This window comes from Mya arenaria, chromosome 16 (assembly GCF_026914265.1).
Source record: "Mya arenaria isolate MELC-2E11 chromosome 16, ASM2691426v1".
Taxonomy (NCBI): domain Eukaryota; kingdom Metazoa; phylum Mollusca; class Bivalvia; order Myida; family Myidae; genus Mya; species Mya arenaria.
The window spans coordinates 39299561-39371649 of NC_069137.1; the positions used below are offsets into that span (position 1 = coordinate 39299561).

General features: G+C 32.9%; 4 protein-coding genes across 6 annotated transcripts; 3 read left to right on the top strand and 1 right to left on the bottom strand.

Annotated features, from left to right (window-relative positions):
- Positions 1 to 4212: 4212 nt before the first annotated feature.
- Positions 4213 to 6654, top strand: LOC128221625 (perlucin-like protein). The gene is made up of 4 exons (XM_052930229.1): positions 4213 to 4216; positions 4592 to 4689; positions 5784 to 5877; positions 6428 to 6654. Exons 1-4 carry the CDS (start codon positions 4213 to 4215, stop codon positions 6652 to 6654), a joined length of 423 nt encoding a protein of 140 aa, XP_052786189.1.
- Positions 6655 to 20013: 13359 nt separating this feature from the next.
- On the bottom strand, positions 20014 to 37508 carry LOC128221150 (uncharacterized). Of its 2 annotated transcripts, XM_052929609.1 has the most exons (12): positions 37374 to 37508; positions 35345 to 35542; positions 34904 to 35006; positions 33066 to 33201; positions 31489 to 31638; positions 29938 to 30132; positions 29093 to 29203; positions 26887 to 26976; positions 25885 to 25980; positions 24549 to 24683; positions 24187 to 24277; positions 20014 to 23409 (listed from the first exon to the last, which is right to left on the bottom strand). In XM_052929609.1, exons 4-12 carry the CDS (start codon positions 33091 to 33093, stop codon positions 22740 to 22742), a joined length of 1566 nt encoding a protein of 521 aa, XP_052785569.1. In that variant the 5' UTR covers positions 33094 to 33201; positions 34904 to 35006; positions 35345 to 35542; positions 37374 to 37508; the 3' UTR covers positions 20014 to 22739. The 2 variants fall into 2 exon arrangements, with proteins under 2 accessions (XP_052785569.1, XP_052785568.1); XM_052929608.1 differs by lacking the exon at positions 34904 to 35006.
- Positions 37509 to 60460: 22952 nt separating this feature from the next.
- Positions 60461 to 63279, top strand: LOC128222655 (uncharacterized). The gene is made up of 2 exons (XM_052931758.1): positions 60461 to 61187; positions 61714 to 63279. The coding sequence occupies exons 1-2, from the start codon at positions 60902 to 60904 to the stop codon at positions 61884 to 61886; spliced, it is 459 nt and encodes a 152-aa protein (XP_052787718.1). The 5' UTR covers positions 60461 to 60901; the 3' UTR covers positions 61887 to 63279.
- Positions 63280 to 68914: 5635 nt separating this feature from the next.
- Positions 68915 to 71567, top strand: LOC128221054 (uncharacterized). 2 transcript variants are annotated; one of them, XM_052929476.1, is made up of 2 exons: positions 68915 to 69256; positions 69795 to 71567. In XM_052929476.1, exons 1-2 carry the CDS (start codon positions 68971 to 68973, stop codon positions 70097 to 70099), a joined length of 591 nt encoding a protein of 196 aa, XP_052785436.1. In that variant the 5' UTR covers positions 68915 to 68970; the 3' UTR covers positions 70100 to 71567. The 2 variants fall into 2 exon arrangements, with proteins under 2 accessions (XP_052785436.1, XP_052785437.1); XM_052929477.1 differs by having other exon boundaries at positions 68915 to 69232.
- The last annotated feature ends 522 nt before the right edge of the window (positions 71568 to 72089 follow it).

Genomic DNA, 72089 nt, shown 5'->3' on the forward strand with positions numbered 1-72089 from the left:
TGTTTTACTAAAAGATGATTTTTTTTCTTTTCTGTCCAACAAGATATATGTTAATCTTTGCGTTTTGTTTTAGAAAATTTACTCCTAGCGTTTAAAAACTGTAATTTATTAACATCAGTATGATTATGATCATAAGTGCGATTCGCTGTCAAGAAATCACGTTTCGCGCCTTTACAGCTTTCATCAAACAAAGACGCTTTTTTGGTATTTCTGTTTCCGGTAGATTTGCGGCTACGAAAAGTCTTCTCGAAACAATTTAAAGAGATGTCATACATAATATTTGAAAAGTTTTGCAGACAATCGTCAATCGAGGATTGATTGGATAATAATTTTGTATTTATAATATAAAACATCTCAGACTTGTTTGTTAGTGATTGCAAGAAAATGAAGTATCCCACATAATTTTTACTTATTCATGACAAGTATCATTTAATTCAAGTTCATTGCAATTTAAAGAAAAAATACTGGACAGTGATCAGAGATTTCTGTCAAGTCCATAACATACATTTTATTTATAATTTCATAACTTTTGTGATTGCAGATAATATAATTCACAAGCCTTGAAGTTGATTCATTTCGCCACGATCCGTGAAATGTACAGTTACCTGCCTCTAAACGGCCATTGAGAATACAAAGATCATTCTCTTTACAAAGTGATAAAAGTCGTGTGCCAAATTGATTGCATGTTTTATCATTATTACGTCTGTGGGGTAGGTTATTTGCAGTTGGACTATACTCTGGTAAATTAATATATCGGTCAATGTGTATTTCAGGTATATAGTCCGGGAGCTCACCCGTGCGTGAATTTTGGTCACCTGTCAAATACACATCGCCGAGACTCGTGTATTTACAAATACATGAGTTAAGCTGATCGAAAAAATCAAATTCAAACAATGTGGAGTTAACATTTCTATAAACCGAAGAATCGTGTGGAGGAATGTAACATACACAAAAGTAAGCATCACGGATTGATTTTATCAATTCTTTTAAACCAAATATAACCTTTATCACATAGTTCGATAAGTTCGATGTAATTTTTGTAGCATTCTTTAATATAAACAATAACACCACCACTGTGGCGCTTAGCTTTTGAATTAAATTTAGGTCTTGGGAAGTTAAAGTAATCAAAACCTTCAATAGGTACATTAGTTATTTAGAGTTCCAAGTCTCAGTTAGTAAAAGTAAGTCGTAATTAGACACAAAGTTTAAAAAATCTGAATCATTAAGTTTTGCTTTAATGCCTTGGACATTCAAAACTAAAAAAGATAGTTGTGATTGATTAATGTTTGGTAAGAGCTTGGTTATGTCAATGTGAAATAGTGTATTGAAGAACCAATTCAATTAAGTAATCTTAGCAATAAATATAGCCGCCGTGTAGCTCACAATTTAAATTATTTATGTGTGTTAAGTGCTCGGTAATATCAAGGTGAAATAGTGTATTGAAGTGCCAATTAAACTTAGTGATCTAAGCAATATATATAGCCGCCGTGTATTCCACAGTGTAAAGTATTGATGTTTGGTAAGTGCTTGGTTATGTCAAACTATTTGCATAAAGTCAACTCTTAAAAACAATTATAATGATTATGTATTTCAGTTTGACATCAAAATAAAGGCTTTGAAATACTAGTTATTATATATGCATGGGAAATATCAATGGGAACTAACTAGACTCTCAAAATGGAAATGTTGACAGACTTTTCATTCAAAGGGAACAAAAACAGAACAACAAGTTATTGCCTTCAAATAATTATCGTCGGATGCGCTATGCTTCCCATTCGGCTAAGAAAATGGCGTTATCATCAAATTATTAATGAGGCAGTTTCATTTGTTCCGCAAGGAAACCTCTGCGAAAATCTGCCTCTTACATATGCACAGACACTCTTACTTATGTTTGCCCTTAGAACAAGAATTTTGGCGAAATATTGAATTAAACTCGACTCGCTCAATAATTACAGAATTTAGACCAGCAACTTAAACCCCTCACCCGAGGAAGCAACTATTAGTGCAGGGTTATTTAACAGTATTTACTTCATTCGGAACTCCTCGGCCATTTTTATTTTCAACAACAACCTCTGATGTATGCCAATACATCAGTTAAAGTAGTTCGTAAATTTTTGAATTAAATCATTTTAGAAATGTAATGTTTTATAATTGTTTTTATTGATATAAGTTTAAAATGATTGCCATTGAAGTATATTATTGCAAACTTAATTAAGATTTCCAAGAGTAAAGTCATAAAGTTTAACTGCTAAATAAAATCACTACGCGATCTACTTGCAGCGGACTTAAACGTACCTCTTTTTGAGTATGTAAACCGTCCAAATACATCCGATGTTGTTTTTGAAAAAAATGCCGAGGAGCCCCGAATGTATTTATTTGTGACTTTGGAATTCGTTCGAAAAAGAGTTGCCTCCCCTGCCAGATGCATATTGATGTAGAGAGATTGTGTCAATCATTTTTATACGCGGTATATATGAAGTATAACTAAACATTGTCCACGTGTGAAATTATATATGATCTCGACCACTAAGAAGATAATTGTTTCAGTGTGAGATGATGTTGCTATACATTTCAACTCAAGTGAATACAGCCTTTGGTGTTCACTCAGTGAAATACATTGCGATACTGAAACATTTATATTTATCTTCTATGTATTCTTGTTATTCAAACACAGTATTAAAGCTATCCAAGTCTAACTGTTATTAATTGAGACTTTCAGTGAAACGTTTATACAGAAAAACACATAATATAAGATGTTTGATTGTTGGTTCACATTAGATCGATGTACTCAAACACGGTTGATCGATTTCTATATCTCAAGGGAATGCGTCTTAATTTGAGTTCATATCGTTTTTGTTTGATCAAAGCGATATTCACCCGGTGACTAGCAAATATCCCCTCCATTTGTTAAAAGGTAATGAATATTGTATCAAATTGGTTCGGCATCAGGTCATTTCTACGTCAGCTGATTAGCCAGTGCTAATCACATATAGTTATTGACAGGGCAAACTCCGTTTACTCATATTCAATCAGTTGGAATTTGTTTACTGAAAAAGACTAGATGGTTACTAAACCATTATACAGATTAAGTAAGAAGGGCAATATTTTATACGGAAAAGAGGAGTATTGTCAGAAATTATTTAGCGATTCAAACCTTGTTGTAAAAGTATTTAATGAAAATAACAATGATGGAAGTCTATTCAATTCTGTTTGTATTCGTGTTTGGTTTAGAATTCAAACTTGTTGAATGCCTTTCTAAATCGTCATATTACCTTGTTGACAAAAGCACCATAATAAGTAACAAAACTGTTTATCAAACGGAACATAAGACTATGAGTTTTCTAGCTTGCGCTTCAGAGTGTACAGCATCTGACCAATGCGGCACAGCGTCGTTTGAGAGGACATCACAAATGTGTTACATGGCAACGGAGTATACGACGCATGCAGATTGTCGCGAGCATTTATTTGTATCAAATGCAAATTGGCAGACGATGTCCAAAATCGTTTATCCTGGTTGGTATTTTTACTATCAACAACAACAGCAACAACAACGACAACAACAACAACAAAACAACATGAACAACAACAGTAGGAAAAAAAACAGCAGCAGCAACAACAACATCGATATAACCAATAAAAACAACATATAAACAACCTATATTTTTATGCTATTTAATGTTGTGTTATTGATATATGTTTGGAATGAGCACTTAGACCTTTTTAAATCAATGTTTTATGTTTGAGAATTATATTAAGAAAAGTCAATTTCATTGTTTCAATGTATCTTTAATAGTATTTTATTTTTGACAAAAGGTGAATAAACTATTTTTAACCATGTTATGTACTTTTTTACTATTATTTAACTCAAAATAGTACTTTTACAATGAAATTAAGATAAGCAGTGTTGTCCATATTCACCAGCATCTTGACTCTGATAGACATCTTATAGAATGATAACAATATTATAAGTGGGTCATCAGGCATCAAAATTAAACATGATATATGTTTTTAAAGCTATAGATTAAAAAAAAACATATTATAACCATTACGGATAAATATTGACAATTTAAGTACCTCCTCACGCTTTTGTTTCTGAGGTAAATTATAAAATTATTAAATCTTTTTTTTTTTAAATTCTTACTATGTAACTTGATATTTGTACGACTACTGACTATGACATATCATATTATATGTTTTACTGTTTGTGAAAGCATGGGTATATTACCTTAAGTATATGAAATAAACTCTATTAACTATATCTGTATTTGTCAGACAGCAAGCTTATTGGTGGGTCGTCATTTTATTGGAAAAAAATATGGAATATTCGAAAAAAAATGCACTCGTTCTTGTGCGTTTCAATACTGCACTTCGGTCGCCGCGCAATACTACTATACTTCTCGTATACAATTCGATTTAGAATGGTAAATATTACATAGATTAAACATACTCATTTGATATATATAACTATATATACAAAACATCAGAGCGTTGCTATTGTTTGTTGATTTTGTTTCGAAACGCTTTGTTAGGAAAATATTAATTTGACGCTGATCATAAAAACATAGCGGCTTACATATAATCCTTGTTTCAGAGTTGACAGATGTAAAGCATTGTAAGCCTGGATGGACGATGTTTGGGGACTCCTGCTACCTGTTTGGAGACACTGATATGACATTCTACAGCGCACTGGTATTATTATACAAACCTTGTTGATAGTATTTTGCTAAATTATTTTGATAACAATTATGTTCAATCTTGTAGAGATCGATTAAACATGTTGATTCTTCCCTCGTCAGAAGACCAGATGTTGTTTGGTCGTTCTAGACACCATTTGTAACTCCTCGGCCATTTTTCTCGAAAACAACCTCGAATGTATACCAGTACATTAGTGAAAGTAGTTCGTAAAATTTTGAAATTATATATGAGTTGAATGTATTGTTTTAGTTTGTGTTTGTTAAATTAATTGCCAGTAAAGAGTTTTATTGCAAACATTATAAAGATTCCCAAAGGTAAAGTCATTAATTTTAACCGCTTAAATAAATCACTACGCGATCTTCTTACAGCGGACATAAAAATACACGATTTCTGACATTGTAAACTGTCAATACATCCGATGTTGTTTTTGATAAAAATGGCCGAGGAGATCCGAATGTCTAGACACTAGAAACTGATTCAATTGTAACGGTTATTTAGTGCTCCTGAAACGACGGTGGATTTGTTCATTCTTAATTTATTCATTTAACAGCGCTTCCCCAGTTCACATTGAAAGGACAGAAGACAAGTATATTCATGATTTTGTTTTCTTTAGATCTCGAGGTCCGAATAACTATTATTTTTTTTTGTGCGGTGTTCATCAAGTTGCGAGTTCCTAATAAGTGTTTTTGCGCGGTGTTCTTTTAATGTCGACTACCAAAAAAGTTTTCTGTCCGGTGTTTTTTTTTAGCTGGTGAACGTCGTTTAAGACACATTTACAACAAACATAAAAATATCAGTAACTAACTCGGCGAATTTTCTTTGACGCTTTTAGATGACCATACTCAACATATATATATATATATATATATATTACGAAATAATGACATTTAAATATGCAAGTAATGAAAAAGCGACATATTCTGAAATAATTCATTCTGTTATACAAGATATGTGAATTTACATAATGTTTAAGTAAAGAAATGCAAAAAACGACATAAAAATGGATGCGTTAGAACTTTGGTTGGGTGTACAAAAAGTGTTTCTTTTTGTTTCTTTCGAGTTGCTAATAATGCATTTATTTGTCTCAGGAATACTGTGAAGGTCTCGATGCTACCCTAGTCCACATTAACACGACGGACGAAAACCTATTTCTGAAGACTGAGTTGATGCAGAAACCGAACAGTAAGAATCGATTGTTGTTAAGTTTGCGAATGTATACATACAGGGCGGTACACGGTAAAATGAGTCTACGGTGGTTTAATGGGGGCAATTTTGCGAAAAGGTGACTTTGTTTTTGGCAATATCTACCCGGTAAATAGTATTTATATATAAAAAAAAACTACAGAACAAGTCCAGTAGAAGATAGTTTAGATTTAAACATCGTTCAATGGCACCCATAGTTTCTATAAACGATGTCACCGTTTCAGCTTTTTCAGTTTTAAGGCTATTAGCTGTTTATTGTTCCGAATATCGAAGAAGTCGAAACAAAATAGCTATTTAAAGACATCCTTTGACGAACCGAATGTTGATAAATGTTGAAAGCGGAATTTAAGTATGTTCTAACTAAATCAGCAGAAACCTCACTTTGCGTGTTACATCTCTGATAAACAAATGTTTACTGATATAAAAACATAAACATTCACTTCAATCCATTCAATGTCGTATGTAGAGAAGGTACAATTACGTCGGCATGAATGTTCCATGCAACTGGTAAATGAATCCTGGTTTTCAGGTCCAAAGCATTGGATCGGCATGACAGACGAGGCGGAAGAAGGAACCTGGACATATCTGGATGGAGTAAATGTGTCATTCACTCATTGGGGCACATCCCAGCCAAACAACGGACAGGCGTCCAACTGTGGCGCTTTCTGGGCTAGTTTTGACTACATGTGGGTGGACGAATCTTGTACAAGAACGTTCAAAGCAATTTGCGAGGGTGGTGCAATTTTTACATGCTGAGTAAATCTAAACGCGCATTTCTTGATGTTAAAATGCATTATATAGTGAAAACAGAAATGGACTATGACTTAAATTGTTTAAGATGAGAATTTATGGCAAAAAATACTAAAAATTGTGCAATATATGTATAGCACTGTAGGAGCAAAAAAGGCGTTACCTTAATATTTTAAACTTTTCATTTGTTTCATACAAAGGGAGGAAGTGCCACAGACAGTTTAAATTATTATTTTTGGAAGGACTAGAATTGTGTATAATTGATTACGTAAGGTGAGGTATGACTTAAGAATATATTTTAGTGATTTTTTTTATGATGACTTGGCTATGATGAGAAATCCACCGAGGGTATGCAAAATAGTAAACTGAATTAATGCTGTAAAACATGGGGCTAGAAACAAGTCCTTCTTAGGATAACAAAATAACAATGATTGGTTTTATAATGGTGAATTTCAATAAGTGTAGATCCTGTATCCATTAATATGTTCTTTTTTATTTTAAATCAAAGTGCAATAACTCGAAGACTTGTAGAACAGAAAACTTGTGTTTCATTGGTGTAGCTATTTTGATGCATGTGTAGTCTGTTCGTGGTTTATGTGTAAGTGTACGTGTTGTTGATGCGTCTGAGTCTCTAGTTATCTGTTGATTAAGCCATTGCCATGTGCCTGTTAACAGTTTTTTTTATTTGACAAGTTTCCTTGTTTCTGTAGTTTTCATTATGCTATTACATAATTTTAATTTCATTTTCAAACCTTTGTACAGAATGTCAACCTTTTCTGTTTGTGTGAAATAAGTTATATGAACAAATCAAAGAAAGTTTTATTTTCCAGTCGTTGCTTTAATTAAACTAAGTCGGAAGAGATAAACATTTAAAAGGTGAATATTTCACATTATGCAATAGATAAAAAAACAGTTGAGTCTGTACAATGAAATTTATCAGAAACAAATCATTTGGTATTGTCCTAGTTTGGAATGTGACATGCTGCTAACACTATGTGTTTTGTTCGGAATGAATACAAAAACGGTACGAGAAATATGTTCTTAAGATATTTGTAGATACCGTATGAAAATAACCAACAAGTAAACATGACTTTTTTTCAACGACAAGTCCCTGGGAGTTAGAGCCAACGGAGTTCGCCTGCATGCATTTCGAGTACACGTGGGAAAAATTAAATAGTTCGTTAGTTTTACTTTATTTTAAAAGTCAAAGTGGATATTCTATTCTCATTTATTACATGAATGCCTGTTTTCATGTTTTTCATTCGTGTTTATAACGATGAGCTGTATATGCTTAAGTTAAATAAACATTATGTTCTGTTCTGTTCTTTAAAATTATATGAATGAACACCAATAAGCAACGCAAAAAATATATGTATATCTATATAAAATAAATCTGTTTGTGTCGACTTTTTTATCTCGACTTTTTCGCTATGTCGACCTCGGTTTTCAGTCCCAGTGGTCGAATTTCACACATTTCCTACGTTCTTTATGTCGAACTGTAGATCGAGACGTAGGTGTGAAAATATTCATGACGGTTTGCGGCATGTCGCAATATACCGTGCGTGTCAATATAACAAACTGTCATAATTGGGGGATACAAAAATGTAATTGGTAGGTGCGAATAATTAAAGTTGTTTGTTTATGTATTTAATTAAAGAGACATTTATTGCTCAAGCTCTTTGTTATTGTATAATACATGAACATTTTATTGATTAGATATCAATCCCGAATGGGAACAGAAAGAATAACTTCAAAATGTCATATGTTGGTTGCTCTGGTCGACCAATTCAGAGAAGGACCAGGTATAAAATCTTACGATGTACAAATGTATGCAATTGTGCTTTTATATGTGTTTTGTGTGATCCATAAACGTAAAAGAAAGAAATTTTACACAAATAATTCTTCTTTTGTTTCACTTTATTTTTCATTATTAGGTTTGCTGTTTTCACGACGAAAATATTAAACAAGACCGTTCAATTGTGGCTGTAAACATCGGACAATCCAACTCAAACGTGTTGGGATTGGTGATAGTTTTTGTAATTCGAATGAGACGACTTTTCGTTATCTCGACTTTTTTCACAAGGTCCCGAAAAAGTCGACATAACGAGGTTCGACTGTATATACTTCAAAGTCAACATAATCCATGATTTGGATGTTAATTAATATTGAAGCGGTAAAAGCATTTAATTTGTATACTTTTTTCTATATGTATATTCTAAGTGTACATTTGTGATTAAAAACAATAAATGAATTGCCATCCGGTATTTCGAAGACTTCCGAGTCTCTTTCCTGATCCTTCTATTAATTTGATATAATAATTATTTGCTTTTAGTTGTTAAAGACGGGAACGACTTAATAAACGAGTTGTATTTTGCATGTATTAAATCAATTGAAAGGGTAATCGAGAGGGCTAATTGAGTTGTTTATGGATTGAAAGCTACACTGGCTTGTAGTAATTTATGACATGAACGCCTTATTAAATGACTGAGTCGCATTTTGAATGTATTGAGTGCATTCATAGGGTTCATTGGATTGGTTAATTGGTTATTTAATGATTTGGAAGTAACGACCAATAAACATCAATGGAAAATGGTAAAACATAATTACTCAGTCTTTCAATCCAGCTTTTGTAAATCAAAACATTTAACACTCGAGATTGTTACTGAAAATTTTGAATATTCTTGTCATCGATCTTCTTGTCAAATGGTATCTTTAGCTCTGCCTTTAAAGCTATAAACATACACTGAAAAGTATCGAATGCAATGAAATTAATTAAACCGTGACTACGTACTTATACATCACGATGGAGAGTGATATGAGTTCTGATTTCGCGTTTACAAGTTGCCAAGAAAATTGAATTAACTCGGATACAGTGAGCTACTGTGAACAATGTGAAAAATGTTTCTGTACCATTTATGTGCATATGCATGACCGCATTCTCAAAGACCACACTATTCTTGACAAGAGCGAACAACATTTAAGGCTCAAAGAAACGAATAGTTTTTACGACATCATCGAGCCTGATCAGGATGATGGAACTGAGGACATTGTGCAAGAACTTGATTGTGATATTCGAGAACCTTCCACAGGTGACATCTTTAATACTAAATTAAAACCTGATTGCAAAACGATCCTGTTTTTATTCAAAACATAACGTCTGACCAAGCGCATACTACTCGCTTGTATATAAAGATATAATTATTATTGAAAGTAAGAATATATACATATTGAATAGACGTATGATGGAGTATTCAACAAGTATTTCAGTATTGTTGTGCTTAATCCCTGAAGTTCAAGGGCGATAAATTGGGCAAAATACAGGTTATTTTAAAATCTTAGTTGTTGTCACAAAGTCATGATTTTGAATTAATACTTTTTGAAATGAATTTTGTAGCTATCGAATTGCCATTACGTTCAACATCGTTTTATGCAAACAATCTGATTGTTTAAACTGATTAATCCTACAGTTGTACCAATATATGTTTGTATTAATGTAAAGACTCAAGACGTTTTTAAATCTTGAATACGACAGTTCCGGTTAAGTTATATATTTACCTATTGTTGCCCGCTTGGCTATTACTTTAGATGAAACGCCTTTCACCGATTGCTGATTTATTTCTTTCAGCTGGGGACATAGTCTGTGAAATTCTCGATAATCCTTTAACAACTTTATGCGGAATAATTGGGGAAGCTAGCTTGTACATCGACGACAGAGGCATCCGTATAACACGTTCAGACAGAAAAGCATTTGTCGAAACTCCACTACATATGATAAGAAGTTACGGTCTAAACAGATAATTTATATTTTTCTTCGAAGTTGGAGGCCGCTTCTCGTTCGAAGAGGGATCCATATGTATGAGGTGTAGTACACGTCAGGAAACGAAAATGGCGAACTCATATATGGACATAGCTAGAAAAAAAATAAAAAAATTAGAGATCGGCGGTGTACAAATATGTATAATATAGTAGATGCATTCATGTGTATGTATAATAGTACATGGTTGGTAGAAAATATATGTGAAGGAATGTAGTAAAAAAGGCAATGGCGTCAATAAAATGCAATCATTTAAGATGTTAGTTTACCGCGCGCTTCAGAAGACATGTGTCAAGGTTTAATGTTTTTTTCTACATATTTAAAATCCGAGATATAAACACATACTTAGATAAAAGCAAACAATGTTTAGTTTTTCAGGAACCGCGTCATTATTTTTTAAACCCTAGATTCACTTACAATGTTCATACAAAAGCTAAGAATTATACTACCAATTGCTTGATTTCTTTAGTTGTGTGTAATCGTATCCAATTCCAATTTCGTTAGATAAAAATAAATAATCTTTGTTATTTAGAAACGTATTGTCTTTGCTTAATTAATTCTAGCAAATTTAAGAAATTATATCAATGATATATTAGAAAACTTCGAGCTTTAAAATACATCATTGTTGAATCGAATCAACTTTGATTGCACGCCTGAAAAAACCGAGGTTCTATTTCCATAGCCAAACTATACCTTAAGAATGCTCAAGTATTAACCTGCCGGTAGTTATTCGAGATGTTTGTATTAAATCAAATGAACAAGTTGTGTTTTCAATGAGTTTCGTAAATGATCAAAACTTACCATCGATAACGTTAAACGGTAAATGTTAAGAGGTACTCTTCTTACGAATCAATTATTATTTGCCTACAATACTAATACACACGAAGACCGCGTTTGTAATATAAACTCGTTAGATAGTTTCAAATGGCATGAGCGCTATCAGTGAGACAATAATTTTCTAATATGATCGTTTCACAAGATCGTTCAATTAAAGATTTAGTCAAAATCAAAACCGCTTTTATAGATATAGAAAAGACAAGTACGACTTTCATATGTTTAAAGGAGATGGTGCCTACCAAAGAATGAATGAAGAAAAAAGACTGAGTGCCATCTTGTAGGTATCAAGTATTAAAACAAAATAATGGAAGCCTTAAAATTAATTTGGTTAACAATAATATATCTTAGAACAAGGTGTGCTTAATTTAACCTTTGCATTTGTTGAATATTTCATGTCAACACTTTTAAAAGAGTCTGTCGCTTGATAAGCTAACATGAAATTGGAAGATAACTTAAGCGCCTTTAAATAAAGAAATGTAGTAAAGTATAAGACAATTCAAATCCACAAATGCTCACAGTATTGATGTTATTGGCACAGAGTTCTTATAGTATGAATACCATCTTAAATAAATATAATATTTAATAAGATTATTTTGTTTGTCGAATTTCAAGGCGTTTGTAGTATTAATAAAATTAAGGGGGTCCAACGTAATTTGTTTTTGTGGAATCCTAAGTTAAAACTTTACTGCTGACTAGAACTTACAATTACTGAAATGTATGTGCCATTCTTTAGGTCGTCTGAAAATTACCCCCATACATGAGCATGGAGCTTTAGACCACTCTGCGATTTAACTTGGCTTATTTGTTTGAATAAAAAACTGTTTTTCATAAACGTATTCAAGCTTAACAACATTACGACTAACTAAATGGTTCGAACAATGCAACCCTAGGACAAAATAGAACATATTTTATTGCGTATTAAACAGTTAATTTAATAAACACAATGATATAAGTAAAACATAACCCTTGAACTTGTACATATTATATGTTATGCATATATACATGGCGATCGGTTTTAAATGTATGAATACATAAACAAAGAAAGGATAATGAGCAGTTGATATCAAACTAGATATAAAGTGTTAAACTTTGTTCCTATAAAACGCCTTAAGCATGTACATAATGATATTAAAACACATGTGTGAGTCTTTATTTTTTCGATTTGTAATTCACAAAACAATGTCTAATTTTAATCCAATTAAAAAAATGAGTCGCAAACTGGCTTCAGGGCAGGATATTCTCTTGTTGATAATATGTACCCATATCCCCAACGCTCAAATTTTGTCAAAACGGTTGATTGTACGTGATATACGGCGATTTCCATATGGTTTTAAATTCCTTCGTACATTATACAAAATGTTAAATGAAGTAATCAGCAAATACACGTGGCTTATATTTTAGATTAAAAGAGTTTTTATAGATATGTTCAAACAGTATACCATTACGACTAACTACATGTCCCGAACACTAAAACATAACAGAACAGAACAAAATTTATTCGGTATTGAACAGATCACACAATATACACAATGATATAAGTAACACATAACCCTAGCTTTATGGCATATTGAGCCCTATGCATTTACACATGGTGATCGGTTAAAAATGTATGAATACCTGAAAAAATAAAAAGATAATGAGCAGTTGATATCAAAATTGATGGATAGTGATTAACTATGTTCCTATTAAATGTCTTAAGCATGTACATAATGTACATAATGTTGTTGAAACATCTTGTGTGAGTCAATATATATTTCGATAGGCCATTCACAAACAATATCAAAATATAATTTAATTATAATTGAATACGTCGCAAACTGGCTTCAGATCAGGATATGTTCTTATTTATAATGTGTAAAGTTAATCCTAATACTGAGATTTGAACACAATGCTAGATTGTACGTGATACATTGTGATTTCCAAAAGGCCGGTGGTTCCTTGGTGCATTATAAAAAGGTAGCAAATACGATATACAAACGAATAAAGAGTAAACTTGAATACGTTATTGTCCCTAACAAACAATGTAACTGTAGCTTAAAGAAATAGGGTATATCTCTGATAATTTTGAACAGGTTATCTTATGGTAACGCTATGAGAATAACGTCGATGTAAAACAAGATAAGCCCCGCTCAATATAATGTGGGTTACATTCCAACAAAGGTAATTTTTTCCTGGCCGCTCAGATTGAAATATGCATTTTGAAAATAACACTAAAATTAATTGATTAGAAAAATCAAAATCAAAAGAAGGAAAGTCAAATAATGATGTGAAACAAACAGAGCGATAAGGATGACGATTTGTGTTAAATTAAATTAACACTATGCTGGTTGTCATTTTACCAATGCATTGACCAATTATATATATATATATATATATATATATATATTATGCCACTAAAAATAACACATGGTTGTATAATCATATACAATGTATCAATGTAACCATATCTGTAAAACATTCTCCGAAACGTGACATAAAGGGGCGATGCTCTAATTTGCGTCATAAATATTTAATGTGTGCGCTGCTGAATAAACACAATCAGACCAATGACGGTGATGTGAGCGCCCAGAGGCGTTTACATATTTGCTTGATAATACCTACGAAATCTACATCATTCATGCTTTGTTATATGTGTTCATGTAGTTGACATTTGATATGTTTCATGATTCATTTTTTAAGTTTACATTTCTTTTGTAAGGAATGGCCTTCGCCCAATAATACAACATACAAATATAAAACATCAACATATATAAGTTGTATTTTTTTATCCATTAATTAACAATTACTCTTTATCATTTTGATTCATAAATTTTAATTGATACATTTTAAATCATACATGGTATGCATCTTCTTAACTTCGTGTATCGAAATTAACAAATATCGACATATTATTTAGTCCTCTCTTGGAATCACTAAATGTCGACAAGTTATGATAACAAATGTGTGGCTAGAACATCGAATGCTCGCTTATGGTTATGGTACACACCTTCCGCCCATTCTTAATCATTAAGGTGTAGTTCATGTCATCTAACTATTACTTAGACACAATAAGACACAATAGGTCGTTTTTCGATATGGTTGATCGTTTAGGTTACTAATTTAACAACATAATTGTTTACACAAAGTTTTTTGCTTGTGAATTGGCTAAACGATGACAGATATTTCCGCATAAAACATACACAATATGCTCAAAAACAGTTTTTTTTTACCCGAAGTATTTATTGTTTCAACCTTTAAAATGCTAAGTTCATTTGCGGACAATAGTGTATCGCATTCCATAATTCATGCTAAACCATGCAATCCAATTTTTCATTTGTGTTGCCTTCTTTTCAATCATATAGAGTGTCTGCGTTTTAATTAGACAATACTTCCTCATGAATGGTTACTTTTTCGCTGGTATGAGATCATTATTTTGCGTGAAATTCCGCCTTCAGCAATTTGGCGTATTCCTTTACGACAACATAACAATTCAAACCACCCATACATGATCAGTTTTGCATTGTTTGGTTTCACAACAGTCATAGCTTTTAATAACGCTCGAAAAAACAGGATGTGGAATAACAAATTCTTTAAATAGTTGACGCTGGTTACCCGAAGTCGCCGTTGAGGTGATACAAATAAGTGGTCTTTTCTGTTAAAAATGGCATCACAATCATGCTTTGTTTAACTAACTGGTGGGCGCGGTCTGCTAAGAGTATTTCCATACAGTTAATTATACAATCGGCACATTAACAATAATAGAATTAAAGAAATACCTAGTTGGGTCGGTCCTCTCCTTAAAAAACAATTGTCATAGTTAATTTGACAATTACTGCATGCAGCGTATACTATTTCAATCAGACATGGAATTTATCAATGTTAAAATATTATATCGTGTACATTAACTTCTTTTAGTTGAGCATAATTCTACCATTTATTTTCAATCACGGTATATTCAGGTTTTTGACCTTTTGTAGCTGTATTCCTTATATGTTTTAGTGATATATTTTAGATATATTTGGAAATGCTTTGTTTGTTCATATAATAGATAGGTCAAGAAAATATTGATTTGACGATGAACATTAGAACAAAGTGTCTGGCGTAGGCTAACAACTAATCCTTGTTTCAGAGTTGACAGAATTGTAAGCCTGGATGGACGAGGTTTGGGGGCTCCTGTTACCTGTCTGGAGACATTGACATGACATTTTATTGTACAAAGGTACATATTGTCATTTCTTTTTGATGTTGTTGATGGTGCTATTCTTTTTCTTCTTCTTCTACTTCTTCTTTTTCTTCTTCTTCATCTTCTTCTTCTTCTTCTTCTTCTTCTTCTTCTTCTTCTTCTTCTTCTTCTTCTTCTTCTTCTTCTTCTTCTTTTTCTTCTTCTTCTTTTTCTTATTTTTCTTCTTCTTCTTCTTCTTCTTCTTCTTCTTCTTCTTCTTCTTCTTCTTCTTCTTCTTCTTCTTCTTCTTCTTCTTCTTCTACATTGTAATCCTGGACGAGGTTAAGGGGCTCATGCTACCTGTTTGGAGACACTGACATGACATTATACAGCGCATATATACATTGTAGATAATATTACTTACTTTTTTTATAACAATCATGTTCAATCTTGTCGCGATTTCACATGCTGATGCTTCCCTTGTCAGCAGAAAAGATGTTGTTTTGTCGATCTAGACACTAAAATTGATTCATTTTAAACGGACATTTATTGCTCCTGAAGCGACGGTGGATCGGTTAAAGCCGGACAAGTGTCTATCATCGGGTACTTTAGTTTCCCCAACATCACAAGACCATACTCTCACGTAACATACGTGCCAACGAGAGTGAGTAATACAATGTTGTAATAACTTATTTCACAATCGCTATAAAATAAATAATTTTAGACATAACGTTTTGTAAACGTCGTTGACGATTACGTTAACTTTTTTTTTACCGTGGACTGCGTACTATGTGTATTGATGTTGTTGTGCAGTTTTGTTTCTAATAAAGCTGTACGTTTATCTATAACAATGATAAGTGCTGTTGAAGCAATTTGTTTATAGTTTATTATTGGGGTATTATAAGTGTATATTTGTGTTTTAAGACAATAAGCGGTTATTTGAAGAAGGTCTCTTCCGAAATCATATTTTCAATATGATTTTATACTTATTTGCCTTTAAGTGTTATACGCGTGAACGACTTAAATGAATGTCTTGTATTTTATAATTATTAAATGCATTGAGACTGTAATTAAGGGGGCTAAATAATTAATTTATGTACTGAAACAAAAATTTGCTTGCAGATATTTATGACGACAATGCCTTATTAAATGATTGAATCGTATTTTGAATGAATTGATTGTAATCAAAGGGTTCATTAGAGGGTTAATTGGTTGATTAATACTTTGGAATAACGATCAATATACATCAATGGAAAATGGTAAAACATATTTAACCAGTCTTTCAGTTCAGCCTTTATAAATCAAAACGTTTAACATTTGAGATTGTTATTGAATATTTTGAATATTCGTGTCATCGATCTACTTGCCAGCTTTAGCTCTGGCTTTAAAGTTATAAACATACATTGAATAGTATCGAATGCAATGAAATTAATTGAACCGCGACTACGTGCTTAGACATCACGATGGATATGATTTATGATTTCCCGTGTACAAGTTGCCAGGAAAATGGAATGAACTCCGATTCAGTGAGCTACTGTGAACAATGTCAAAAATGTTTCTGTACCATCTGTGTGAAAATGCATCACCGCATCCTGAAAGACCACACTATTCTTGACAAGAGCGAACAACATTTATGGCTCAAAGAAACGGATAGTGTTTACGACACCATCAATCCTGATCCGGATGATGTAAATAAGGACATCGAGCAAGAACAAGATGTTCAGGAATCTTCCAATGGTGACACTATTGATACTAAATTAAAATATAATTGCAATTCGATCCTGCTCCTATTCAGATTCTTACATCTTGCCAAGCGCATACTACTCGCTTGTATATAAAGATATAACAATTACTGAAATATATACATATTATATTCAGGTTTGAGGAAATCCCTCATAAACAATTAATTGAGTATTTTTGTGCGTAATCCTTGAATTTCAAGGGCGACAAAACGCGCAAAATACAGGTTATTTTAAAATCTTAATTGTTGTCACAAAGTCATGGTTTTGTTTTTGAAAAAAATATGTTTGGACTAAAATGCTAAATAGAATTACCAGTTATGCTATAATGATCAGTATTGTTTAAGGCAACAAGATGGTTATTTAAGCTGATTATTCCTACAGTTGTACAAATATGTGTTTGTATTAATGTACAGACACAAACATGTTTAAATTATTTTTACAGCATTACTGGTTAAGTAATATATTTACCTTTAAGTGCCCGCTCAGTGATTCTCTTAAAATAAATATTGTTGTTTTATTTGTTTCAGCTAGGGACATAGTCTGTGAAGTCCTCGATAATCCTTTAACAAAATTATGCGGAATAGTTGGGGAAGCAAACATGTCAATCGACCACGAAGGCATCCGTATAACACGTTCAGACAGAAAAGCATTTGTTGAAATTCCTTTAAATATGATAAGGAGATACGGTCGAAAACGAGATTTTATATTTTTCTTCGAAGTTGGAAGCCGCTTCTCGTTCGGAGAGGGATCTATATGTACAAGGTGTTGTTCACGCCAGGAAGCAAAATTGACGAACTCATACATGGACATAGCTAGTGGGAAAACAAATTAGAGGTCGCCGGTGTAACATACATGGACCTCATACATGGACATAGCAAGTGGAAAAACAGATTAGAGATCGACGGTTCACAAATTTGTGTAACATAGTAGATGCATGCGCGTGTTTGTATTAATGCACATTGATGGTAGGCAAATATATGTGAAGGAATGCATAAAAACGGCAATGGCGTAAATAAAATGCAATCATTTACAATGCCAGTTTTCCGCGCGCTTTAGAAGATATGTATCTAGGTTTAGTGTGTTTTTAACATATTTAAAATCCGTGATATAAAAAAACATACGTAGATAAAAGCAAATAATGTTTAGTTTTTCAGGAACCGCGTCATAATTTTAAAACCTAGATTCACTGACAATATATATACAAATGTTATGAATTATTCTACCAATTGCTTTATTTTTTTTTTAGTTGTGTGTAAACGCATCCAATTCCAATTTTGTTAGATAAAAAGAAATAATATTTTTTATTTATAAACGTATTGTCATTGCTTGATTAATTCAGCAAATTTAAGAAATTATTTAAATAATATATTTGTAAATTTCGAGCTTTGTAAAACACCATATTTTTTGTATCGAATTAACTTTAATTGCCTTATAGTACGAATACCATCTTAAATAAATATTATATTTAATACAACCGGGGTACTATTTCCTTAACCAAACTATACTTGAAGAATGCTCAGGTGTTTATCTGCCGGTAGTTATTCGAGATGTTTGTATTAAATCAAATGAATAAGTTGTATCTACAATGAGTTTCGTATTCATTATGTCTGAAGGAACTCCTCTAACGAATCAATTATTAATTGCCTACAATACTAATACACACAAAGGCCGCGTCTGTAATATAAACTCGTTTGATAGTTTCAAATGGCATGCACGCTACGCAGATCAGTGAGACAATAATTTTCTAATATGATCGATTCACTAGGTCGTTAAATTTAAGATTTAGTCAAAATGTATACCGCTTTTATAGATAAAGAAAAGCAAAGTACGACTTTCACATGTATAAAGGAGATGGTGCCTACTAAAGAATGAATGAAGAAAAAGAAACTGAGTGCCAAAATTGTATGTATCTGGTATTAAAACAAATTAATGGAAGCACAAAAAATAATTTGGTGAACACTAATATACCTTAGAACAAGGGTTACCTAGTGTGCTCAATTTAATCTATGAATTTGTTGAATATTTCATGTCATCACTTTTAAAAGATTATCAACTTCAACTTCAAAGTTTATTGACAAATCGGCATATAACCATTTGGCCATTAAACATAATTATTTAACATTGTACAGACGACCGAATGATATTTTTACAGCACAATTACATATATAGTTATAAGGAGTACATGTTTTTAAAGAACATATAGATACATATTAAGCAAAAGTTAAGAAGCAGGTATATTATCAACTTGTTCTTGTCTTTTAGCATAGCATGATGAATATATTTAGAAACATTTCTAATTGTTTTTGATTTTTCACACGACATTAACTTAATAAACTTTTGAATTATCAAGAGACTGTCGCTGGATAAGCTACCATCAAAGTTAAAAAAAGATAACTTGATTCGCCTTTTTAAATAAAGAAATGTAGTGAAGTATTAGACAATTCGAATCCGGAATGGCTTACGGTATTGATGGTATTGGCACAATGTCCTTATAGTACGAATACCATCTTAAATAAATATTATATTTAATACAATTATTGTGTTTGTTGAGGTATTTGTAATAATAGTAAAATTCAGGGGGTCCAACGTATTTTTTTTTGCGGAATCTTAAGTGATAAATTCACTGCTCACTAGAACTTATGTTTACTGAAATGCATGTGCAAATCTTTAGGTAGTCGAAAAATAAACCCATACGTAAGCATGGTGCTTAAAACCACACAGCGATTTAACGTGGCTTATTTTGTTTGAATGAAATATGTTCTTTTTTAACATATTCAAGCATTATTAAATTACTACTTACTAAATTGTTCGAACAATGCAACCCTGTAGGACTGATTAGAACATATTTTATTGCGTATTAAAATTTCAAACAATATAAACAATGATATAAGTAAAACATGACCCTTGATGTTTGACATATTGTATCGTATGCATATATACATGGCGATCGGTTATAAATGTATGATTCTGAAAAAGAGAGAAGTTGATATCATAATAGATATAAAGTGTTTTCCTATGTTCCTATAAAATGTCTTAAACATGTACATACTGTTGTTAAAACACATGGTGAGTCAATTTATTATTCGATAGGTAATTCACAAAACATGTCAAATTTTAATCTAATTAAAATAGATGAGTCGCAAAATTGCTTCAGATCAGATCAGGATATTCTCTTGTTGATAATGTGTAAACATATCCCTAACGCTCAGATGTGGTCAAAACGGTAGATTATACGTGATATACGGCGATTTCCAAAAGGCTTTTAATTCCTTCCTGCATTATACAAATGTTAAATGAAGTAATCAGCGAATTAACGTGGTTTATATTTTGGATTAAAATATGTTTACCACTGCGCTAGCCAGACAACAATTTTTATATAGATTGTTATAAAGGTATGTTCAATTAGTATTACATCACGACTAGTTACAGGTCAATCATAATCAATGTCAAATTATAATCGAATTATAAATAGATGAGTTGCAGACTGGCTTCAGAGCAGGATATTCTCTTGGTTATAATCTGTAAACTTATTCCGTATGTTAAAATTTGGTCAAAAGTAGATTGTTCGTGATATACGGTAATTTCCAATAGGCCGTTGGATCCTTGGTGCAATATAAAAATGCAGTTTATACGATATTCAAAAGAATATAGAGTTACTTGAATACGTTATTTCTCTTACAATAAAAATATGATTGAAGTTTAAGAAATAGAGGATATCTCCGATGATTTTTCAAACTGGTTATCTAATATCTACACTATAAGAATACATCGATGTAAAACAAGATTGCCCCCGCTCAATATAATGTTGGTTACATTTCCACTAAGGTAATTTTCTCTTGGCCACTCGGATTACAATACGCATTTTGAAAACAAAACTAGAATCAATTGATTAAAATAATCAAAATCAAAAGAAGGAATATTAAATAACAATTTGAAACAAACAGAGCAACTAGGATGATGATCTGTGTTGAAGTCCAACAATTTTAAATTAACACAATGCTTGTTGTCATTTTACCAATACATTGACCAATTAAATAAATATATATTATGCCACCAAAGAATAACACATGGTTGTATAATCATATACAATTTATCTATATAACCATCTCTGCAAAACATTCTCCGAAACGTGACATAGCGGGATATCCTCCTAATTGCGTCATGAATATGAAACGTGTGCGCTGCTAGATATACACAATCAGACCAATGGCGATGATGTGAGCGCCCAGATGCGTTTTACATATATGTTGGATAGTGTCTACGAAAATATCAATTATGCTTTGTAATATGTGTGCATCTGGTTGACATTTGATATGTTTCATGGTTCATATTGTAAGTTTGAATGTGTTTTTAAGGAATGGCTTTCGAACAATAACACAACGTACAAATACAAAACATCTTAATACATGACTTGTCTTTTCTATCAATTAGTTAACAATTACTCTTTATCATTTTGATTCATACATTTTAAACCATACCTTTTAAATCATACATGGTATGTATCTTCTACACCTCGGACATCTAAAATACATATTATTCAGTCCTTTCTTGGAATCACTTAATGTCAACAAGTTATGATAACAAATGTGTGGCTAGAACATCAAATGCTCGCTTATGATAATGGTACACACCTTCTACACTTCTACGCCCACAACGCACATTCTTAATCATTAAGATTTAGTTCATATTACTTAGACACAATAATACACAGTTGGACGTATTGCGATTTGGTTGATCGTTTCAGATATTAATTTGGCAGCAACATGATTGTTTACAACAAAGTATTTTGTTTGTTAATTTGCGAAACGATGACAGATAGTTCCACATAAAACATGCACAATATGCTAAAAACAACTACGACAAAACAGTTGGTTTGCCGAAGCATGTAATGTTTCAAAACTTTTAAATGCTAAGTTCATTTGCGGACAATTGTGTATTGTATTGCAATAAATAATGCTGGACCATGCAATTTAATTTTGCATTTGAGTGTCCTTCTATTTAATCATTTAGAGTGTCTGCATTATATTAAGAAACTGTTTTTCCATGAATGGCTACCTTTTCCGCTGATATGAGAAAATTGTCTGAATTGTCAACGTCGGCAATTTGGTGTTTTCCTATACGCATCTCGCGGAAATTACCACTGAAGAGGCAACAATACAACTCAAACCAACCATGCATGGTCAGTTGGTTGGTTTCACATCAGTCATAACTTTAGATAACTCTCGAAAGAACAGTACATTGGAAAACCAAATTATTTGTATAGTTGAAACTGGTTACCCGACGACGCCGTTGAGGTGGTACAAATTATTTGCCTTTTCGGTTCAAAATGGCATTACAATCATTTTTTGTTTAATTGACTGACGAGTTTATATTTTCATACAGTTTATATCCAATTGGCACATTAACAATAATGGAACTGAAGAGATATCTAGTTGGGTATGTCCTCTCCTTAGAATAAGTATTTGTCATGGTTTAGGTGACTATCACTGCACTTGGATCTTATCAATGTTAAGTTATTATATCGTGTACATTAACTTTCATTTATTGATTTATAATTCTACCATTTCTTTTTAATCACGGCATTTTCAGGCTGCTGAAATTTTGTAGCTGTATTCCTTATATACTTTAGTGAACCGGAAGTATCATAGTCATTGTCGCCGTCTGTATTTGGCATTCCATAAATTTCACCTGTGCCAGAGCTCTTTAAATCTTGGTTATTCAAATGGTTATAGGTGTCACTGTCATCATCGAAACCTGTATCGTGTTTGCCGTCGATAACATTATTCTTTATGTCGTATTCATTTTCCGTCTGTTTGTCGTCCTTGGTAGGCCTCCCATTCAGAGGAATATGATCGTACTCATTAGTTTGATGTAAAGTTACGTCGTTATAGTTGTTATTGAGCTTAGTCAATCCAGACTCAGCTGGGGCTTTTTTGCCATCGATTGTATCGTAGTTGTTATCAGTATCTTTCTGTGAAGGATTATTCAAATCATGATAGTCAACATCGGATTTATCTGGTTCTGCATAATGGTCGATCTCCTCTTTGTTTGTTACTTCAAATGTTTTCTCAAGCACAAAGTACGAATGCTTTGAGGCTGTCAAATCCTGCATTGTGTTTGTAGAAGATTCACATGTCGATGTTGGTACGAATGAAACTTCTGTCGCAGTGTCTGCAGTATTGTTGTTCTTGTCATCATTATGTTTGCAAAAGTTTGGTAGAAGTCCCCTGCGAAGTCAAACATAGGTAGCATGTATTTAAGGGTTTTAAATATTATTTAGGACAATTAATTTAAACGATATTATGGACATTTGCATGGCCTCTGACAACTTCAACTATTGTAACAATGGTTTACGACCACACCGCCGCCACGCGCGACGACATCAAATATTCTTAAGAAAATATCTCGTTTTTTTAAGCAAACGAGCAAAATTAATTTATATATATCATAAGCATTCAACTAATACACTTTGAACTATGAAATCATGTTCAACATTCAATTGCATTGCGTCATGTTTTAGATTTTGTCCTTTCAACAAAACCTTGGCATAACTTAGATAAACCTTTCTTTGATCAACTACTACAGTATATAGATCATTGCAAGGGATGTTGACATTTCATGATGAATAAAACTGATAATGATTGGTAAGGACATGTCGCTCTTTTTTGTCTGATATAAACAAATACCCTTTGAACTATAGAATCATGTTCAACATTCAATTGCATTGCGTCATGTTTTAGATTTTGTCCATTCAACAAAACCTTGGCATAACTTAGATAAACCTTTCTTCGATCAACTACTACAATATATAAATCATTGCGAGGGATGTTGACATTTCATGATGAATAAAACTAATAATGATTGGTAAGGACATGTCGCTCTTTTTTGTCTGATATAAACAAATACCCTATTAACATTGGTATTATGGAAATACCGTTTGAAGCTAGCGCGTATTTATGCATTTGGACATTAATCTAAAAACCAAATACCACATATAGACTAACCTTCTTTTCAAGAACAGCAGCACAATAACCATGACAACGAAAATCAATGGAAAAGAAATGGACAGACCAGCTGCGAGACCAGCGGTTGACCCTGTAAAGTAATAGCAGTAGTATGGTGTTTTTTATAGTCACACTTATTTGAAACAAATCGCCCACAGTCAAAATTTGATAGAAGAAATGCATACGACATGCCATTTTTGCTTATTGCTGATTATTGATACTTTTGTTGTTCTCTTTAGGAAGGAAATATTGTTCAATAGATAATAATAACTATTCCGAATGTAAAATGATATTATTCGATTTGATGCATGTTCTTAAAAGTTATGTGAGTTCAAAAAAATGTGATTGCTCAAAATAAATACCCCCTTGGTCTTTGCCTTCCTGTACGGGACTCGATACTGTCGTTGTAGTTGACTTAATTGTTGGAGGTGTATCTGATGTTTTGTCACTTCCAGATGATGTCAATGGAATAATTGACGTGACACGCGAGGTTGGACCTGGTGTGGAATATCAAAGGATATCAAAAATATGACTTTAAACTACTACGTACTAAATATATTTCCTGATATGTATTGTAAGAATAAAATATAACATATATGTCAGTAAGCACACTTGAGAAACATAACGTATCGCAAATATTGTTCTACAATTTACTTTCCAACTTTTTCGACTACATCAACTACATCCCATAATGATATGCGTTCCGGTGATTTTTAGAGATTTATCAGTGAAACAATTTTTCACTGTTCAAACAGTGAAACGACATTTTGATGTTTCTCACTGATATAAAATTTTAGCCTTCTCTCAATTTCAAATCAAACGTCACTCGTGTCTAGGCCACAGGTGAAATGAAACTTCAAGAGCTCAGTCGGTGAATTATGTCATGTTTTTACCCTCTATATATTAATCACTTAAAGGCCTAGTTTAAGGAATGTTTGGCATGATAATCCCCTGCTTTGCATCTTCTGCTAATTGCACTGGTGACACAGTAGGGGCCAATTTCCTGTGTATTCGTTTGTTGGCTCATGGCCATTTAGGGTCCATCTCTATAATATAGCATCCAAAATTGCACAGCAGTATACTCAGATCAGAGATCTGAAAAAACAATTAGGCAATTAAATTAAGATCAATTAAGAGAGGTTGTGTACAAATACACGTTTTTTTTTGTTTGTTTGTTTTGTTTTTTGTTGTGTTTTTTTTTTTTTTTTTTTTTTTGGGGGGGGGGCACTTAGAGAAGGCTTAAATAGGCCTTTAACAACAAATGTTAAACAAAAATATGACTGGAAAACATGACGTTTTGATACATACACTAATAAGCCAATACAATCAACGTCACACTAAATGTCACATTTTTACTATACGCAAAAGAATATTTGAATTGTAAGGAATAAACAAAATATGTGAAAACAACGTTGGTTTTGTAAATGATCTTAAGTATCATTTTGCAAGTACCCTGGGATATTAACGTAGAACATTACTCCAAAGATACTCTTGTTTGTGTAGAATTTGAATTATAGTCACCCTGTGTCGTTATAGTGGGTGTTTCCGATGTGCGATCTGAACATTATCAAAGAAAACATAAACTTTATATATACGTCCATCAAAGGTTTGCCTATTACTGAACTTGTTGAATAAACATACATACGTTATATGCAGTGGATAAAACATCATATAGATAATACAAGTTTCTAAATTAACCTGTTGTACTCTTGACTGGCGTTGTGGTTGGTTCCGAATACGTAGGCTGTTTCCCTTGCGTGGTTATTGAGTTTGTTTCCGAGGGGCCAACTGAAACTAAGCAAACAGAACATAAATTGAATACATTTTGAATGATTATATACTGAGTAAAATCCTGGCCTGAATCTGTATGCATCTAATCAATATATTAAATTTCAAGCTACTGGGTTGTCACTTGCATCGTTTCATTTCTACAAAATAGTTTTACACATGTCTAATATAACATTGCTCTTTCTCTATTGGTCAGAAAATGTTTCACTACTTTTAAATAACTTGGTAATATCCCAGCAAATCATTCTGTAATTCCTCATTTTTTTTTTTTTTTGTTACGTTTTTATTTGAATAAAATAGTTCATTTGCATCTTAATCTATAGAGTTAAACCTGATATTTCCATTTTATTGATTATCAAAATTTTTGAGCCGTAAGGTACTTAAGGTATGGGAACTGTGAATGACGCGATGACCATATATTACAATCGACTACGTCGCCTTTACGCATATAGAGTCAAATTTTGCTAAAGTATTATATTAAGGCTCTGATTCGTACACACTAATAGCTTAGTATGCGTTATACTGATAATTGTAATTTAAACGATCATATACCTCTTTCGTTCTACAGAATTTCGGTATTAAATGTTTGAAATGCATGTTGCGTGAGAAATGTCATTGGTTTATAATATTAGGCTTACAGAACCAAAGGTAAAACAGGTAAGGTTTTTAAAAAAAATACCGAAACATGCATGTGATCAAAAGAATCTTATACTCGTCATCATAGAATACAAAATTTTATTCTTACCGTTCAATTAATTTGTCAGAAAGCTCGCTAACATGCACGTAACATGCAAATTTCATGAAATAGTTGAATCAAATAATTCATAATTGGTCAATTCGTGGACGATTCTAAAATGTTGGGGAACACAATAGATGATTTTTCAATTAAGTTTTAAATACATAATTAATAACCTGTTGTTGGTTTAACTGGTGCTGTGGTGGATTCCGAATAAGTTGGTTGTGTCTCTCGTATCGTTGTAGATGGTGTTGCCGTTGTGCCATCTGAAAAAAGATAATAAAGAAAACATTACCCGTTCATCATATGCTGCCTTAAAACTTGACCTGGATTTCTGTGCCTTAGAACTTAATCTTGGTTAAAGTTCATGCTACTGGGATTGGTCCTGTATGTTCTATTGTTTGTTGCTATTTAACAGTTTTGTAATTACAGGTTAGGTTCGAAAAGATGTTTTTCAATGTAGCTTATGGTGTTTCTGGTATGTAATAGTAGTGAACGTTCATAGGCAACGGCTACTAGTGATCAATCCTAGACAAAGTGTTAAATAAATTTAAATTATCACCGCATTTTTCCCCGCGTTAGCACCTGAAAACACTTGTATTAAAACTATTTTACTCTTTGATAACGAATTTCAGAAAAAAATACCATTACAGCATAAAAGATATTATGTTTATATTGGGATCCAGAGTCACGCCTGTACAGTCAAGGATACAGTTGAAAACTGACAACAAAACCACACAAGGCTACAAGGACGCATACACACACTTACCTTTAAGCCTATTTGTAAAAAGTGTTACTTACGCTATTTAAAATCGGTGACTTCAAAGACAATATTTGAGCCAATCGTCAATATCTTAGTTTAACACTGCATATGCTTTGCCACACTTTATTTTGTCAAGCAAAATAGTGCATTTTACCCTTGCCTTTAAGGGTAAAGATTGAACTCAGGATTATATTGCCCACGTACAGTATTATGCAATGACTATGTACATCCATTCTGGATCTAAATCTCTATAAAAACCCAAGTTGGTAAACATAAAACATGAAGTAAATAAAGTATAAGTGTTGGAAAACGTTTGAACGCGTCTACCTCTAATGATAGCTGTGCTACCCTTTGAATACATATCAAGTCTGATGTTATTATCGAGTGAAGACAATTTTAAATAATAATTTACTTGTTTCCATAAAATATATAAATATGTTAAGTCAATTAACTTTCAATGAAAATATTTTGTGTCAAACGTAACGATGGTTTAGGTGAAATGTTGTCAGATGAGACAATCTGTTGTTTATGATAAACATATTAAAGGTCAATTATCGTATCCTTCTGGTATCTTAATACCTGATTAGCTAGTAGTTTAACAGAAGTGAAATTATTTATGTTATGAAGTTGCAGCTTACACAATATATGTACAGTTTATAATTATATAACAATAGTTTGAACCAATCTCTGAATGGCAAGGACTGGTTTATAATTTATCTATACAATAGTCATTTCAGCTCAGTGGACTTGCATTTGCGGTTTTGTCGACATTAATTTGAATACCTCGTCAGGTTTGCTTTTGTGCAAATGTATCCTTTAAACGAATATTATAGTACTCTTTTTTTAATGAGCTGCAACAAACAAATGGTTCGAAAAAGAAAGGTGAATGTAAGTATTGATTTGTATAAAAAAAAAATAAAAAAACGGCGAGCTTGCTAAGGTTGATATAAAAAAACATGTACATTTCGCTCGTGTATTGTAACAAATTATGATACTTAATACAGTTGTTTATCTAAACAAAAACTGATAAATCGTCCCCCTTGACTGTAAACGGTTTTATAAACTGTTTAAGAGTACAAACCCCTAAATACTTATGTTTACACATACTTATATTATACGCATATGTGTACAATAAAAAAACCCATAAAATTGAAAGAAATCATTATTGTTAATCCGATGACATCAATATAGTTGGTCTTAATGTGTACAATGTATACAGTGATAATACACATCTTTCTATGTTATATTAATACATATTTGTTTGGTGCTTATAAACTTTGCGTAATCATATATATGTTAATATATGTATTGCATTTACGGCAGCATATGTATTGCAACATTCCATATATACTCAATTTCGGAGAATGTAAAGACATATATTTGTAAAGCAGAATAATGGCAGGGACAACAAATCCTAAAAACAGGCACAACGATACAACAAAACAAACATTACACAACTGTCAAGACATCGTCATTGATAAATGCTTAGATAAATTACTTGGAACTTTCAGTTAAAATCGGGAACTCACAGGGATTTTCCCTGGTTTTCGAAAGCTCAACCCCCACAAACCTCATCATATAGTAATTACAAATGTCATTTATGCAAAATTTATTTTTACCTTCTGTGCACAAACTCTTTCTCGATTGACCTGCGTTAGCAAATCTCACGTAAACGGTCTGGTTTGTCTGCTCAACATAAGCATATGTCACAGGTGGATTGGTGCTATTATCTGCAAGGTAATTGTCCAGTAAAGGCACCACGAAGGATGACAGAAACTATAATATAAACTCTCAATATTTGCACATATACATGTTTTAAGTATTATTTTTTCGTTCGAATAGCTTAAATAAGTGGCATGTATACCAGAACTATATATGTCTTCACTTCAACACATTTATAAAATAAAAATATTAAAATTAATAATTTTGCAGTTAAAAGCACAAGGGGTCATGAATACGAACAGTCTGGAACCGAAATCTATACTCAGACTCAGAAACCACTTGTATTAGATTACAAATAATCTTTATTCCATTCGTTTTACAGAAATCAAATTTCTTCATTAATAATCTTAAATAAACTAAAAAGTTACAATAAAATAACGATTTGCATTTTTTTCATGAATCAAAACTCAGACTTGAGTTAGCTCCTAAGCATGACCCTTGAACTGTTTGCCTTGCTCTTGGACAACGTCACTTCAATTATCTATAATCCAAAGAAATGCAAAAACAATTTTAATGCAATACTATAAGTGAATAAAAACTATACAAACAATGTTCAAGTGTCTGTAACATTGCACTTGCACGCCATAATTTTAATATTTATCAAAAACAGGAAGAATTACATAACCATTATTATGTCGAAAGAGAGCCATTACGTCGATGTAAAGATATAATAGCCTATACATGTTCTCACTGAAGATACGATAAACTCAGATTACATTGATAATTAGAAAGATGAACATACCTAACTTATCACTCAAAGAAAGAATTGATTCTGTCTTAATTATTCCTGTCCAGTAGTCCTGGGCGTTCTGGTTAGTGAACTGCGCATTTATAATACTTTGTATTGTTGCAGGGAAGTATTTTCCAACGAAGCAGTGGTCAACAGCTGTAGCCCATTTATTATTACCATTATATAATTTCGCCAGTTGGTTTTTATCTATAACATAAAAGTGTATGAGTGACAACTATATTATCCTAGACATATAAATGCACCATTTGGATTTCTAATGTGGTAATGTTAATAATGTTATTAAGCAGTAAATGTACACAAATGGACGGTTTCGGTATTTGACATCAGAAAAGGCGTAACTTGGGGGTGCTTCCCTTAAGTGCATCCGTCTCCTCTTATTCTGAAACATAAAGGCTTAAAATGAGATGTAGGGTGTTGGGTGTCTTTCCCCAGGACTCATTTGGTGTATATTAAATTCAAAAGGCTTATATTGATGAACTGTATATATCATATTTTATAATAATGTCATCAAAATTGGTAAAGTATGAAGGGGACGCGTGCAAGATACACCCCCTCCCCATTCTTCTTGTAGGGTGCGACGGATTGTCTGTGACTGAAAGTTGAGCTAAACCTAGGCAATAATCGTCTATCGTACGGCCGTTTAAGGGCCCGCGTATCAGTTAGGTCATATAAGCAACATGCAAGATGCCTTTTAATCCACGTGACTTTTGAAGTCCGTATAGACTCCATGAGTACACGAACGGGTTTTTGCGATCCCACAATCAACGGAATTATTAGTATCAACCAATATTAAAATATCCTATTTGAATGACAAAAATATTGGATGGTCTTGCCTTAAAAAGGCGACATGCTAGTATGGCTTTCCGTAAGTTCCCAAAGCTCTAGACCATCTTCGCTGTCACACGTCAAATGGTTATTGTAGTTCTATGCGTTGTTACTCATTTGTGATTAAGGTTTCAATAGGTTTGAGGTAGAAAATAATTGTTGATTGTTTTTGGATTGTTCGTCGTTTTAATAAATCTAAAGCAGTAGTTCACGAAAAAAGTACACTTGGTCATTAATACATACCAAAACTCAACATTTAATCATGCAACATATCGATCGTCCGATAAATCGTATCATTACTGAAATGAAATCACTTTTCGTTTGCTTTATTGCTGTTGTTGTTTTATTTTATTGTTTTATTAGGGTGGAGTGGGTTCGGGTGTTTGGGAAGGTTATTAGATTGTTTATGCTACGAGCCTGTCTGGCAATTCCAAACCGGATATTTTAAGGCCTTCCAATTTAAAAATAACAATTATGTTAAAGGCAATAGTTTTTCAATCCTAGATTATTAAAGAAAAACAAGTATATAGCTTTTGGTCGGATTTATTTCCAAGCACATTTTTTTAATAAATTATCTAAAAGAATTAAACAATCATTTGCTTGTTTTTATTTCTTCCCGCCTGATCGATACGTTCTGAAATTTGAATTTGACCCTTTCCATAGAATCAATATAGAATTGCCTTTATGTGGGATTAATAACAAAGTAAAACAAATTACCTGAATAGTTTGTGCCGCTGCATAATATCTTTGGATAGGAAGCTACATAATTGCACGGACTCCAATAAAAATTATGACCTTGTCCTCCATATCCATAATAGAACAGTAGACAGTTTTTATTATTGTCCTTTGAATTGCTACTTGGAGGGACTGAAATATAACGGTTGATATATCAGGCACAAAACAGTATTCAAATGCGATTTCGTGAAAGACGGTGAACAGCTTACCTTAAATTTATTTTCATGTCCTCCGGAAATCTTTCTTTTCTTCTAAAAAATGACGTAATAAAAAAGGTAGTATGTCAATGCTAGCCATGTGAAATCAATATTAAAACGAATTATCATCGGCAAAACAGACATGTATACTTTTCAAACATATCACGCAATGTAAATATATAGAAGATATTTGTTGATTTCGTGTAAGATCGTACTATTTTATTTCACGAGTGTCATAGACAAACATATTCGCCACTCGTTAAAAAAATAGTTTTTCTGTGATCACAAGTGGAATAAAAAACGATCTTACACTGAAATGAACAAATGTTCTGTTTTTTATGCTAATTTTCCGATTTTATAGAATTTTAATTTATTTTCCTAATTACCTCATTTTTTGAAAAAGATATTATTTACGCCGCTTCCCGTGGAGCGCCCCTCATGCACAATTATAGCTGTCAATTTTTTATTTCCGGTTTGTTGAGAAAAAGTTATCTGATATTATTTTTTATACTTTATTATTTGCTCGTTTTTTAGTGCAAATATTTTATGAACAGTAATCAATGAAGTGTAATAAGTGCATCCATGTTTCAAAAAATATCAAAAAAACTTTAATTTAAGCGTGGTTTGAAAACAAACAATTGCGGATAATCATTGGATATATAACATTTTACTTAGTTTAAGAGTGTTATTCATGATACATGGATATTAAGTCATCTTACTGGTAGAGATCAGTATAATTCGCTTGAAGACATGTCGTTTTCCAGGTAATGATGAGGACCACGCTAGTTTGTTGCCAAATTTGAGGCGTGCGTGTGGTAAACAAATAAGTTAATATGTAAATTGTTGTGTGTATTATCCGGGAAGTTCGTATTTACAACGACAAACAGTTCAAAATACATTTGAACAATGATATAACATTCTATTTATTTTCGAACAGTTGTTTTCGTCTGTCAATTGTTTGGTATGAAAGCATAAGTTCGAATATTCAGCTTCAATATCATAAACACGTTTGAAAACGGGATAACCATTTTTCTAATGAACGGTTAGTTGTTAATTCCCAAATATATTTTTTTAAACATATCAAACAATTGTTTTAATTTTTAAATGTTTTTGGCAATATTTTATGGTGAGTGTTTTGTTTTGATCAAGTGTAAGTAACTGCAATCGATTTTAAAAGTAGTTCTGAAAGTTGATATTTTCACTCCTTATTTTGCAGTGAAAATATCAAACTGAGACCTTCGCCTTTGTTTTTTCACTGATAAAACTCCATGTTTCATCAAAAAGCATGAAAGAAACGCATTGTAACCATAAATGATAAACTTTCAACTTGACCTTATAATAATAAACCAAAGTTACAAGTACCTTTTTCGACCGTATAAATTGAAAACATAGTTTTGTCGGAAGTGTCACCACACGGATATTGATCCGCTTCTTCGCATTTTCTTCTACATGTCCCCGAGTGTACCTGGCTATTACTTGCACACTTACATTTCAATCCCTGAAATAGTTCCAAATAGATTGAGAGACATTATGCCATGCCAAGTAGGTAATCTCAACATCTATTCTTATATGCATTTAAAGAAATGTGAGGTCTATTTTTGTTGTATTGAATGTGGTATGCCTCTCGTGTAGTGTTAGTTTGGAGTGTGCACTAAACTGTGAATTCTTTAACGGTTTGTCTATAAGGCGAGTTGTCATTGTATAGATAATTTAGCAATAGCGACATGAGTATTAAGCAATTTAAGTACAAAAACAATAGTGTGGATATACAGTCGACCAAATTTATAACCTACACTACATTTTCGCCTGATGTTTTATCAGACTCCTGCTTTTATTGTTCACTGACTTTTAATCATTATGCAATCGTATAATAAAGTAAGAAATTTCTAAACTAAATGAAGAAAATATACAAGCCAAACAATCACCAATCAACGCATTAAGAAAGGAAAACCACTACAACGCTTTCAAAACGTTTCGAGACTAGAATTTCAATTTTTCGTAGAAACTTTCTTCATTGGTATGAATGTTTGTTTTGAAATATATGTTATGTTAGCTCGTGCATTTGTTGAAAAGATATACGTTTACTACGTGATTATTGTATTTGTATAAATGTTTTGTATCTCATGAATTGGATATAATTCCTTTTCCATATCCAACAGTGAAAATACAGAACGGCGTAATGAAAAATCCGTATCATGATACTGTCGTTTTCTGATTCCGTATCATGCGAGTACCCTGTGTAATCTTTCAACTACTTTCGCGTTGCTAAAAAAAGCATGACAAAAAAAACCTTGTAAAACCTGTCAACTTTTTAATACATTAAACTTTCATTACTCACGCTCCAGAAGCATGTAAATATTCAGGAACATGGTTCTCATGTTCTTCAAGGAACCATGAGGATAAGCATTGAAGGAGAGAACACTTCCAGTCTATCAAGATAGCTACTTCAGTGAACTATTTGTTGTCCATTTCGAAGTTCATAAATTGTTGCATTAATGATTATCCATGTTTATTATCATAAATGTGAGCAGCTCGCCAATATAAAGATGAAGACGAATTCGCGTCATTGATAGAAATAGCGATTGACTCACGAACTTCCCTAAATTCTGCATACTATTATCGTCAAAAAATCCCACGTATATTTACTTTTTTTAAAAATGGCTGCGTTACGTCTACATGAACTGACGATTAGTGTATACTCGTAAAATAAGTACCGCTTTTTGATGTTGTTTTGTTTTTGTGCTGTGACATTTAATAATTGTTTTTGTACTAGCAATTTGTTAATTTTGCTAAAATATAAAATATTTTGTTGTTATTTTGCTCAATAAAGTAAATTCTGTAACTTCTGACTTCGTTTGGCTGTAGTAGACTCCCTTGACTTACAGAAACTACGTTAACACATTCGAATTCATACGCGCATTTGACAGACGGCGGTAAAATTAAATCAAATTAAAACCAAACAATAAAAAGGAATAATTTAATAGGCAGGTATATAATAAATGGAATATTACGATAAAACGATTTTCTGGTGACCTGTATCACGTCTCCTTCGGTGAGTAAACACGTGCGGTCTCGACGGATACATTTTTACAAACGGAAATCGACGTCATACAGGTCACCAGAAAAGCGTCCTATAATAATATCGTCTATGTATCCATTAACAATGAAATGCTACGCTAAGTTGACCATGAATAACTCACGTCTGTTGCATTTCTGATTCCGATAGTTTGGCAACCTGTTCTACGTCTACATTCCCCAAAAGTTGGAACAGAGTATTCGATTCCAACATTCACTTGGTTACATCTTTCAAAACAAAGTTGCTTGCTTAGTGAAATGTAAGATTGGGAAACATCACAAACACCCGTGGAGAATAATGCATTTCAGCAAAGCTTTAAACATGGAGTTTCTTTGGACTAGCTTTAGCGAAAAGAATTAAAGCAAGCGGAGGTTCAACTGTTGAAACAAACATTACTCCTTAAAAACATAATGATTCCACTTAATTAATTAATTACTTAATTTATTGTCACCTTTTTAAAACAAAAGCCTTATTTTAAATAAATTACTACATTCAAGTGAATTCGGGCAAGCGGTTTAATCTTTTTTTTGTATGCTTAATTATACATATTCGTAAATTTACTTACCAACATAAGCAAAACTTATCCATGTCTTGGTAAATCCAATCCAAATACCATTGTCTGGGATGCTTATACTGTTAAAAAGTTCTAAACCATTTCCAACAACGCAAGAGCCATCATCACTGCAGAGTATATCTGGTTCTGCAAAAGTACATGTAGATTCGTCCCACTCCGTTTCACTTTGTGAAACAAAAACACCCTGACCTGAGAAATAATAAAAAATGCGGATTAGCATATCGTATGGAATTGAGAAAACTCTCTTTAATTTTAAAACATTGATAAAAATTCAAACAAGTTTGCAAATTCAATCGAGGGAGTATAGCACATCATTGCCGTATATATGAAGAAAGACTTTGCTTATCGATAAATTGCAACCATAGCTGAGAACAACAAGAGCCTGAGAGACAGATACGCATAAAAAGCGCATACAATCAAAACTACAGAGACATGCCCAGTTGTAAATATAAATAAAACAAATACAAACTGTTTACGGCCACAAGGCAATTATAATATACTAGAGACACAAACATATTACACAAATACAGACACCACAAACAGACCACATTCACATCAAAATAATTTAACCATTTAATGAAGTATCACCGCCTTGGAACGGTCAGTGAAACACGAGTTCACTTGAGCCCGAGTCTACAAAGGGTTTAAACAAGTACGCATGGCACACAATATAAGCCTCCTCAGAGCACGCATCAACTTACTTAAAAACAATCTTTACACACAGAGTAATTAAAGAGGTTGCGAATGTGAACTTGTATACTCGTTAATACTCGCATAAATCATTTTCTTCGTGTTATCGCAAAGGTCGTTCTTAACCTGTACGTTGTACACATACCTGGATGATATACTTCACAAACGTATTCCACAATTGTACGTAACCGTTCAAGAAATGTCTTCGTAACCTATAAATTCACTGCCTTTATTTATGCTCTGAAGTAATACAATGCTAACTTCACACATAAAACTAACTTGAAGATAAAAATCAAACTCGTCCTTACAATCTACGACCCTAACCTATCTTTATTATTTGAACTGTAATATATACCATATTTAAAAAAAATAAAATAAGCAGGAACTCTTTTCTAAAATCAAACTTACAGCAAAGTCATAAAATGCGGTTGGATCAGCAATTGAATAGAGATGTAAAATGCATTCAACAGGTTTTTGGCTCTTAGAATGATACGAATAAAGCATTATTCTTTCGGAACTCTTTATTTAAATTTCCCTAAAGTTTAGAATGATTTAAAATAGTTTGTTCTTTGACACTTTTACAGTTCTCTGAGAGCATTTTTAAAGTAGAGCAGCAACAAACGAGCTTGCCAGAAAACTGCCTTATAAATTTCTGAACTTGAAGCTGAATTTGTTTTACTAACGTTACAGCGTTTTAAAACAGATCAGTTACGTCGCAATACTAAAATAGAATACTTCCTACGCATTTTTAGCCCTGTTTATTATATTACGTTTTGGATATAGTCATGTTGTTTCAAAGAATAAACCGCAACACCGAACCATAGCGATTTCCTTAAAACTGATATTCTTAGTAATCGACACGCTAGCGAGCAAAATGTTTAAATTCCTTAACTTGACAGAACACCGTTAAGATTATCTGTCATTAATTGCCTTGTTTAAGGTAAATGATAAAAATAAATGTCTATTTAAGTTTGAAATCGCAATTAATTTCACCTTGAATACACCATAAGTACGAGTGGTAATATGATAAATAGCGTAAATTGCTTACGCCACCCATGAAATATTGCGTTTGGTGCTCACTCGGTGAAATATTACACGAATTTAACTGTAACCAACAATTATCTTCTATGCATTAATCATTTAAGTCAATTGTATAAAACCGTCAAGCCTTTTTAAGTGCAGGCATATACGTGTATTTTTTTAAGAATAAGTTTTTTTTTCGATAAGCTTATTACGAAGCTCATGCTAAACATATATGTACGTATTGAAAAGAAATCTTATTGTACGTATTATTCAGTCAAACGGGTGTTATAATGAAATAGCACTGTACCTTTCTCAATTACTCCAAAACAATATAAAATGTTTACAATCACCCAAGTAAACTGATTCATTGTGTTTTTAAACCTTTCTTCATTTCAACTATAATCGCATTCAGGATGTTGAAAAGCTAGTATAGCGACTTCAGATAATATCAAGTATCCCTGGTCTACTTAAACTTCCGTGTTTCTTTACCTAATACTTCAATATACGCCCTTACGTTATCTTCGTTAGCAATTTGAATGTTAGCCTCTCTGTATGCTTGTATGCCAAGATACAGTGGTATTAACCAAAACCTTTGCGCGTATTAAAGCGTGTGTTTCAGATTTGAATATTTTATCAAGCGTACAGGAAATTAAATGGTGCTCAAGCTACTCCACCACTGCATTTTAAGAAAAAATATTCCTCCATTGCTGCAACAAAATGCATATTTAAATAAATTACGCTATTTATTTCCTGCAATGATAGTCAAATAACACCATATACAATCACAGTAGGAAAATTAGAGGTACAGCATATTAAGGTGGAACGCGACTATGAAATTATTTTCGAGTTACTGTCTGAAAATTGGTATACGAATAGAAGAGCATATGCCCAATTAAGGACTGTTTTTACATTTTCAATATTCGGAACAGTTTTGAAACTATGAATCCTCAAAATATACCACTGACGTCAATTTCGAGACGTCTCTCATATTTTTGCGTTCCAGCTACAATAACCGATCGTTTCACCAATTCTTCGTTTACAGCTATGAAATTTAAACCTCAGGTGCGCCTTGTGAAAACGTTCACGCACATATATATTTTTCATTCTCTTGTTTTACGTTATTTATTTAAAATTCGTCTTTAACGTCATTTTTCGCGGGAAAAACGGCGTCGTGTTTCGCTGAAAAAAGTGCGCCTTTCTTTAATTCTTGGAAAAACTGCTCGTTTAATTTTTGATTTTTTTAAATACATGTATTCAATGTTTTATTACAAATCGCCTGATATCAAAAAAGGGTACCTCACCGACTTCGTTTTTGCGCAGTATCAAATAATCTAACCCCTATACCTGTTTCTTTTTCATTACGTATTGTTATAAAACGTTTAGCATGACGTAAATCGAACTATTATTTACGCTAATAAAAGCTTAGTTTTGAATAAACCACTGATCAATAACATTTAACAGTTGTTGTTAATTTTAGTTAAATTGATAATTCATTGTTTTCTTCTGTTTAACATTATTAAATCATTAAAGCACTGATTATAAATGAACTATTATAGTTAAAGTGACATGCTTATCCAAAATCCATGCATACACATGTATAACAAGATCAATTTTGTCTAATAAAACTTTAACTTCTTACTCAATTATGCATTAATGGAAAATATTAATTACTGGTTACAAGATTTTAACCGCGTGTTTAATAACAAAATGCACAAAAACATTAAATTATTGGTGAATGCTAAAATATTTACTGTCTCATAATGTAAAAAAACATGTTTTATGCTCATTTCTTTTAAATCAACTCTGTATTTCTTATAAGAACCTTTGTTTTCGACAAGATTTCTGCATCCAAGCGTCAGATAACACACGACCTTACTATCATGGAAGTCAAATAGAATTATTTTATTTGCATGTAGAATGTAAACTTTTTATTTATATATCCTACCTATATAAATATTTTGACAACAATATGCTATAATTTTAAACTGTACTATTATTGTATATAATATTTTTTATGTTTTATGTCTATCAATATTTGGATATATTATGATTATGTATAACCATGGGGAAAATTAAGATATTGAGTTGAGTTGAGATGGGAGAGTAAGTGTGCATCTTTGAATAGTTACTATAAGCTCATTTTGTTAAGGGTTGTTATAGCTTACATACAAACTCACGCACAAAACGTACATGTACGCACGCGTAAAAACGCACTCCACACACCATACCACACTCAAGCACGCCTGCACACGCATGCATAAATGTGCACGCGATCGCGCTTCCGCACACACACGCACGCACGCACGCACACACACACACACAGACGATCATGCGCACGCCCATACACACGCACACACACGCACGCGCACACACACACACACATGTACGTTCTCACACACATGTACGCTCTCACACGCAGGCATGTATGTACACACGGACGCCCGCACGCACGCGTGTACACTACGCACGACAGGGACAATGAGTGCGGGATAAGGTAGCTATGTTGGCTTCTGTATCATGGGCATTAAATGCATCGCCGAAAGTTGTCTCATGAATTTGCTTGAACGCACGAGAAGCTTTGATTGCGTGGTAAAGTCAGGAAAACAAAATAACTCGTTATGGATTAAAACAAACAATGCATTGATTAACAAAATTAAACATTTTACTGCACTAAAACATTAACTTTAAGATCATCTTTTGAGCCATTTGGGACATATATTTTATCATAGTGTGTGTGTCCGTGTGCGTGTGCGCGCGCGCGTTCGTGTGTATGGGCGTGCGTGCATGTACGAGTATGTGGGCGTATACGTGCGTTCATGTAAGTGCATTTGTGTGAACTATAACAATCCTTAATAAGATGAGATAATAGAAACAATTCAATGGGGTCAGTGCAAACACAATTATTAAACACAAGTACGATTTACCACAACTTATACTATAAGAATAAATACATATCGAAAACAATGGTTCTTATGAAGAATATCGAGTTTAATTTGAAAGAAATAAGAGACCATAGTAAATCCTTTAGCATTCACCAAATAAAAATGAATCATTTTTGCGCTTTCTACTATTAAATAAACAGTTACAATCTTGTTATCAGTAAATAATATTTTGTATGAGTTTATTATTACGTAAGAAGTAAGGGTTTATCAGTCTGAATAAATGTTTGTTATACGAACATGTGGAATATTGATTTGAAGAAGAGTTTCACTTTAACATTTTAGTGTGTTTTAAATTAACGCCGATTGACCCCGTTATATATTGACCACATGAGTAATTTTCTTTCTGTTCAAAGAATAACCGATCACTTTTTAAAGTCATGAACTGACCATCCCCCACCCCTCCCCAAACCGTTGCGTAACAAATGACCCGTGTTAAAAATATTCAAGAGTTATATTCACTACCAAACTTAGTCAATAATATGGTTACCAATATAAGTGGAATTTATTAATTGTATATGTTTTTATTCAACGATAACCGATTGACAACATCAAACTTAGATTCAAGACACTGAACTCTATAGTCGCGTATTTTATAGATCTGTATACTATTACATTTTTCTCCGATAGTGACATACAGAAGAAAACTTGGATGATTTTAAGGGGGGAGGGGGGCTGCACGCCCTCTACTGCCGGGATCCGTTTGTGCTTATTACAATGCAGATTTCTGTCGATTATAATTTTTTGCCTTGTTAGTTATATTTTGTGTCTTATATGAGTGGCACACACTGGATTTACTATGCTTTTGCTTAGTTTAGAGCCCTATAACTGCAGATCTCTACTGATACTTATTTAAACCTTCCACTTTAGCTGAGAATACTGGAAATATAAATATTACAATGGCCAACAACGTGGCACCTGATATTGCTAAAGCGGACATTTCAACAGTTCTCGGGGCGTTTTGGAAACCATCCAAGTACAAATGAACAATATTGAGAAAAGGCTAGACAAACTTAACACACTAGAAACTAAAGTTGATAGTTTCGATAAAGATATGAAAAGGCTCTGGACATTAGTGCATGATACTAACAAGCAGGTTGATCAGAAAGTCTCTAGATTAGAAGATAAGGCCGAACAATCAGACTTCAATCATGCTGAATTAAAGTCAAGCTTTGACTCATTAGAACGTCAGAACGCCAAACTGCAGGATGACATTGTTTATATGAAATCCCAAAGTATAAGGAACAATATTATATTTGGCGGAATAGAAGAAGGGCCAAATGAGAAACAAGGTGACACAGAGGTCAAGGTCAGATACTTCCTGAAAGATAGGCTTAAGATCGCCCAGGAATTAGCCGCGTCTATGAAGATAGAGCGTGCACACCGTATTGGCGCGCCCTCACGCGACGGCAGTAATACTCGCACACGCAACATCGTGTGTAAGTTCACCGACTTCAAAGATCGCGAGGCCGTGCGGAAACAAGGTTTTCTCCTGAAAGGATCTAGGCAGTTTATCAGTGAACAATTCCCGCCTGAAATTATGGACATACGTCGAAAACTCGTACCCAAACTGAAGGAAGCGAAGAAGGATGGCAAACGTGCTTGGCTAGTCTATGACACTTTGTATGTAGATGGAAAACCAGTTACGTCGCACTAGGAATTATCGGGGAATGGACTTAAGATACTTGGAACTGTAATGGTCTAACTGAAAGAAAGCTTGCGGATAGTGATTTTTTGAAAACTTTGATAGATAATGATATTATTATTTTATCCGAAACATGGACCAATTCTAATTGAAATATTACATTAGAGGGTTATGAGAGTTATAATTTCTATAGAAACGTAAAACACAAAAATGCAAAGAGACACAGTGGAGGTATAGTAATATATGTCAAAAGTGCTATTAGTCAAGGAGTGTCTATTGTCAGAAACCATTTTGACACACTTATTTGGATGAAAATTGATAAATATTATTTTTTTACTTGATAATGATATATACTTATGTGGTTTATATTGGTGGTCAGATGACTCACCAATTAATGCAATATTTGACGCTAACCCATTTGATATTTTGAGTGATGATATATTTCATTTTGAAAATCTAGGGAATATATTTTTAGCAGGCGATTGGAATTGTAGGGTGGGTGAAAGGCCTGACAGCATTTTACATGATAACTTGGTGTCAGATTTAGACGATAATGATTATTTACCAGATATATTTACGGGAAGGGCCTCCCAAGATAAAGTATGTAATACAAGGGGGATTCGCATGCTTGATTTTTGCAAGGCCACCAATACGCGCATTGTAAACGGGAGATTAAGTAATGACAATAACAAAGGGGCATACACATATTTAAGCCATAATACTTGCACTACTATCGACTACCTGGTATGTAGAGAAATTGATTTTACATTGTTAAATCAGTTCGATATAAACCCGTTTAATATATTTATTGACCATGCACCGATAGCGTTTGATATTAAAGTACATACACGGACGGTCAATGATGATACGCGTGATGGGACCGATGAAAAGCGGACATACTCTAAATGGTGCGAGGAACACAAAAAATGTTTTAGACGGGATCTCATAGCGAGCCTAAATAATATCAATAATATATTCCATGACGCGGATTTTACTCAACACCGCGACTTAGATAAATTCGTTGATGATTTCTCATCTACAATACTTAAAAGCGCGGAGCCATACTTTAAAAAAGAATATACGCAGAACAATGGTAATAAAAGTCGCCACATGCAAAGTAAATGGTTCGACCATGATTGTTATATTGCCAAACAAGTATATACGGACGCAATCAAGAATTTTTATCTTAATAAGTCGGAGTATAATAGAGCATCGTTAAACGAGCATAAACGCGCTTATAAAACGCTTATCAAAAAGAAAAAGCGAGCGTATAAAACCCGTAAGGCGAAGGAATTGTATGACTTGAGAAATAAACGGCTGAAAGATTTCTGGAATCATTTTAAATCTAGGAATAATAACAGTACTGGTAATATCGATACGGATAGTTTCAAGGAATATTTTTCAGGTTTGTTTAATGACATACGCGCAACACAGATTGACGAAATAGATGAATTTGTTAATAATTCCGATTTTAATATTGGCGATCCCAAATTTGAAGAATTAAACTCTCCTTTAACGGCAGAAGAAGTGAGATCGACAGTTAAGGGCCTTAAGCGGAATAAATCGGCATGCCCTATCGACAATCTATTAAACGAGTTTTTTATTGAAACTATATATATATTGGTTGGTCATTTAACCGATTTGTTTAATGTCGTACTAGATAGTGGTCACTTTCCGTTGTCCTGGTCATATGGCTATATTGTCCCAATATATAAGAAAGGGGATATGAATGACACCAATAATTATAGGGGCATAACTCTTGTCAGTAACCTGGGCAAAATATTTACTAGTATTTTAACCAAACGAGATGAAACTTGGTTCGAAGACAATAATCTGTTATCAGACGCACAATTTGGGTTTAGAAAAGGGTCCAGCACAGAAGATGCAATATTTGTCCTTCATAATCTTATTGAAGACACACTTTGTTCGAAGATGAGGTTACCTTGTGCGTTTATTGACCTTAAAAAGGCATTTGATTCTGTTTATAGGAATGCTTTTTGGTATAAGCTTTTTAAGATGGGACTTGACGGGAAAATACTTCGGATATTCAGAGCAATGTACTCTATGGTCAAATGTGTAAAACATTGCAATTCCCTCTCTGACTTTTTCGACATTTCAATCGGCCTAAAACAGGGCCTAAATAATTCACCGATATTATTTGCGTTGTTCTTAGAAGACCTGGAATTATATTTACAATCCGATATTGGGAGTGGATTGTCACTATATGATTTATGTATTATGATATTGCTATTTGCTGATGATATGGTCATATTTGGTAACTCTCCAGAGGACCTACAAACTAGTTTAAACAAATTATATGAATACTGTCACACTTGGGGTTTACAAGTTAATACTGTCAAAACTAAAGTGGTAGTATTTCGAAAGAGAGGCCCAAACAAGACCCAACGAAACTTGGTACTATAATAATGCACCCCTGGAGATAGTCGACGATTTTAATTATTTGGGTGTTGTTTTTAACTATACGGGATCATTTGTTTAAAACAACCAGTATGTAGTGGATAAAGCACTAAAGGCGATGAACGTATTAACCAGAAATATAAGTAAATACGATGTCCCACCTAAAATAGCGTTACAACTATTTGATTCCTTTGTCGGGTCTATTCTTAATTATGCATGTCCGATATGGGGGTTTACGAAGTCCAAGGACCTGGAAAGAATACACCTTAAATATTGTAAATTCCTACTTGGTTTCAAGCAAACAACGTGCACAGCAGCAGTCTATGGCGAATTAGGACGCTATCCATTATATATTACCCGATATTTAAAAATAATTAAGTACTGGTTCAAGGCACAGGATTCCAATAATATATTGCTTACATCCCTTTATCGTAAATCCCTTCAGTCGTGTGAACTTGGACGCAAAAACTGGGCATATAATGTTAAAACATTACTAGAGGGATATGGATTTTATGATGTCTGGTGCAACCTATGGAATTATAATGTTAAAACATTTGTTCCGCTATTTAAACAGCGCCTTACTGATACTTTCTTACAGAAGTGGCGCGCGGATATTACTAACAGTACAAAACTTAATACTGTATTTTTACACCTCCATGATAAGTTTGAAATCGCCAGTTATTTAAATTTGCGATATAATAAGACATATAGAAAATATCTTACCAAATTACGTGTGTCAGCCCATTGTTTACGTATTGAAACCAAAAGATATGGGGCAAATAGACTTCAAAGAAACGAGATAATATGTTTACTGTGTGATGCACAGGACATTGAAGACGAATTTCATTTTGTTTTAAGTTGTAGTCGTTATAACGATCTAAGGATACAGTACATTAAACGATATTTTAGAATTAGACCAAATATGTATAAGTTTATTGAATTACTCAACTGTTCTTGTAAAACAACTATTGTTAATCTTTGTAAATACTTATTATTTGCTAACGATAGACGTAATACAATCATTAATGATATAAATGAGTAACCACCTTTATTACCATTTACATTTCCACTATTTAGCTATTAATTTGTGGAATCAATTACTTTATATTACTATAATTTAGCTTATTGATACATTGTTAACATTCTCCATATAACAATATGATATCTACAGTTTATTGTTTACTCTATTATCTAAAAGTACCATCCTATACACGTTGATCACATATCATGACATTTGTCTTTTCTTTGTACGAATACTGTAACGAGATGCTTTATGCATAAGTTGAAATAAAATCTGTTCTTATTAAAGAAATTGGTAACTAATAAAGTAGTAGAACCGTTTATTGTTGTGTTATTACTGTAGATGTATAATTATATAAAAAACAAAGCACTAATCAGCATAGTCACAGCTCATAGCATTGTGACTGGAACGATTATTGATGTGTATTATCAAAATATTATAATTCGGCAAATGAGATTGCTTAATAATTAAGAAAGCCTCTCATTAAAATAGCCGCCAGATTTAAGTCATTGATTCATAAAGCTGGTTATTCAGCGCCCGTCTTGTGTGGAATTAGATATTTTGTACAACAACAATAACAAATATCCCTAACAAAAAACTGATCAGACACTCTAAGATTTCTAGTTTTTCCATTTAATAAACAAAAACAATTCGATTAACGTCATGCTAAACGTTTAAATACACTACGTATTGAAAAAGAAATAGGTATAGGGGTTAGATTATTTGATACTGCGCAAAAACGAAGTCGGTGAGGTACCCTTTTCTTGATATCATGCGATTTGTAATAAAACATTGAATACATGTATTTAAAAAAATCAAAAATTAAACGAGCGTTTTTTTCAAGAATTAAAGAGAGGCGCACTTTTTTTCAGCGAAACACGACGTTATAGACAAATTTAGAAACAAAGACGTTCAACAAGAGAAAGAAAAATATATGTGCGTGAACGTTTTCACAAGACGTACTTGACGTTGAAATTTCATAGCTGAAAACGAAGAATTGATGAAGATTCGGTTATTGTAGCTGGAACGCAAAAATATGACAGACGTCTCAAAAATTCATAGTCGCGTTCCACCTTAATATAGATATTATGGTTTTGATACGTTAAAATCATACCATTGGTTTGTCAGAATTTTAATTGAAATTATTGTTAAAATCCTGCGTTTACATTTTCTGGCTATTAACCATTTTTTAAGGCGACATTGTTTTTTTTATGATTTCAAAATATTAATTCCATTCTCAACTTTAAATGCTTTAAAATTAGAAATCAATATGTTTATAATATGTTTTTAGTGCGACGAAACGCCCTTTTTAATTTTGGGTAACATAGTACTTTCTGTTTATTTTCGTATTTTGGTCGAAACATGGATATGTAATTACCAGCCTCGTAATTATCTATGGACCATATGACCGTAGTTTTATTTTTTATCCAGTATTGTCTTAATTAGATAGAACAACACAAAACCCAATGGCAAAAAAACAACGGTAAAACTAAGTTTAGATCTAGAAACGGGTTCTGTTTGATACGATAAAAGTATTGTCAAAGCCTTCTGGTCTTCGTCCGCGTCTTTGTCTTCAAACATCAACAATATAGAATACAGCCAATACAAAACGGTAAAAGATATAAACATTACACTAATGGCGCAGAATTCGAGGTAAATATTTATATGTTTTCAAAAGCCCTTGCATGTGGATTTCTATGATTACCACGGCAAGACCTAGACAAGCGTCGGCATCCTCTAGTGGTGCTCCCTTGTCAACTATCTTTATTCAAATTGTACTTCCATTATTGCATACCTCTTCTTTATTTAAGACCATTTTATTGGTATTGAGGTGTCACTTTAAATCACTTGTATTGTCATTTATGGTTTGGTAAGAACATTAAATATGGCTCATAAACAAGCTGATACCAGTCAAGTATTGTTCGTGTGTGCATGGTGATTATTTGGTTTTTAAACAAAAGGTATTCGCAAAGGACATTTTTAGAATTTTATATATATATGCACACCGGACAATTAATACATACACGATGTGTGCTTAGTACCACTTGTATATATTTCAAGTAGATAATTTATGTTTGCAAGCTCACTCATATCCACAACTTAGTTAAAGGGACATACAATGACACTGAATTGTACTTTGTCAGCAAGGCGCGCCAAGTTGTATGCAAAATTATTGTCATTTCGGAAATAGCGTCGTTGAAATTGTGCCCAACCTCTGTTTGCGCTAACATTGGATTTGGAATTGATAGCGGAAGAAATTTCAAAACAGTACAAAATATCAAAATGTTATTTCACTGTTTGAAACATCATTGTTATGTCATTGGTAAATCTCTATAAAACACAGACATGATTTCATAATTTTTAGCAATTGAATGACTTACGAATGGACATAATTTGTAAGTGTAGATGACGCTTAAGGCGCTTGAAGACGTTTTGAAGACGGCAATACCGAAGCCATAACTAAAATAGTCCAAGAAGCAGATAAGACGCTAGAAAAATGAAGTAAAAACTATATAGAAAAAGGAGTGAAGAGGAAAATGGATGGAAGGTATAGTGTCTGAAGATGCAAGTGTAGGTCTTTGTGCAGTGTATGCCAGACGACTTGATAATTCACCAGACTCGATCTGTTGTGATATTAGTATTACCAGAAGACACAAGGCATATGTGTTGTGGCATTCGCACGTCTGAGGACTGGAAGCATATGAAGGCGAAATCCAAATTATGTGTCCGTTTTCATCTTCAATTCATGATTTTAAATGTGCACTTTACTTCCTAAACTGTCGGTGTATTATTGTGCGTTAAGACAGGCTAGACAGCTTGAGATAGCTCACCCTATTAAATATGCTAAGATAAAATATCTCTTCAGTTAAATGTCGCGCGTTTAGACTGGCTTAATAGGCCACTTTACAAGAAGATTAATTAATCTATCACTTTAAATGGCTTTTTAATGCAATACTTCAATAAAAACTACAGTCTTTGTTTTTTGATTTTTTAACACTTTCATTTCCATTTTTACTGTTAATAAAAATGTAGTGCACTTACCAGAACATACTTCGAGTCTTCAGGACAAGCGTTTAATGGCACTAAATTCAACTAGTATTTTTATACGTGCATCAAAATATAAATTAACTTGTGTTCTACATACCAAAAAAAAACCCCAGAATTTTTACCGGATTTGTATTTAAGAGTTTCTCAAACATTGATGCATACCGAAGTGCTTAAACGCTGTATTCTTCAACTGAATTTCACAGAGCAGTTCGAAATGTTGAATTCCGTAAAAACAAAACACATTAGCCCATATTTTGTTCATCTGTGATTTCACGTATGACCAGCAGAAAACTCAATAGCACATTCTGAACTTCAGTGACATGCCAAAACATTTCAAACTTGACTTGGGGCACTAGATAATGGCCTAAAAGACACCCAACGAGAGACCAAAACACCTCCGAGTACCACAAACAGGCCACGCATGCATCATAACAACCCTGGAGCGGTCAGTAAAACACGAGTTCACTGGAACCCGATTTCACTCAAGATTTCAAGGAGTTTACACCTCACACGTATCCAAACAAGTATTTACAATTACAGAAATAAAAATATATGCCTCATCAACTTGAAACGATGAAGAATGAGCAATACTTATACATACTTATTGACCGGATACAGATGCTTATTTTTGGCAAATAATTGTTACTGCATGCACTCCTCCTGTTGCTAAATTTATACTTCAACCTTCATTTACTTATGATATCAGAAATTAGTTCCCATTTGTGACAATTTTCATAACAACATATCACAAAGCTGAAATTGGCCAGGTTAGAACTATCAATAAGCCGTGTGCATATATATCTTATACTTTGACTACACACACGCGGAAGATCCAAAAGTTCCTTGTTGAAGAAGAGAAACTGCAGCAAAGGTCTTATTTTCTCCACATAAAAAAAGTTTGCTTTTCCTTATCTGGTCCATTTGACATATACACACTGATTTAAAATTTACTATATAGACGATTTCATATCTGATGGTCTCAATTTTTCCTTCACGTGACCTGATGGCTATAATACTACTACAAATTTCTGACAATGTGCTTCGACGTTTTTAGATGGTGCTCGCATAAAGGACGAATAAAGTGCGAATGATGCATAGACACGGAACACTTCATATGAACAAAATATAAACCACGATGTCTGAACCTACACGTAGTGAAACTGAAGCGATTAGAAAGTTCCCCTTCTTTCTTTATGAATCATTATAAAACAATAAAAAAACATAGCTATCATGTGGAGTATCACTTACATTTTAAGTTGAATACATCAGGTAACCAAGCATATAAGGAATGCGTACTGTATTATTCAAATTTGAAAACCAGGCCACGTTTAAAGTCAGACTAATGTGTTTTCATAAACCGATAAACAGTGAACAACTGCGACTTCTTACCAAGTTTATAGTTAGGCAAGAGTTGCGCTGCTTGATATTTTCAGTTACTTGTCAAGCAAAACAAATGACTTTTCAAGACTGAAATGTATACTTTTATTTTGCCATTTTCAAACTATAACCGTGAAACTAACTGATGGAATGGAGTTCAAGTGCGTTCTCACATAAAAGTATTGTATAAGCTCACACTTTTGCAGGTACAATTAACTCCGATCATCGAGCAAATGTCGAATTGGGTGGAGTAAAAATGGATGTTGATTCGCCTATAAATGCAAGTAATTAGCTCTTTTCTGCCGTATTAATTATCACTTATCAATACATCTTCGGTTAGAATGTTATTTGTGACAAAATCGATATACGTCACTGATTGATATTGAAACAAAATAGAAAGTGAAAGTAAAATAAAATATGTAATAGCATTTAAATTACAGCTTTTGAGACTACTAGCAAATTCTAAAAGAAATCAGCCATTTCTTTGATTAAACTGTGATCCAGATGGTATCATAATGCATCTGAAAACAATAAAGAACTGTACAGTCTGTTGTCCTCTTTCCTGATTGGCGTCATCAACAAGTCTGTAATGTTTCAATTTTGCGGATTTCGTTCACTTGCATTAGTCAACATATTGGAATGTGAATGAACTAGAGAGGCATAACTATGCAACGTGTTAATGCCTCAAGCTCAGGCCAAACTCATATGTTAGTAACCTGTTGTATGCATGGTTCACAGGTAGTGCGGCTTAAAGCACAGTCCTCAATGTAAACACTTAGTAAATGGTTTGGACATAAAACGGGGAGATATTTTTCGCAGTTAGGCCTTATTATTTTGAGCAAGGAGCGCTATCCAGCCGCACTCCCAGATGGAGATGGGCATGAATTTGGAAATGCATGGACACTTGTTATAACTTGCTTATGCTTTTGAACCATTTTTTTATCAGGGTTATGCATCTGAAAACATTCATGTTATAAGTGTTTACCCTTTGATACCGACATTGCAGAAATAATGTATTAAAGTATAGAAAAACTAGTTGTAGTGGGGAGCGAACCCACGCCGGTATAGTCAAGTAAAAATAGAAAGCTGACACCAAACCTGCACGCCATCAAGGACACTTAGTTTAACCTTAAATGTTTTGTTGAATCGCGTTACTGATGCTATTCAGAATTAAGGACATAAAAGACAATATTTGAGTATATATTAAGAATGATTGAGGGTCAAAGCCGTCTGTATCTTAGGTTTAACACTCCTCATGGATTGCCACACTATTTTTCCTACGGTTAACAAGAGTTTACCAAAGTAATTTGTACAAGATCAGAATCGACATAAGTTGTGGCATGTTTTTTGTCGTACCCCACCATCATCGAATATGTTTTTTTTAAGATATTTACTAAACACAAATGTAACAAAAGTAAAACTGAAAGTTATAACTATATAACAGCTGTAGAGCCAATTTTCCGACAAACCGATGAATGTTTCGTGTGATGGAAGAAAGCTAATCTAATGGTAAGCCTTGAATAAGATCAACTTTGGAAACTTTTGAGCCGTTTTCAAATTTATCTTAGTCTAATCTATAGTCCTCAAAGAAAAACAACATTCTTCAAATGTACTTTATGGCTCTGCGATTGAACGAATAGAGTAACAATGGTGCGATTCTATGCTATTTGAGAAATTAATATTAACAATGCTAATGTACAAAATCTAATTTTACTATTACCGAGAATTGCCGAAAAATGATTTATAATGTGACAACCCAGCTTTTAAAGCAGAGTCGAAAAGGGAATGGAAAGACGTAATGCCATTATGTGTTTCTGATACGTTTAATAATGCCGCTTTTGAGGAAAATATGCCCATAGTGTATTGCATGTATAAAACAATAAGCCCTTTTAGAACCAGTAACAGCTTAACGTTTTGATGTTATAATTTTTCAAAGCATGTATATATATAGCTGAAAGATCAATAAATGAATCTAGCGTTTATGAATTTAAGACAAAAAAGTGAACAAACAATATCCACTCTTTTCGTATCACAATGATTACATATATTCTTACTCGTCATTGTAAAATAAATGTTCAGTATGTTTGTGTCTTTTCATACGTTCACAAGTTTTTTTGGGGGAACAAATGAAGACTAATAATTTAACATATATTTAAGATCAAAATGTACCGAGATTGCCAAAAACCTTATTTCCTACTTGTGACTTCTGTAATTTCTCGGTAAAACTAATATACATCGTATGTCGAAAATTAATACTATTAGAAAATTTCAATAATGCAATGAAAACTACAGGAACAATGTTGTATTATATGCGTGTATTGAGCCAGGGTTGTAAATGATACAGTAATATTAAAACAAATATATGCATCATTATGTTGAAAACTGAAACGTTATATCTTGTGACATTCTATAAATGTATATATAAATAATATGATTGAATTTAGCTAATACATAGAACAAAAGAAATAAATATTTTTGAAATGCATGAGGTTTTTTACATTCATGTGTTTTGATAAAAGTGGCGATCTACATCAATCTCTTGGATTGAAAGATGTTGTCCGAACTCGAAGTCATGTTTAGTTTCTCATAAGTTTGAGCGTCCCTTGAGTCTCCTGTATTTCTGTTCATGCCATCACTTGCTGTGTTAACATATTCAACACGTTGCTGATTGTCCACAGTAGTGGACACCTCTGCGGTAGGTTGGCGTGTAGTCTTTTCTATCACAGCGTTCTTAAAGCACGTCCTGAGCATGCCCCTGCAAAGTATCATATTACACTGCCTATTAAGTACCTATTCAATCGAATGTTAGTAAGTGTATGTGAATATGTGTTCTATTGGGTATTCTAGTAGTTTACCATTCGAAAGAATGTATGACCATTCTTAAATTATTTTAAAGGGATACATTTAATCTAGCACTGCTAATTTCGTAACCTGTAATGAAAATGTTTCGCAACCTTAATGCTTTTCTTGTTTATGTTTTGTTCATGCAAACCGACAATTGTTCAACGGTTATTGACCATGTGATTATTCAAAAGGCATCTCTATCTGGAACATCAGAAAAAAAACTACGAACAAAATACATTGCTTGAATATACTTATATGAGAGATAGTTGGTTCTAAAACATATCTCATAATGAGGTATTTTTTTCAGTGTACTTCATCAATTAATTTCACCTCATTATGATTTTATTTCCCGGTATAATCAAAACAACTCCTGTAAAAACGAAAGCATCCGTGTTGTTTAAGCAAAAATTAAGTTTTAAAAGAAATGCTGATTATAAATGGGTTTTTACTTGCTCATATTAGATATTATCTATTAGAAACAATTAAACATACAAGCACAGGATGGCAGAACTATAAATACAAACTAGTAATATATATGTATTAAGAAAGATAGCCTTACCTTTTCCAAATCACAACTGCAAGTACTACAGCAACAAGAAGTATGACAGCAATAGAACCACCGACAGTTATTAAGGTGGATGGCCCTGTAATCATAAAAAATGATTGCGATTTTATTTGCGAACACCGGACTAGTGTTTCATGTTAAAAGTAGCAACAACCTTATATGTGGAAAGCCAAATAATATTTGTTCTTTTCAGTGTTGATGGGAAAACACACCCAAAAACGACTGGACTGCATTTACATATAGACAATACTTACTTTCGGATGTAATGATTTTTCAAATGAGTGGACGGTCATGGAATGTTTTGTATTTAAACCAATTCGTAAAGGAAATATTGACAGAAATATCTTTAAACTTCTTTGACTGCACTTTCCTTCAAACAGAACGAACGTTTTTGGTGACTTTTAAAGTAAACTGCAATACAAATTGTGTTTGAAAAGCAAGCTCATCTATATTGCTACAATAAAATGTGAATAAATTTCGAACTTGGTTATCTTGAATGCAACGACGTGGCTGAAATAGTTGAACATGTATTTGCATTTTGCTTATTGACGTGTTCCAGTAGAGCAAAATCATAACGAATTTGTGTTGCTGCAACGATGTTGAAGTGTTATGTTTGTTCACCTTAAAAGCGTTTGATACATTATTTTTAACTCGGGCACATTCAAATGAATTTATGTTATGGATGGTCGTGACGTATTACTATCCACGCAAGGCATATGTTAACTAGTAATGTATAATTGACTTTTAACAAGGGGTTAGACAAATTCTTGACGAATTCAATCTACAAGAAATCAAATAGATTATCCTAGGTAATACACAATGATCAGCTTAAAGACTGTCAAGAGTTTGTGGATGGGCCTATGCCGTGAAGCTTTCGAGCCAAATGAATGGTCGGACGTAGGGTATTAATGACTCAGATGACAAAAGCTCACTAAGAGCATTGCAATATTCACGAATATATATCCATAAACGTGTGTAGTTCGAGCACATTGGGCCTCTCGTATCAACAACGCCTGATCGATCGCGACGTGTATGAAGCCTAATTACAGTCCCAATATCAACCCTTGATCAATCATTCTATCGATGTCAATACCACATTTTCTACACGTGTTGAATAATAAAGTGTGTATTAATATTTAAACAGACGTTGTATGTTCTATGAATAATTGGATACCAAATATATTCTAATTAATTTCTAGTTTAATTAGATTTTTCAGAAACCTTTTGCACTTTTGACTTCTGTTGTTGTTGATGATGAAAAAGTATGTGGCTGTGTCTTTCGTGTCGATATAAAGGTTGTTGCTGATGTGGCATCTCTAATGTATCACACAAACACCACATAAAACACATAAAACCATATGCTGCGTAAAAGCCTGGTTTTGATATTTTTTATATTATTTTACTGAAAACGTCATGTGATCCAACAATCTATGAAAGTTCTTTAAAGTTTTAAGTTAATAATTCAATAACCTTTTGAACGTTGGACTGATGGTGTGGTTATTGTGAATTGGGTTGTGGTTGATTCCGAATAAGTTGGTTGTATTTCTCGTGTCGATATCGCGGGTATCCGAGATGTGCTATCTGAAAATTATCCCACAAAACATAACGTTTTAACCCTATACTCCATAAAGCCCTGGTTTGGGTTTTTTTGTTTGTTTTTTACAGAATATGTTCTACTTTCTTTCTGTAGTTGCTGTCGATATGTTGCAACTAATCACCTTTGTACGGGCATGTGCTGTTGGTAAGGATGATTTATATATTTTGTGTTTTTCTGGTATGTAACAGTATTGAACGTTTTTTTTGAACTGCTATTAGTGATATGTTCTAGACAACGTGATAAATCAATTGACATTGCGATAGTTATTACTTAATTAATCCTAAAACTATAAAGGTGCATGCAAATGAAATTGTATTGCATTTAATTGCATTTATTAAATTTCTAGAGCAATAGTGAGGGGGTGAGGGAGTCGGGTACGGGCGTACGATTGTTAGGCTACGAAACTGTTTTACAACAGGCCATGTCAAATTGGATCTATGTCATTTGTTGGTAAGTTAGCTTTATAATGATTTTAAATATACACTTACTACTATGTAACAAATTAAGTAGTATTTTACCATTCAAAGTTTGATTAAGAAATGCAAGTGTATAGCTTTTGGCCGAATTGGTTATTTAACAACACGTTCCATATACATTACCTCAAAGAAGTAATAATCACTAGTCTGCTTGTTTTTATTTCTTCCAACCAAGTCGATAAGATTCGAGATTTTAATCTGATGCAAACCATATAATCATTTAAGAATTGCCTTATGCAGTATAATGAAAAAATAAAACTAGTTACCTAAAAAGTTGGTGCCACTGCATAATAGCCCTGGTTTGGAGATAAAATCGCATGACTCCCAATCAAAATCATCATGGTCATAATATTGATATGTAATTACCAGCCTCGTAAGTATCTATTGACCCTATGAACGTAGTTTTATCGTTTCCAAGTATTGTCGTAATAAGATGGAACAACACAAAAGAACCCAATAGCCAAAAAGCGCTAAAACTAATTTTAGATCTAGAAACGTTTTCTGTTTGTTACGATAAAAGTATTGCCAAAACCTTCCAGTCTTCGTCCGCGTCTCTGTGTACTCAAATAACCACTTTAGAATACGGCTCATACCATACGGTTTATGATATTTACATATAACTTACTGTGCAGAGTTTCAGTCAAATATGAAGATGAATGGAAAAAACACTTACATGTGGCTTACTACGATTACCACGACAGGACCTAGTCGAGCGTTGGCATCCTATATCGTTGCTCTCTTGTCAACTATCTTTATTCCAATTGTATCTCCAGTATTGCATAGCCCTTCTTTATTTAAGACAATTTTATTGATATTGTGTGTGCCGTGCTTTATAAAATCACTTGCATTGTCAATTACGTTTTATATTATTATATATACTCATAAACAAGCTGATATCAGTCAAGTACTGTTCGTATTTGCATGTAGCTGTATGCGCATGCATGGTGATAATTGGGTTTGTGAACAAAAAGTATTTGTGAAGAACATATGTCGTTTTTTAATATATGCGCAGGGGACAATTTATTAACTTCTCGATGTGTGCTAAGCACCACTTGTATATATTTCAAGTATATATTTTATGAGTGTCAAATTTCAAAACAGTAAAATATATCAAAATGTTATTTCACTGTTTTAAATATCACTTTTTGTTACTGATAAATCTCTTTAAATTCAAGGTTAGTTAATCATAAAATTCATCCATTGAATGACTTACTAATGGAAATAATTCGTAACTGTAGCTTTCGCTTCAGGTCTTTTGAAGATTTCCTTAAGAACGGCAATACCGAAGCCATAACTGAAATAGGTCGAGAAGCAGATAAGACGCTGAGAGAGAGAAGTAAGAACTATTTAGAAAAAGGAGTGACGGGGTAAGGGGAGGGAAGGGATATTGTCTGAAGATGCAAGTATAGACAACATAGGTCTTTGTGCAGTGTACGCCAGACGATTTGATAATTCACCCGACTGGATCTGTTGTGATATCGGTATTACCAGAAGATGCATGGTTTATGTGTTGTGGCAATAGCACGGCCGAGGACTGGAAAAATATTAAGGCTATGGTCGAATTATTTGTCCGTTTTTATCATCGATATCGGGATTTTAAATCTGCAGTTAACTTCCTAAACTGTCAGTTAATCATTGTATGTTGTGACTGGCTAAACTGCCTGAGATTGTTTTATGAAATATCTCTTCAGTTAAATGTCGCATGTTTAGACTGGCTACTATGGCCATTTAACTAGAAAAAGTATTAAACTTATCACTTAAATTGTCTCATTCTTACACATTGCATTTATTGTGTTATTATTCTATGCAATTATACATTACCCATACAGCCTATGTTTCTTTAGTTCGACGTTTTTTAATACTCTTTTTTCTTCTAAACTGTTAATGAACAATTTAGTGCATTGATCTGAAAATATTTCCATTGTATAGGCGAATCGTTTGAGGGCACCGAATTCAATAAGTATTTTAACACAATTTTTAATTTGCATAAACATATAAATTGTACGTGTTAATAGTATGAATTGTAAATGTTCTACATTAAGCACAGCGGTACTTTTACATGCAATTATTTGAAGCGTTTCTCAATCATGCGTAATTCTAATGCATGCTGCAGTACAAAAACACTTCATTTGCAGTAATGAACTACATTGAGCAGTTCTCAATGTTGCCTTCCGTAGAAACAAAACCCATAATTAAACTAGAATATTTAACTTTGATTTCATTGTTTGTTTATTTCAATACGAATTTCAATAACACATTTGACATGCCAAATGGATCAACACATTCCAATGCAAAACCAGTTTAGAGGCACAAGGAAGGAGCCTTAAAGCCACCGAACGAGAGACACAACACGTGATGGGCCATTTGTAAATAGGTATTCTAATTTGTTTAAACACTCTGGGAAGAAACCAAATGTAGCCCTGTTAAAAGAAATACTTATTGCCGTAATTTGTAAGACTCACCAGAAAATATTTTATTTTTCCTCACAGAACTAGTTTGTATTTCCATTATCTGATCAATTCGACCGATACACACTGATTTAAAATTTATTATACGGACGATTTCATATCAGGACAATCATCACCGATCCTTTGTTCACGTGAAATATCCGTCAGTACACTACTTAAATTTTCTTCAGTGTTCTACGCCAAAAATATTTAGATGGTGCTCGCATAATGGACGAATAAAGTGAGTAGGTAACATATGCATGGAACACTTTTTATGAACGAATAATAAACCTTAACTTGTGAAACTACCAGTAGTGAAACTGTAGCGAGTAGAAAGTTTCCCTTTATAATTTGTCATCCATCAACAAACAAACAGAGCTAAATTATGCTGAATCACTTACGTTTAAAGTTGAATAAATTGGCTAACCTACATGCATAACATAAAAGAAATGTGTTCTGTATTATTCATTAAGCTGACAAAGTCTCTAAAAACTAGGCCACGATGAAAGTCTTACTTGTGTTTAAAAAAAAACAGATAGACAGAAAACAACTGCTACTCTGCACATTTCATAGTTTGAAAAGAGTTGCGCTCCTAGATTTTTTGAGTAACATTTTGAGCAAAAATGTCGACACTACAAGGCTTAATTGTATGAAATTATTTTCCCAATTACTTACTTTAACCGCAAATATATCTTATGAAATGGAGTGTAAGTGTGCCAACCTACGTTCCGATACATACTTATTGGATCAACTCACATGTATGCAGGTACATTCAACATTCGATCATCTAGCAGCTCGGTGAAGGTGTGTTAAAATGGATTTTGTTTCCCATAATTGCACGTAATTTGCTCATTTCTGCAGTATTAATTATATCTTATCAATTAAACTCGGTTAAGATAGTATTAATGGCGAAATCAACCATTCCGTTCATTAAACTATGTTCGAGAAAAAACCTTAATGTATCTGAAAGTTTAAAGTACTGCACAGTCTATTATCTCATTTGGCATCATTAACTTGTCTGTAATATATCAATTTTGCGGATTTCATTCACTTTCAGTAGTCAATATATTGGAATTGATAGTTCTGGCCGGTACAAAGTGAAGGGCAGAGCGAATGTCTTAACGTGCTATGAGCACAAATGCGCGCGTCAATGGAGCGTGAAGATCACCTGGTATTTGAGTAAGTGTGGTCGGTTATATTGGCGGGCAAATCAGTTTTAGGCTTGACTTCTCACAGTGAACGTCGATTTTGGCAAATCTTACAACAATGGACGAAAGAAGCTTGGATCAGTTGGTCGAAGATAAAGTGAAAGCGGCTTTGAAAGGAAACAAGAATTATATTTTGAAGAGCATTGGCATCATTATTGACAAGATAAGTGCTAAGCCTTCTAATCAGTCTGCCGCAATTTTTACTGATAAACCAACTTTTAAACGTAAAAGTAATGACGAACAATTTAAACACAATTCTAATATTATGTTGAAGTTGGTTGAGGCAAGCAGCTGTATTAGCACAGATAATATTGAAATGGCTCAAGAATCTGTCATTGAAGGGAAACATAATTAGATGTAATCTGTGTTTATTTCTACTAGTCGTCCGATATGGTCAAGGTCAACAGTTTTATTTAACACTATAAGCGCTGTCATTCTCTCGACAACCACAATAATGATTAGCGGCTTGAACAGGGCGAGAGACATGCATTATTTAAGAAATAATTAAAATGTTTTATGTGTCTTTTAAGCTAAAAAACCTTCGGAAAGACGACAGACACTTATTCAGTTTGTGGGTCTGCGTACGACGTCAATTATATTGCATCTGACAGTGAGTACGAAAAAAGAATATACAAGGCGGAAGCTCGAGCATCCAGGAAGACCCGATCCAAGAACATTCAGCGTTCCAATTCTAAGATATGTCCGTATGAGTGCAGGAAAGCCGCGTACGTATCCGAATCCCCGGCGGCACCTTGGGCTTAGCGTCTGCGGACAGCGTTTGCGTACGGGACTTTGTTTCTAATGTGGATTGCCTGGGCATTGATTGTCGGAATGTGACCAGAACAAGCATTACAATAATACGATAAGTGCTATCAATTTTATTTATAATGAAACAAGTGTTGTCTTTAAAGAGTTTGCGTATAAGTATGTACATGCTTATCCGAGAGAGGTTGGTACATATTCAAATAAGGTGCATGTAAAAGGGTGTAGTGGATTGGAGAGCGTTCATGTACAAAATAAACAAACACCTCGTGACTATTACATGACATATATCACCCACTAGCATTCACCTCGGACTACAACTTGACGAAGGTTACAGAAACGGGATATATATTAATATCGGGACGATATCATGACAAAGGTCACACTTTAAAGATCATATTGACCGGTTTACGTCATAGAACGTATTGGAGGAAATATTAAAATAAGATGTAATAAACTACTGCATAATAAATCTAGAGCTAATGTCTACTAAGAGTGTTCTATGATTAAAATTAGTGTACACATTGCACATAATATTGACAGTATACACGCAAACGAACGCATGTGCGCATGCAGACTGGGCAGTCATGTCCCCTTAACTGAAATATTTGAAATACTAAGGATAATTTGAAATGAATAATCTATTTTTATCATTTATTCGATTATATTATTTTTAATAAATGTTTATTTTTTTAGTACTTGCAATTTCGAATTGTGGGTTTGTATCAATCTTGTTTCAGTTTAAGTAAAATTTCATTATAGCTTTAAAAACATTTCAAAAGCTTTTGTGTTTGTTTTTATTTTTTGGTTTTCAATAAAGCTGCACGTTTATCTTTTACGTGATAATTGATATTGAAGCAATAAAACCATTCAATTTGTTTATACTCTTTCTAAATGTATATTATCAGTGTGTATTTGTGATTTAAAACAATAAACGGATTGCCATCCGGTAACTTCAAGACTTCCGTGTCTCTTTCCAAATCCTACTATAAATATGATATTACGAAATATGAAATATTTGCCTTTATGTGTTATAGACGTGAACAACTTAATGAACGAGATATATAAAAATGTTTTAAATGAATTGAAAGGGTTATTAAGTGAGCTAAATAATTGATTCATAAATGTAAATGACAATTCATTGTAGTAATTTATGAGGTTAAACGCCTTATTAAATGAATGCCTCCTATTTTGAATGTATTTATAGTGTTCATTGACAGGGTTAATTGGTGGCTTAATGCTTTGGAGGTAACGATCAATAAACATGAATGGATAATGACTCAGGTTTTCAGTTCAGCTTTTGTAAGTTGGAACGTTTAACATTTGAGATTGTTATTGAATATTTTAAATATTCGTGTCATCGATCTACTTGACAAATAGGATATTATTTATATAATATATATATCTCTGGCTTTAAAGCTATAAACATACACTGAATAGTATCGAATGCAATGAAATTATTTAAACCGCGACTACATAGACATCACGATGGATAGTGATATGATTTATGATTTCCCGTGTACAAATTGCCAGGAAAATGGCCTGAACTCGGATTCAGTGAGCTACTGTGAACAATGTGAAAAATGTTTCTGTACCATCTGTGTGAAAATGCATGACCGCATCCTCAAACACCACACAATTCTTGACAAGAGCGAACAACATTTACGGCTAAAAGAAACGGATAGTGTTTACGACACCATCGAGCCTGATCCGGATGATGGAACTGAGGACACCGTCCAAAAACTGGATTGTGATATTCGAGAATCTTCCAAAGGTGATATCTTTAATACTAAATTAAAACCTGATTGCAAAACGATCCTGTTTTTATTCAAAATATAACGTCTGGCCAAGCGCATACTACTCGCTTGTATATAAAGATATAATTATTATTGCAAGTATGAATATATACATATTGAATAGACGTATGATGGAATATTCAACGATTATTTCAGTATTGTTGTGCTTAATCCCTGAAGTTCAAGGGCGATAAATCGCGCAAAATACAGGTTATTTTAAAATCTCAGTTGTTGTCACAAAGTCATGATTTTGAATTAATACTTTTTGAAATGAATTTTGTAGCTATCAAATTGCCATTACGTTCAACATCGTTTTATGCAAACAATCTGATTGTTTAAACTGATCAATCCTATAGTTGTACCAATATCTGTTTGTATTAATGAAAAGACTCAAGACGTTTTTAAATATTGAATACGACAGTTCCGGTTAAGTTATATATTTACCTATTGTTGCCCGCTTGGCTATTACTTTAGATTAAACGAATGCTGATTTATTTCTTTCAGCTGGGGACATAGTCTGTGAAATTCTCGATAATCCTTTAACAACATTATGCGGAATAATTGGGGAAGCTAGCTTGTACATCGACGACAGAGGCATCCGTATAACACGTTCAGACCGAAAAGCATTTGCCGAAACTCCACTACATATGATAAGAAGTTACGGTCTAAAAAGATAATTTATATTTTTCTTCGAAGTTGGAGGCCGCTTCTCGTTCGAAGAGGGATCCATATGTATGAGGTGTAGTACACGTCAGGAAACGAAAATGGCGAACTCATATATGGACATAGCTAGTGGAAAAAACAAATTAGAGATCGGCGGTGTACAAATATGTATAATATAGTAGATGCATTCATGTGTATGTATAATTTTACAAGGTTGGTAGAAAATATATGTGAAGGAATGTAGTAAAAAGGCAATGGCGTCAATAAAATGCAATCATTTACGATGTTAGTTTACCGCGCGCTTCAGAAGACATGTGTCAAGGTTTAATGTTTTTTTCTACATATTTAAAATCCGAGATATAAACACAGACTTAGATAAAAGCAAATAATGTTTAGTTTTTCAGGAACCGCGTCATTATTTTTTAAACCCTAGATTCACTTACAATGTTCATACAAAAGCTAAGAATTATACTACCAATTGCTTGAATTTTTTAGTTGTGTGTAACCGTATCCAATTCAAATTTCGTTAGATAAAAATAAATAATATTTGTTATTTAGAAACGTATTGTCTTTGCTTAATTAATTCTAGCAAATTTAAGAAATTATATCAATGATATTTTAGATAACTTCGAGCTTTAAAACACATCATTGTTGAATCAAATCAACTTTAATTACACGCCTGACAAAACCGAGGTTCTATTTCCATAGCCAAACTATACATTAAGAATGCTCAGGTGTTAACCTGCCGGTAGTTGTTCGAGATGTTTGTATTAAATTAAATGAATAAGATGTATTTTCAATGAGTTTTGCATTTCATGAAAACTTAATGATCGATAACGTTAAACGGTAAATGTTAAGAGGTACTCCTCTTACGAATCAATTATTTTTTGCCTACAATACTAATACACACGAAGACCGCGTTTGTAATATAAACTCGTTAGATAGTTTCAAATGGCGTGAATGCTATCAGTGAGACAATAATTTTCTTTTATGATCGTTTCACTAGATCGTTCAATTACAGATTTAGTCAAAATCGAAACCACTTATATAGGTATAGAAAAGACAAGTACGACTTTCATATGTTTAAAGGAGATGGTGCCTACCAAAGAATGAATGAAGAAAAAAGACTGAGTGCCAACTTGTAGGTATCAAGTATTAAAACAAAATAATGGAAGCCTTAACATTAATTTGGTTAACAATAATATATCTTAGAACAAGATGTGCTCAATTTAACCTTTGCATTTGTTGAATATTTCATGTCAACACTTTTAAAGGGTCTGTCTCTTGATAAGCTAACATGAAATTGGACGATAACTTATGCGCCTTTAAATAAAGAAATGTAGTAAAGTATAAGACAATTCAAATCCACAAAGGCTCACAGTATTGATGATATTGGTACAGAGTTATTACAGTATGAATACCATCTTAAATAAATATACCATCTTAAATAAATATTTAATAAGATTATCTAGTTTGTCGAATTTCAAGGCATTTGTAGTATTAGTAAAATTAAGGGGGTCCAACGTAATTTGTTTTTGTGGAATCCTAAGTTAAAACTTCACTGCTGACTAGAACTTACAATTACTGAAATGTATGTGCCATTCTTTAGGTCGTCTGAAAATTACCTCCATACATGAGCATGGAGCTTTAAACCACTCTGCGATTTAACTTGGCTTATTTGTTTGAATAAAAAAACTGTTTTTCATAAACGTATTCAAGCTTAATAACATTACGACTAACTAAAAGGTTCGAACAATATAACCTACAATACTAATACACACGAAGACCGCGTTTGTAATATAAACTCGTTAGATAGTTTCAAATGGCGTGAATGCTATCAGTGAGACAATAATTTTCTTTTATGATCGTTTCACTAGATCGTTCAATTACAGATTTAGTCAAAATCGAAACCACTTATATAGGTATAGAAAAGACAAGTACGACTTTCATATGTTTAAAGGAGATGGTGCCTACCAAAGAATGAATGAAGAAAAAAGACTGAGTGCCAACTTGTAGGTATCAAGTATTAAAACAAAATAATGGAAGCCTTAACATTAATTTGGTTAACAATAATATATCTTAGAACAAGATGTGCTCAATTTAACCTTTGCATTTGTTGAATATTTCATGTCAACACTTTTAAAGGGTCTGTCTCTTGATAAGCTAACATGAAATTGGACGATAACTTATGCGCCTTTAAATAAAGAAATGTAGTAAAGTATAAGACAATTCAAATCCACAAAGGCTCACAGTATTGATGATATTGGTACAGAGTTATTACAGTATGAATACCATCTTAAATAAATATACCATCTTAAATAAATATTTAATAAGATTATCTAGTTTGTCGAATTTCAAGGCATTTGTAGTATTAGTAAAATTAAGGGGGTCCAACGTAATTTGTTTTTGTGGAATCCTAAGTTAAAACTTCACTGCTGACTAGAACTTACAATTACTGAAATGTATGTGCCATTCTTTAGGTCGTCTGAAAATTACCTCCATACATGAGCATGGAGCTTTAAACCACTCTGCGATTTAACTTGGCTTATTTGTTTGAATAAAAAACTGTTTTTCATAAACGTATTCAAGCTTAATAACATTACGACTAACTAAAAGGTTCGAACAATATAACCCTATAGGACAGAATAGAACATATTTTATTGCGTTTTAGACAGTTTACACAATATACACAATTATATAAGTAAACCATAACCCTTGATCTATGACATATTGTATCTAATGCATATATACAAGGGGATCGGTTATAAATGTATGAATACCTAAACAAAGAAAAGAGCAGTTGATATCAAAATAAATATAAAGTGTTAAACTATGTTCCTATTAAACGCCTTAAGCATGTACATAATGATGTTAAAACACATGTGTGAGTCAATATTTTATTCGATTTGTAATTCACAAAAAATGTCAAATTTTAATCCAATTAAAAATAAATGAGTCGCAGGCTTCAGGGCAGGATATTATCTTGTTAACAATGTGTACACATATCCCTAACGCTCAAATTTGGTCAAAACGGTAGATTGTACGTGATATACGGCGATTTCCAAATGGCTTTTAATTCCTTCGTGCATTATACAAATGTTAAATGAAGTAATCAGCGAATACACGTGGCTTATATTTTAGATTAAAAGAGTTTTTTATAGATATGTTCAAACAGTATACCATTACGACTAACTACATGTCCCGAACACTAGAACATAACAGAACAGAACAAAATTTATTCGGTATTGAACAGATCACACAATATACACAATGATATAAGTAACACATAACCCTAGCTTTATGGCATATTGTACCCTATGCATTTACACATGGTGATCGGTTAAAAATGGATGAATACCTAAAAAAATATAATGATAATGAGCAGTTGATATCAAAATTGATGGATAGTGATTAACTATGTTCCTATTAAATGTCTTAAGCGTGTACATAATGTACATAATGTTGTTGAAACATCTTGTGTGAGTCAATTTATTTTTCGATAGGCCATTCACAAACAATGTCAAATTATAATTTAATTATAATTTATTAGGTCGCAAACTAGCTTCAGATCAGGATATGTTCTTTTTGATAATGTGTAAAGTTATTCCTAATACTAAGATTTGAACACAATTCTAGATTTTACGTGATACATTGTGATTTCCAAAAGGCCGGTGGTTCCTTGGTGCATTATAAAAATGTAGCAAATACGATATACGAACGAATAAAGAGTAAACTTGAATACGTTATTGTCCCTAACAAACAATGTAACTGTAGCTTAAAGAAATAGGGTATATGTCCGATAATTTTGAACAGGTTATCTTATGGTAACGCTATGAGAATACCGTCGATGTAAAACAAGATAAGCCCCGCTCAATATAATGTGGGTTACATTCCAACAAAGGTAATTTTCTCCTGGCCGCTCAGATTGAAATATGCATTTTGAAAAAAACACTAAAATTAATTGATTGGAAAAATCAAAATCAAAAGAAGGAAAGTCAAATAATGATGTGAAACAAACAGAGCGATAAGGATGATGATTTGTGTTAAAGTTTAAACAATTTTAAATTAACACAATGCTGGTTGTCATTTTACCAATACATTGACAAATTAAATATATATATATATATTATGCCACTATCAATGTAACCAAATTTGTAAAACATTCTCCGAAACGTGACATAAAGGGGCGATGCTCTAATTTGCGTCATAAATATTAAACGTGTGCGCTGCTGAATAAACACAATCAGACAAATGACGGTGATGTGAGCGCCCAGAGGCGTTTACATATTTGCTTGATAATACCTACGAAATCTACATCATTCATGCTTTGTTATATGTGTCCATGTAGTTGACATTTGATATGTTTCAAAGTTCATATTTCAAGTTTAAATTTCTGTTGTAAGAAAGGGCCTTCGAAAAATAATACAACATACATATACAAAACATCTGATACATGAGTTGTGTTTTCTTTCCATTAATGAACAATTACTCTTACTCATTTTGATTCATAAATTTTAATTCCTACATTTTAAATCATACTTAATATGTATCTTCTACACATCGAATATCAAAATTAACAAATATGTACATATTATTTTGTCCTCTCTTCGAATCACTAAATGTCGACAAGTTATGATAACAAATGTGTGGCTAGAACATCGAATGCTCGCCAATGGTTATGGTACTCACCTTCCGCCCATTCTTAATCATTAAGATGTAGTTCATGTCATCTAACTAATACTTAGACACAATAAGACACACTAGGTCGTTTTTCGATATGGTTGATCGTTTCGGGTATTAATTTAACGACATAATTGTTTAAACAGTTAAAAGTTTTTTGTTTGTGAATTGGCTAAACGATGACAGATATTTCCGCATAAAACATACACAATATGCTCAAAAACAGTTTCTTTTACCCGAAACATTTATTGTTTCAAATCTTTGAATTGCTAAGTTCATTTGCGGACAATAGTGTATCGCATTGCCATAATTCATGCTAAACCATGCAATCCAATTTTTCATTTGTGTTTCCTTCTTTTCAATCATATAGAGTGTCTGCGTTTTATTTAGACAATATTTCCCCATACTTACTTTTTCGCTGGTATGAGATAATTATTTTGCGTGAAATTCCGCCCTCGGCAATTTGGCGTATTCCTTTACGGCAACATAACAATTCAAACCACCCATACATGATCAGTTTTGCATTGTTTGGTTTCACAACAGTCATAGCTTTAAATAACGCTCGAAAAAATCAGGATGTGAAATAACAAATTCTTTAAATAGTTGACGCTGGTGACCCGAAGTCGCCGTTGAGCTGATACAAATTAGTGGTCTTTTCGGTTAAAAATGGCATCACAATATTGCTTTGTTTAACTGACTGGTGAGCGCGGTCTGCTAAGTGTATTTCCAAACAGTTAATTATACAATCGGCAAATTAACAATAATGGATTTAAAGAAATATCTAGTTGGGTCGGCCTTCTTCTTAAAATAAACAATTGCCATGGTTAAGTTGACAATTACTGCATTCAGCGTATACTATTTCCATCAGACAAGGAAATTATCAATGTTTAAAAATTATATCGTGTACATTAACTTCCTTTAGTTTGAGCATAATTCTACCATTTATTTTCAATCACGGTATATTCAGGTTTCTGACCTTTTGTAGCTGTATTCCTTATATGTTTTAGTGATATATTTTAGATATATTTAGAAATGCTTTGTTTGTTCATATGATAAATAGAGCAAGAATATATTGATTTGACGCTGAACATTAGAACAAAGTGTCTGATGTAGGCTTACATATAATCTTTGTTTCAGAGTTGACAGAATTGTAAGCCTGGATGGACGAGGTTTGGGGGCTCCTGCTACCTGTCTAGAGACATTTACATGACATTTTATGGTGCAAAGGTACATATTGTCATTTCTTGTTGATGTTTTTGATGGTGATATTGTTTTTTCTTCTTCTTCTACTTCTTCTTTTTTTTTCTTCTTCTTCTTCTTCTTTTTCTTCTTCTTCTTCTTCTTCTTCTTCTTCTTCTTCTTCTTCTTCTTCTTCTTCTTCTTCTTTTGATAACAATCCTGTTCAATCTTGTCGCGATTTCACATGCTGATGCTCCCCTTGACAGCAGACAAGATGTTGTTTTGTCGTTCTAGATACTAAAATTGATTCATTTTAAACGGTCATTTATCGCTCCTGGAGCGACGGTGGATCGATTCAAGCCGGACGAGTGTGGTATCATCGGGTACTTTGGTTTCCCCAACATCACAAGACCACACTTTCACGTAACATACGTGCCAACGAGAGTGATTATTATAATTTTCTTATAACTTATCTCACAATCGCTATAAAATAAATAATTTTAGACTTAGCTTTTTGTGACTCGTTGACGATTACGTTAACTTTTATTACCGTGGACTGCGTACTATGTTTTTTGATGTTGTTGTGTAGTTTTGTTTCTAATACAGCTGTACGTTTATCTATTACGATGATAATTGATGTTGAAGCAATTTGTTTATACTTTTTTTATTTGAGTATTATTAGTGTATATTTGTGTTTTAAGCGGTTATTTGAAGACTGTCTCTTTCCAAAGCATAATTCTAATATTTTGTTATACTTTTTTGCCTTAAGGAGTTATACACGTGGCCGACTTAAATGAATGTCTTGTATTTTATAGTAATTAAATGCATTGAGACTGTAATTAAGGGGGCTAAATAATTAATTCATGTACTGGAACAAACATTTGCTTGTAGATATTTATGACCACAATGCCTTATTGAATGATTAAATCGTATTTTGAATGTATTGATTGTAATCAAAGGGTTCATTTAGAGGGTTAATTGGTTGATTAATACTTTGAAATAACGATCAATAAATATCAATGGAAAATGTTAAAACACATTTAACCAGTCTTTCAGTTCAGCCTTTATAAATCAAAACGTTTAACATTTGAGATTGTTATTGAATATTTTGAATATTTGTGTCATCGATCTACTTGACAAATGGTATCTTTAGCTCTGGCTTAAAGATATAAACATACACTGAATAGTATCGAATGCAATGAAATCATTTAAACCGCGACTACGTACATTGACATCACGATGGATAGTGATATGATTTATGATTTCCCGTGTACAAGTTGCCAGGAAAATGGACTGAACTCGGATTCAGTGAGCTACTGTGAACAATGTGAAAAAAGTTTCTGTACCATCTGTGTGAAAATGCATCACCGCATCCTTAAGGACCACACTATTCTTGACAAGAGCGATCAACATTTATGGCTCAAAGAAACGGATAGTGTTTACGACACCATCGAGCCTGATCCGGATGATGGAAATAAGGACATCGGGCAAGAACAAGATTGTAATATTCAGGAATCTTCCAATGGTGACACTATTGATACTAAATTAAAATATAATTGCAATAGGATCCTGCTTCTTTTCAAAATCTAGCATCTTGCCAAGCGCATACTACTCGCTTGTATATAAAGATATAACTATTATTGAAAGTATGAATATATACATATTATATTCAGGTTTGAGGAAATCCCGCATAAACAATTAATTTAGTATTTTGTGCGTAATCGTTGAATTTCACGGGCGATAAAACGCACAAAATACAGGTTATTTTAAAATATTAGTTGTTGTCACAAAGTCATGGTTTTGATTTTGAAAAAAATCTGTTTGAACTAAAATGCTAAATATAATTACCAGTTATGCTATAATGATCAACATTGTTTAATGCAACAAGATGGTTATTTAAACTGATTTTTCCTACAGTTGTACAAATATGTGTTTGTATTAATGTACAGACCCAGACATGTTTAAATTATTTTTACTGCATTACCAGTTAAGTAATATATTTACCTTTAAGTGCCCGCTCAGTGATTCTCTTAAAATAAATATTGTTGTTTTATTTGTTTCAGCTAGGGACATAGTCTGTGAAGTCCTCGATAATCCTTTAACAACATTATGCGGAATAGTTGGGGAAGCAAACATGTCAATCGACCACGAAGGCATCCGTATAACACGTTCAGACAGAAAAGCATTTGTTGAAATTCCTTTAAATATGATAAGGAGATACGGTCGAAAACGAGATTTTATGTTTTTCTTCGAAATTGGAAGCCGCTTCTCGTTCGGAGAGGGATCTATATGTACAAGGTGTTGTTCACGCCAGGAAGCAAAATTGGCGAACTCATACATGGACATAGCTAGTGGGAAAACAAATTAGAGGTCGCCGGTGTAACATACATGGACCTCATACATGGACATAGCAAGTGGAAAAACAGATTAGAGATCGACGGTTCACAAATTTGTGTAACATAGTAGATGCATGCGCGTGTTTGTATTAATGTACATTGATGGTAGGCAAATATATGTGAAGGAATGCATAAAAACGACAATGGCGTAAATAAAATGCAATCATTTACAATGCCAGTTTTCCGCGCGCTTTAGAAGATATGTATCTAGGTTTAGTGTGTTTTTAACATATTTAAAATCCGTGATATAAAAACACATCCGTAGATAAAAGCAAATAATGTTTAGTTTTTCAGGAACCGCGTCATAATTTTAAAACCTAGATTCACTGACAATGTATATACAAATGTTATGAATTATTCTACCAATTGCTTTATTTTTTAGTTGTGTGTAAACGCATCCAATTCCAATTTTGTTAGATAAAATGAAATAATATTTTTTATTTATAAACGTATTGTCATTACTTGATTAATTCAGCAAATTTAAGAAATTATTTAAATAATATATTTGTAAACTTCGAGCTTTGTAAAACACCATATTTTTTGTATCGAATTAACTTTAATTGCACGCCTGATACAACCGGGGTACTATTTCCATAACCAAACTATACTTGAAGAATGCTCAGGTGTTTATCTGCCGGTAGTTATTCGAGATGTTTGTATTAAATCAAATGAATAAGTTGTATCTACAATGAGTTTCGTATTCATTATGTCTGAAGGAACTCCTCTAACGAATCAATTATTAATATCCTACAATACTAATACACACAAAGGCCGCGTCTGTAATATAGACTCGTTTGATAGTTTCAAATGGCATGCACGCTACGCAGATCAGTGAGACAATAATTTTTTAATATGATCGATTCACTAGGTCGTTAAATTTAAGATTTAGTCAAAATGTATACCGCTTTTATAGATAAAGAAAAGCAAAGTACGACTTTCACATGTATAAAGGAGATGGTGCCTTCTAAAGAATGAATGAAGAAAAAGAAACTGAGTGCCAAAATTGTATGTATCTGGTATTAAAACAAAATAATGGAAGCACAAAAAATAATTTGGTAAACACTAATATACCTTAGAACAAGGGTTACCTAGTGTGCTCAATTTAATCTATGAATTTGTTGAATATTTCATGTCATCACTTTTAAAAGATTATCAACTTCAACTTCAAAGTTTATTGACAAATCGGCATATAACCATTTTGCCATTAAACATAATTATTTAACATTGTACAGACGACCGAATGATATTTTTACAGCACAATTACATATATAGTTATAAGGAGTACATGTTTTTAAAGAACATATAGATACATATTAAGCAAAAGTTAAGAAGCAGGTATATTATCAATTTGTTCTTGTCTTTTTAGCATAGCATGATGAATGTATTTAGAAACATTTCTAATTGTTTTTGATTTTTCACACGACATTAACTTAATAAACTTTTGAATTATCAAGAGTCTGTCGCTGGATAAGCTACCATCAAAGTTAAAAAAAGATAACTTGATGCGCCTTTTTAAATAAAAAAATGTAGTGAAGTATTAGACAATTCGAATCCGGAATGGCTTACGGTATTGATGGTATTGGCACAATGTCCTTATAGTACGAATACCATCTTAAATAAATATTATATTTAATACAATTATTGTGTTTGTTGAGGTATTTGTAAAAATAGTAAAATTCAGGGGGTCCAACGTATTTTTTTTTCGCGGAATCTTAAGTGATTAATTCACTGCTCACTAGAACTAATGTTTACTGAAATGCATGGGCAAATCTTTAGGTAGTCGAAAAATAAGCCCATACGTAAGCATGGTGCTTAAAACCACACAGCGATTTAACATGGCTTATTTTGTTTGAATGAAATATGTTCTTTTTTAACATATTCAAGCATTATTAAATTACTACTTACTAAATTGTTCGAACAATGCAACCCTGTAGGACTGATTAGAACATATTTTATTGCGTA

Bases quoted from the DNA above. Each gene is read 5' to 3' on its own strand.
- LOC128222655 (XM_052931758.1), top strand. From the start codon at position 60,902: ATGGATAGTGATATGATTTATGATTTCCCGTGTACAAATTGCCAGGAA. The intron at 61,188-61,713 runs GTGATATCTTTA...TATTTCTTTCAG, and splicing joins TATTCGAGAATCTTCCAAAG to CTGGGGACATAGTCTGTGAA.
- LOC128221054 (XM_052929476.1), top strand. From the start codon at position 68,971: ATGGATAGTGATATGATTTATGATTTCCCGTGTACAAGTTGCCAGGAA. The intron at 69,257-69,794 runs GTGACACTATTG...TATTTGTTTCAG, and splicing joins TATTCAGGAATCTTCCAATG to CTAGGGACATAGTCTGTGAA.
- LOC128221625 (XM_052930229.1), top strand. The intron at 4,690-5,783 runs GTATTATTATAC...TATTTGTCTCAG, and splicing joins TGACATTCTACAGCGCACTG to GAATACTGTGAAGGTCTCGA. The intron at 5,878-6,427 runs GTAAGAATCGAT...CCTGGTTTTCAG, and splicing joins GTTGATGCAGAAACCGAACA to GTCCAAAGCATTGGATCGGC.
- LOC128221150 (XM_052929608.1), bottom strand. The intron at 26,977-29,092 runs GTAAAAATAAAT...ATCTTTTTTCAG, and splicing joins AAAGAGTTTGTGCACAGAAG to ATGGCACAACGGCAACACCA. The intron at 23,410-24,186 runs GTTAGTCTATAT...TTGACTTCGCAG, and splicing joins CTGCTGTTCTTGAAAAGAAG to GGGACTTCTACCAAACTTTT.